Source organism: Dendropsophus ebraccatus, chromosome 8 (assembly GCF_027789765.1).
Source record: "Dendropsophus ebraccatus isolate aDenEbr1 chromosome 8, aDenEbr1.pat, whole genome shotgun sequence".
Taxonomy (NCBI): domain Eukaryota; kingdom Metazoa; phylum Chordata; class Amphibia; order Anura; family Hylidae; genus Dendropsophus; species Dendropsophus ebraccatus.
The window spans coordinates 103,490,225-103,551,172 of NC_091461.1; the positions used below are offsets into that span (position 1 = coordinate 103,490,225).

At 45.7% G+C, this 60,948-nt stretch overlaps 2 protein-coding genes across 2 annotated transcripts; both read right to left on the reverse strand.

Moving 5' to 3' along the window:
- Positions 1-10,196: 10,196 nt before the first annotated feature.
- Positions 10,197-27,041, reverse strand: MPL (MPL proto-oncogene, thrombopoietin receptor). Its single transcript, XM_069979387.1, has 12 exons — positions 26,939-27,041; positions 26,046-26,196; positions 24,579-24,742; positions 15,023-15,168; positions 14,780-14,936; positions 14,264-14,378; positions 13,643-13,806; positions 12,966-13,108; positions 12,342-12,501; positions 12,096-12,183; positions 11,476-11,563; positions 10,197-10,942 (listed from the first exon to the last, which is right to left on the reverse strand). Exons 1-12 carry the CDS (start codon positions 27,021-27,023, stop codon positions 10,682-10,684), a joined length of 1,722 nt encoding a protein of 573 aa, XP_069835488.1. The 5' UTR covers positions 27,024-27,041; the 3' UTR covers positions 10,197-10,681.
- A 2,466-nt stretch (positions 27,042-29,507) lies between these two features.
- TIE1 (tyrosine kinase with immunoglobulin like and EGF like domains 1) lies at positions 29,508-59,146 on the reverse strand. Its single transcript, XM_069981298.1, has 23 exons — positions 58,659-59,146; positions 53,875-54,168; positions 50,608-50,718; positions 49,229-49,384; positions 49,014-49,145; positions 47,442-47,582; positions 46,089-46,217; positions 45,520-45,665; positions 44,883-45,027; positions 42,874-43,032; positions 41,589-41,726; positions 40,695-40,985; positions 40,251-40,541; positions 34,834-35,027; positions 34,280-34,490; positions 33,764-33,874; positions 33,245-33,435; positions 32,909-33,022; positions 32,267-32,337; positions 32,094-32,134; positions 30,615-30,711; positions 30,422-30,521; positions 29,508-29,948 (listed from the first exon to the last, which is right to left on the reverse strand). Exons 1-23 carry the CDS (start codon positions 58,717-58,719, stop codon positions 29,877-29,879), a joined length of 3,396 nt encoding a protein of 1,131 aa, XP_069837399.1. The 5' UTR covers positions 58,720-59,146; the 3' UTR covers positions 29,508-29,876.
- Positions 59,147-60,948: the final 1,802 nt, after the last annotated feature.

Genomic DNA, 60,948 nt, shown 5'->3' on the forward strand with positions numbered 1-60,948 from the left:
TGCTGTTTTACAGTGCTCCATGGATGTTTGTGCAGTAGCTCATATGGCCATTACCCTATCTATGTAATACATCGGATTTGTAATTATTTTTACAAAGGTTAGTGTTGTGAAATGATGCAGATTCTTATTTTGTAGTTTAAATTATGTTAAAGCAACAGTACAATGAAATCTCATAACATTTTTATTTGTTGTGTAAAAATCTCTTAAAGGATTTGTCTAATTTTGACAACTTATTTCTAAATACTGATTTCAAAGATGTAGATGCCATGAAATTAAATGTGGATTGATCTAATAATGGTTTCCCTCTATTACCTAAAGTAAAAACAAAAATTAAAAAGAGGGGCCTGTGCAATGAGCAATGTATTCCTTTATTTTTTCATAATTATTGATCCAATATACCCTGGGAGATGTAGCCAATGAAAAAGGGTGACCTAAACTAAAACTCCTCCTACTAAGCCTTGGATATCACTACTTTACATGAATATTTCCTTCATATTTGAGCAAAAATGTTATAACAGCTTATAACGGTATACAGTAAAATATTGACTGATACCAACTCTACTTACACGACTCTGGAGGGTCTCAGCACTAGAGATGTGGGAGCTGGGAGTTTTATGAACCCTCATCCCATTAAAGAATACAGCTCATGCTTATCAATGAAGAAAAAGTCATTAACTCACTAATAAAAAAAATTAAGGAAATTAATCAATCACTGAAGAAAATGACTCATCATCAACTCTATTTATTCCTCTGAATTGATACAAGTAATATTTGAACAATGCATATTTTAATTCTGATCACGTAAATGGAATCAATTACTTTTAATATCACAAATAATTAGATTCTTAATAGAAGCAAACCTTTAGGGCACTGCCATGGCAGCTCACTACACCCCAACATACTATGAAAAAAGGAACACAATGAAATATCACAATCCATAGATAACTGCCTAGTGTTTACCACTGAACAAGATGCTTTCATGGTGCGTTCACACCTACAGGATCTGCAGCTTATTTTCTGCAGCAGATTTTATTTAAATAACTGAACACAGCATCAAATCTGCTGCAGATCTGCTGCAGATCCTGTAGGTGTGAACGCACCCTCAGTATGTTATCTGTATAATAAAAATGAATGTCTGATTGGCTAGGGAATAGATTGGCTTCCTGGCCACTCTTGGAACAAATTTAATCAACACACTGACACTTTATACTCGGACAGCGCTGGGTACCATTTTCTAGTATATTGATATATATTGATCTCTATAATATGGCACTAAAATTGTTATATAACTATCGCAGACAGACAATATACATGTAATATATTCATCCCCCATTAAATTCTTATAAAAGTGTATAATAATATTTTCCGCTAGATATCCCTTTGAAAAAAAAAGTGATTATTGTTTGAACAGTACATATTATATCATATATTACATGTATGGAAGCCCTTAGGGAACCGCCATGGGTACTCATTGTGTCCCAACATAGAAACATTCAGCTTAGTCTAGTAAATAGACCAAAATTTGGTTTTCAACTCCATGGATAACCTAATGTTAAGTATGTTCCACTGGACAAGACATATGTAATAGGTTATAGATTTTTTGTGTGACAACTTTAGTGTTGGGCAATATGCAGCGTATTCATCCTCTCATTGGATGTGAGATATGTACATTCTATTGTAATTTTTTTTTTGTAGATTGTACTTAATTCCATATATATTAAATTTGTAGAATAACTTTCTTATTTATCACTGATTACACATCTAAACAGAAGGGTACAATGGCTTATATTAGGTTTTATAACCATTTCTCCATATCAATATATTTCATCAAGCTGACAGCCAGGCCCAGAGAATGCTTGGATTTTAATATTCTCTCATCTATTACTATGACAAAGACATACTTACACACTGACACACAAAGCCGAGAACATGAGAGAGATGCCGAGATTCCAGGACAAACGCAATCACCTCTATCCAGCCAATCTGCCGGTAATTGCTTGTGTAGAAATCAGTCATTTTACATTCATAGCATTTTGCTGTAGGCGTTTTATAACAATCAACTATGAATATCAATAAAGTCTCCTCTCTGGGAAGGAAATTAAAGTGTGACTGGAAATATTTGTACGTTCTATATGGAAATTTTCTGTAACCTTTACATTGTGGCCTCCACTTAATCATGTAACTGAATGATAGTTGTCTATGAATAGCCCAGATATAAGATATAACATAGAAAGTTCCAGACACTATCAGGAAGTTCGTCCTTTGTGGCCCTTTAATGTGTTACATTATTTGTTGGGGTCAACTTTACTATTTTGACCATTACATAAAAAAAAAAAATTAGGAACAAATAATAAAATATTAACCCTTAGAGGACCCGGTCAATTTCAACTTTTGCATTTTTGCTTTTTCCTCCTTGTGATTAAAAGGTCATAGCTCTTGCATTTTTTCACCTAGAAACCCACATGAGCCCTTATTTTTTACGCCACTAATTGTACTTTGCAATGACATGCTGAATTTTTTCATAAAGTACACTGCAAAACCAGAAAAAAATTAAATGTGTGGTGAAATAAAAAAAAAGCATTTTTTTTATTTGGGGGGAATGTGTTTTTACGCCGTTCTCCCTGGGGTAAAAATTACTTGTTTTATATGTTCCTCAAGTTGTTACGATTACAACAATATGTAACTTGTATAACTTTTATTTTATTTGATGGCTTTTAAAAAATTCAAACCATTGTTAACAAATATACATTCCTTAAAATCGCTCCATTCCCAGGCATATAGTCTATGGGGCTGTGTGAGGTGTCATTTTTTGTGCCATAATGTGCTCTTTCTATCGGTACCTTGATTGCACATATGAAACTTTTTGATCGCTTTTTATTACAATTTTTCTGTATTTGATACGACTAAAAATGTGCAGTTTTGCACTTTGGGATTTTTTTGGGCTTACGCCGTCTACCGTGTGAGAATAAAAATTAAATAAAATAATACTTTGGGCAATAACGCACACAGTGATACAAAACATGTTTATTTATTTTTATTTATAAAATGGGAAAAGGGGGGTGATTCAAACTTTTATTAGGGGAGGTTTTTTTTTATTAATAATAAACTTTTTTTTTTACCATATACTAGAAGTCCCCCTGGGGTTAGGGTTATTCCCCCTGGGGGACTTCTAGTATAAGTGCACTGATTTCTCATAGAGTATTACATAGATAGTAATAGTGCATAGATCAATGAGATCGGCACTCTATTGCTTTCGGCTGCTGCAGCTGAAAACAATAGAATGCCAAGCCGGGATCAGCCCCATTACGGCGCAGACCCGGCCGGCTTCAGATGCAAGGATCTCTCCTCCGCGACCACGTCGCGCGGGGCGAGATCTCCCCCACTAGACACCAGGGAAGGGGAAAAGCGGCTTTTTAAATGCAGCTGCCAACTTTGACAGCTGCATTTAAAAAGCTAACGAGCGGGCGCGGCGATCGGACAATACCCGCTAATAGCCGCGGTCCCAGGCTGCATACAGCACCCGGGATCGCGGCGGTTCAGAGCGCCCCTCCTCTGAACTCCCCTAGCGGCGCCAGGACGTACAGGTACGCCCTGGGTCGTCTAGGGGTTAAAATTTTATTAAAATATGGTAATAAATGTAAGCAGTAAAATAAAATATATATAAATTACATATATTGGCTGTCATTGTAATCGTTTTGACTTTTACAAGATATGTAGTAGGTTATATATTGATTTTGTGTAACAACTCTAGTGTTGGGCTATGTGCAGTGTATTTACCACCTCATTAGATGAGAGATATGTACATTGTATTGTAAGTTTTTTTTGTACAGTCTTCTCTATCTCCTCCCTGCACTCATCACTATGATTATAGAGAGAACTGTTTGGGCCATACAGTTGCATCTGTACAGTCCTCTCTATCCTCCCTGCACTCATCTATATGATCAAAGAAAGAACTAGGTATGGTCATACAGTTACAGCTGCACAGTCCTCTCTATCTCGTCCCTGCTCTTATCTCTATAACCATAGATAGAACTGAGTGGACATATATTTACAGCTGCACAGTCCTCTCTATCCCCTCCCTGCACTCATCTTTATGATCATAGAGAGAAATGTTCGGTCATACAGTTACAGCTGTACAGTCTCCCTCTCCCTTCCCTGCATTCATCTATATGATGATAGAAAGAACTGTGTAATCATACAGTTACAGCTGATCAGTCCTCTCTATCTCCTCCCTGCTCTCATCTTTATGACCATAGATAGAACTGAGTGGACATATAGTTACAGCTGCACAGTCCTCTCTATCCCCTCCCTGCACTCATCTCTATGATCACAGCTGTATAGTCTCCCTCCCTCCCCTGCTTTCATGTGAGAGAAATGTGTGGTTACACAGTTATTGCTGCACAGTCCCCTCTCTCCCCTCCCTGCATTCATCTATATGATCATAGAAAGAACTGTGTAGTCATACAGTTACAGCTGTATGTTATAATTATCTTTCATATGAGCTACTAAATGTTGATGCTTATGGTGGGGACCCCCATAATCATATGCACCCCAGATTGCTGTATAAAGTCATTGTGCCTGTGTAAGGATAGAAATGTATGGGGGGGGGGGGGTTGTCATCAGTATATCATATATAGCTACCGTAGCTTTACAGGTATAATATTGCCCTGCAATGTTCATTAAACGTGGAGATGGTCAGACCAGATCGTCTGATGCCCAGCTCATTCTTTCTCATCCCGTCACATATTCCGAGCCAATTTCACCCTTTCCTTTATTAATCCTGCATTCTGGAGCTGATACTATCGCTGTGTATGAGGCAGCAGATGCTATCGGCGCTCATGTTACTTGTGCAGCTGCTTCACCTGCATTATTTAGAATTCATTCACACGATTTGGGAGCAAAATGTAAAGTTATCTATGCAGCACATCTTTCCATTTCGGAATCTCATCCAGATCCCCCCGGGGCAAAGTAGAATGCAGATTACCAAGCGGTTGGGCTTTCCAAGGATTTTCAAGCCTTGTCATGATTTTCTAGGGGGTTGTACATCACTCTATTATGTAAACAGGGCTGGTGTCGGCACAGGGCCTACCCAGCAAGTGCCAGGGCCCAGAGAGGGAAAGGGGCCCGGTGTTGTGATGTTCAGCCTGTTCACTGTAGTGCAGAGTGAGCGCTAAACATCAGAAGACAGAGAAAGAGCAGGACCTGTGAGCGCCCCTGCAGAGAGAGAGGGATGAAGGACATGATCACATGACTGGAAGGTCCTCAACATAATTACAGTGTGGAGAGCAGCCAGACAGAGAGGAAGAGGGAGAAGGCTGAGCTGTAAGTGCTGTGTGTCAGTGTCTGTCAGTCAGTAATGTGTGTCAGTCAATGTGTGTGTGGGTGTTAGTTAGTAAGTGTGTGTGTATATCAGTCGGTAATGTGTGTCAGTCAGTAAGTGCGACGTCAGTGTATTCTAGAACATTGCCCCCTGGGAAATCAAATATGCAAAAGAACACTGCAGATACACCATCAAGTGTCTTGGCGTCAGTGAACTAGCCAGACCTTCCTCCGGTAAGGAACAACCAAGCCAAGGAATGTTTCCAATCAAGGAAACCACCCAAGCAAGGTATCCATCCACAGACAGCTGTTTTGGGGTATTTGCCCCTCATCAGTGTCCCACCTGGCTAGTTGGAGCAATTGCCTAGTAGGTGCATGCAAAAGGATGCTGGTTGACCTCAGGGAGATCAAGCAGAACACCGCAGAGACACCATCATGTGTTTCGAGGTCAGTGTATTCCAGAACATTGCCCCCTGGGATCTTACTCCACACTGATGAGGGACAAATACCCTGAAACAGCTGTCTGTGGATGGATTACTTGCTTGGTGGCTTCATTCCTTGGCTTGGTTGTTCCTTCCCAGAGTAAGGTCTGGCTAGTTCACTGACGTCGAGACACGTGATGGTGTCAGTAAGTCAGTAAGTGTGTGTCTGTCAGTAATGTGTGTCAGTGTGTCAACCTGGAGCAGGCCCTCTGTATATGTACATGGCATCTTCATATAATCCAGCTTTATGAAACCTGATGGGTGCCAGATTAAGCCCTAAACAAATGAGAAAAATATCCTGACCTCTAGGGTTCTATTTGGCACAGACACCCTTTAGAAATTTTCCTGAAGGGTGTCCATGCTGGAAAATAGGTCAGGAAATTATAGATTTTGTCCACGGTTGCCCCATAGAACCCTGCTCCAGAATTCCAGATGCGCTGTTAGCCAGCCCGTGCCATAACCAGCACCTTGGCAAATATGGTGTTGTTTTTGACAGGATGAGGAGCAATTGGCTCCCGGCCCTGTCACTCATTCTTCTGGCCGAAGGCAGCATTATGCCTTTTGCCACAAGAGACCACTCTCTCCCCCCGCCAGAGCTGTGGTGCTCGAGTGATGTCCTTCATGCACTTGCAGTGCTGGAAGGAAACGTGAGAATAGAGAAATGCAGAATAGAGAAACTTCAGGGAATAGAGAAGAAAAAGTGCTAATTCAGATTCTGGATTATCAATTGCTGGATGAAAGAAATTATAATTAATGACATGTCCATACAATGGAGGTAACCATTTTGGTTATTATATGGCCCTATGTTCCAGGGTCCCAGCTGAGATACATTTTTTTTTCTGTTGCGTTCATTGGCAGCAAGCTGAGAAACCGAAACACAAAGTGAATTAAAAAGTTACAGAAGTTTATATTATACAATGACTAATCTTCATTTACATAAAACCAGAAAATCCCTTTAAGTGACAAAAGCTCTGCTACATCTCTCTGCTACATCTCTATAGTGCTATATATATACATTGTTGTGAATGCTTAGAATGCTTATCTCCTGCTGATATGTCATATGAATGTTATAATGGATGATGGATGACGGTAATAATGAGGAGATAAGTTCTCTCTCTTCCATGAATTGTGTATTAATAAAGTCTTAAGAAATCTGAATAAACATGAAGTGAGAGCGGGGGAGGGTTCAGCAGAGAGCGATCGCCGTCGTCCTCATTGACCTTATTACGCCTCCTCGTGTTTAGGATTCTAGGATATGAGTTTCCTCTCATTTCTCAGATAATAACGTTTCCCTTTAACCATCGCTCACAAACTTCTCTTCCTTGCTTCATAATTCTCATTTCTCATATAAAAAAAGTTATGAGATTTAAAGGTGAAATTTTTCTTAAAGCTGATATGAAGCATTACATTCCGGAAGTTTGATTGCAACTTTATTACAGAAATAGACTTAAAGGGGATCTCCACATTCAGCTGCTCCTAATATGGGTATGGCCGTACTGATGAAGTTTATTTAGCAAGAAAAGTGGAAAAAAATGGCTGTAAGATCTTCACATTTAGAGGCTTCTACCACATGCTGTCTACTATAAAGGCTGTGACATTATTCAAGCACTTTGTAGCGCTGCTGTCTATAAAAGCAGGAGATTTATTGCAGCGGTTCAGGCTGTTTGATCATTTTGGCATCATGTGCCAAAATGTAAGATCCTTTTTAGTACACCGCACCACATATTAGCCACTCCCCCTTTCTGATAAGCCACACCCCCTTGTTGTAAGCCAAACCCATTTGACAGTCAAGGCACAAAGTGTCCAAAAAAGTATATACAAAACACATAAAAAATGTGGTGCAAGAAGTGTGAGCCTGTTTTTGGCACGGATTGACCCAGACTTTTTGGTGCACACAGTTTAATTTAACTAAAAAGAATGCACAAAGAAATCAGTTTACCAGTTCTAAATTCTAGGCTGTGGTATTGATTGAAGGCAAAAAAGAAAAACAGCCAAGTATAGTACAGCCCTAGTACAAGTGAATAAAAGAAACTTCAGTTCAGTTCGGCAGGTTCACCTTGCAAAAAGTTTGGTTCACTCATCTCTACCCCCCTTAGAGTTGGATTTACAGCTTAGAGTGCTTGTTTACACCTGCTAACTTTGGGACAAAGATTAGAGATGGAGCCTGCAGAGGGAAAAACTGGTGGAAAATGTCATATACAAGTTATATAATGGTCAAAAATAGTGATCCTAAAAGTGCAGATATGTTTTAGATGCTTTTCTACACTTCACCAAGACAACTCACTGATCAGAGAGAGAAACCAATACCAAACAGCGCCACACCTGTCTACAAGTTGTGTCTGAAAAGAGCAGAAGAGAATAATTTAGTGGTGTGCACAACATCTCTTTTTCTCTTAGTGAAATTTCTAGGCAATTTGAGGCTATGTTCACACAGCGTAAAAGCCATCGGCAACAACGGCCGTACTTTGTATGGTGTGGAACACTGCCTATTCTATGGGATCCCGTTCAGAGCGTATACACTTAGTATACGCTCCGGCCTGGATCCCATGCGGCGCCGCAAAGAACTGACAGGTCAGTTTTCTGCGACCTGTCAGTTCACACAATGAAGCGAGCGGCTCCGGCCGCTTGCTTCATTTTGTGCTATGAGAGTTCTGATGCGGGTGCGCGCTAATGGGCTCGCATCAGAACCCTGCAGCATCGGCCCGGATGATCTTTTCAGAGATCGGCCGGTCTCATACGCTGTGTGAACATAGCATCTAGTCTTACACTATACTTGATTAAACTGACACTATATGCTGATTAAAATTGCCAATCATCCCCATTCATTTCAACAGAGCTGAGCTTCACTACCACACACAACCCATGGACAGATGTGACGCTGTTCGTAGAAGAAAGTACCTATGTTTGTTTAATCCTAGAAACCCTGAAGCAATATCATACATCCCAGTCTGCTTTGAATGATGCTGCCACCTCTTGGACACACATAGATATTACACATTATTTTAACAGGTCATCGGTATATTTATCGGCCGATTTCTTGAGAAGACCCCAGTGCAGTTTCAAGTGGTCTTCTCAGAGAGGTCTTGCTGTTCATCTCTAAGATATTCACCTCTAGACAATTGTTCAAAGCTAACATTTTGTTCCCATCACAAGGAATCTGTTTTTTCTTAGAAATTTTCATAGAAGAATGGAAATCAATTGTCATAATGTCTGCGCTTCTTCCCTGGGGCAACTTCTGAGACTCGTTATTCGTGTTTGTCATAAACTATAAGTCACAAAATAGGGCAAAGCCTATAAAGCGTATATACAGTATGCACTTTCAGGTGACTTTTAACCTCTTAAAGGGGAACTCCGGTATTATTTTTTCCTTTCAAGTAAACTGGTACAATTCAGATTTGTAAATTACTTCTATTTAAAAATCACAAGTCTTATCCAGTAGTTATCAGCTGCTGTATGTCCTGCAGGAAGTGGTGTATTCTTTCCAGTCTAACATGGTGCTCTCTGCTGTCACCTGCCATTTGCAAATCCTTGTTTTCTTAGTGAATGGTGTCTATAAGATGAGTCAGGTAAGTTGAACAAGAGGATTTTGTCTCATAAGATACATTACAAAGTTTCTTATATCAGCTTGCAATACTGATATATACAAAGTTTATCTAGGCTATGTTCACACTACGTAAAACTACAGCCATAGTTCTCGACACAGAACTACGGCCGTAGTTTTGCGGTGTGGACAATGCCTTGTGTGCAATGGGATCCCGGGCGGAGCGTACAAACATCATATACGCTCCGTCTGGAATCTATGCGGCGCCGGAAAACACTGACAGGTCAGTTTTCTCCGGCCGGAATTCAGTGAATTCCGGCCGCAGGAAGACCTGTCAGTTCACACAGTGAAGCGAGCGGCTCCAGCCGCTCGCGTCACTGTGGGCTATGGGAAGCTCTGATGCTTCGCGGTCAAAAGATCATCCGGCCGGTACTTAAGTACCAGCCGAGATGATCCGGCCAGAGACCGGCCGTTCCGTGACCCGGCCGGGGTCACAAAACGGCCGGTCTCATACGTAGTGTGAACATAGCCTAAAAGTGTATTGTCCATTCAAGAGTTCATCCACCTTTGAGAATCCCTCTTTAAGAAGTAATGTCTGTCTCAATGCTACAATACTGTACAAAGTCAATCTGCCTGTTTTTATAGAAGAAAAAACATCCTTTATGTTTTTCTCTTCTGAATTACAGACCATCATAGACAAGTCTCCCCTGGTCATTCCAGTCAGATCTATCCCCTTTGAATACATTCGTTGGGGTTCATATACTCTGTTGCTATGAGGTTTAGTAAATTTCATACTACTATTATTGTAGTATAGTAATGTATACTTTATTACATTATTGATACATATACAGATTGTTACAATGTTACATTTTGCAGTCATGGCAGGGATGGATGCAGGAAGAACAGTCTCTTGAATCTCTCATCCATTCTTATTTCTGTCACTCCGGCTTTAGTCATTTGCAGGTATTTCTAGGCCTTCCGTTGTCTCCATAAATCATAATCCACCATGTTACGCTATAAGAAGATCTAGTCACTTTATTACTATGGAGCACATATACAGCAGTCTGAGACCCCTTTCTCCAGAACTGAAGATCTGTCCATAAAGAAAATGCACACACACAAAAAAATTCTGCTTGGAAGTTATAGTTTTCCAACCATTTATCTCTTCCAAAACTTGCCCCAATATTTATTGGGCTCCATTGTGATTGTCCCATGAGATCCATGAGTTCACACGACGTAATCACTATATTGATATACAGTATTTTCAGGGTTAATACAACATGAAGTTGTCGTGTCCATGAATCATACATTTACAACATACGTCGTGTTGATGGTGTCCTTACTGTAAGCTCCAGACAGTGGGCAGGTAAGTCTGGTTGGTGAGGCCACAGGGCAGCCCATTGGCATTGAGTTCCGGGCTCAACTCCACAGGGTCCAGGTTTGGCCAATATTCCTCATTTCGGTAGCTTGGTGGAGCAAGCTGGACATAATCCCGGGATACTTGTTGACCGTCACTGGTTAGCGTCAGTTCACACAGGATTTCCAGACATGAGGGCTGAGCTGTTTCCTCCTGGGGTTTCTCGTATAGAGAGGATTCAGGCTGGGAGAAGAGACAACACAATGGTCACATGAGATACCTCCAGCTGCCTCTCATCATCTTTCTGACACCTATCATGATCCGCCATGTCAGCTATTATGGTGATCTATTCTTGGTCACCAAGGGGGTCATCGTTCTTCAGGTACATGGGTAGAGATGGGGAAGTCAAAGGAAAGTATTAATTTGCCCCCTTTCAGTAGCTGCTTGACGCTGCCATGTAACAACCATCACAGGTGTCTCCATCCACCTAAGATTACACCATGGCTCAGAGCAGGTCCTCATCGCCCAAGAGCACCCAGGAATACCACTATATTAGCTGCATGGACCATCTATGGGGTATCTATTCATTAGTCCTCCAATTCTCTCTAATAACCCTCCCTTGGAGTCAGTCATTGCAAGGAATGCTGAGAAAACCAATGCAACAATGAGGGTGGAGGTAGCAAACTTGTTCTCCTTCTTGGATTTTATTAGAAAACACAGGTACTGCTTCTATACTGATGTCTATGTGTATATTGTAATGAAATCTTCAGGGTTACCTGATATTGTTTCTGGATCTCAGTTAGAAATGTGTCCAGCACACGGTGCAGGTTCGGCAGAGGAGGCCACAACTTGTTCTTTAGCTTCCTAAAGTAAAAGCATCATACAATTATGATACATGGAGTATAATACACATTATATAACACTGTGCATAGTTTAACTGCTGTCACAGACCTAGAGGAATTTTTTGTCATCAAATGTAAAGATTCACACTGCATTTTTGCAATCCGTTTTTTTCATCTGTTTTTGCAAAAAAGAATGGAAAAACTGATGCAATTGAGTGCATCATTTTAATATTTTTTTCCATTGACTTTCATTATTAAAAATAATGGATCAAATCCCATCAGCTCTGAACCTGCAGCTCCAGACACAGAGGACACCACTTAGCTCTGAGCCTGCAGCGTCCCAAGCAGGGAACATCTACTGAGCTCTGAACCTGCAGCTCCACAAGCAGGGAATACAACTGAGCTCTAAACCTGCATATCTACAAACAGAGACATACAGCACCCCAGCCTGAACATATCAAGGTACACAGAACAGCCTAAACCTCTTCAGGTAACACTGATACATAATGACAGGGATTTAACAGAATTGTTGGTTCTTTGATATTTGTACTTGCCTATAGAATGAGGGGAAGATACATGGCAAACTAAGCCCAGCGGCGACGATAAGTAGAAAAGACACAATGATCAGCGGGGTCACCCAGGCTGCAATAGAGAAGCATACAGCACTATTTACTTTTTGTCAGGGGTTGTTGGTCCCTTTTAGTCACTTGATTCCATTTATCATACATTAGGTTTGTGTGTTCTTCATGTTGTGCCTTTATACAGGGAGGAACCTAGAACCATCTTGTAATCTGTCTCACCAGTGATAGAATGAGATTTGGTGGACACTCTCACAGACCATTCACTCCAGGACCCCTGGATATCTTCTTGAGTAGGACTTGCCCTGATTTGCAGTATGTAGCTTGTATCAGAAACCATGGAGATCTCCTTGCTGTAAACACTGGCCGGGATCTGCAAAGTCTGATATAAAACACACTATGTGAACAGTGCACCTCAACATCCAGTGGTGTAAACTAAACCTCGGGACCCCAGTGCAATGCCTGAAACAGGGCACCAGGACCCAGTCCTGTGTGCTGCCTCTGTACCCCCTACAGCTACCCCTAAAGCCATAGGGGTTATCCGGAATGCGAAAAAATACACCTTCCTTCTTGCAAAATCAGCACCACCCCTGTCCTCAGGTTACTTGGTATTGCAATTAAGCTCTATTCACTTCAATGAAACGAGCTGCAAAACCACAACCAAATTGAGCACAAGAGTGGCATCTATCTGGCAAAGAGCGGCCATATTTTTCTAAGCCTTGATAACCCCTTTAATTTAACCTTACAACTAATTTCCCCCTTTTTCCTTTCTGCCCTATGGATCCTCACCCCATTACAGTTCCCACCTCTGCCTCGCCCACCTCACCCTCTCTTGTATACATTTACCGTCCAGGATTTCTCACTGTCTGTTGAGAAGCGAATTTGATACTTCAGATGTTTTCCGAGACCTGGGATTGGACTTGACCAGTTGAGAGCCAACTTATTTCCAGGCACCTGGTGGACGTGTAGAGCCGGGGCCGGTGGGAGCACTGTGTTAAAAAATAACTCACTTTTTATTAGAATAGATGGATAATTTAAAAAAATATATATATAGGTTAAAGAAACACATGAGGATCCCCTCATGGGCGGGAACTCCTGATGTCAGTCCCCTGAGAGGCAGTACTGGTGCTCTTGGACACCATCCTAGTGATCCTCCTTATTGGTGGGAGATGTTTTTTTTGTGCTCCTCCTAGGGACTCCATCAGGGGTGCTACTAACTCCTGTAATTTTTCACACAGGGTTTCCAGTGGCCCAAATCTTCGGTAGTAGATATAAGCAGTGTTCATATATGTATACACAGTTATGTCTTATGTTTACTAATTGTTCCCTCTATTCCCATACAACTGTAGCTGACAGCTCTGTCCTTCCCTCATCGCAGCCCCTGATTCCCTTCTAGTACATCATCCCGACTGTAAAATACAAAGCCCTTAACAAGGTCCACAGAACACCAGAGGTGGAATGAGAACCAGTTTCCCCATACTCCTCCTTGTTAGTCCAGTAAGCATTTTCTGAGGGTCACTTACCTACGTGCTCGATCCAAAAGGGTTTATTATAATACAGTCCCGTCTTTCCATCCACAAATGTTACATTCACTTTCATAGACATGGTGCTGTCGTTTCTTGCTGGGATCACACAATGGCATTTGTATGGATGTGCAGAGACCTTGCAGGGCCGCCATGTGAACGTGCTGTGTACAAGAAATAAGTATCTGCTATAAGTCAGGGGAAGATCATACAGAAGAATCACACAAGATATAGAACAGGCCTTGTGATGGATTGGGGGTCATTATTGCTCTACAAAATGATGCATCTCCAAAGTGACCACCATATTTAAGAAGCCCAATGGCCATATGTATGACGCACCATAGATAATGTATCTGTAAGATATGTAAGGCTCATCTATGTAAATCTTAGTTGTGGCTTAAAATTTGTATTGATGCAGTTAGGCAATTGTGCAAGACCCCTAAATAAAAGGGGGCAACACCATAATGGCACCACTAGCGTCCGTTGCCAATGGCACAACCAGTCAACTACCATACGACTACCAGCCTTATCTAGACTACTTACCCCAACAGACCCAATGGCATCTTAGAGTTTCCACCCCCAAGAGAAGCTTTTGTGGTGTGGAGTCCATCTTATAGTTACCTCTCTAGTACATATCTATAGTGCGCCTGAAGGAAAGGCGCATTCAAGGTACTTTCATCCCATTTGCAGCAAACTTGAGACAGGTCAGGGGTGAAGCACTGGAGCCCAATGGTGTCTGGGAAGAACAAAATATTTTAAGGTAAGCTTGATAACCATAACATGGGTAATGTGTCGATTGCTTTATTCTCCATTATTGTGACAAGCAGAGTATACGCTCCGGCCGGGATCCCTAGCAGCGCCGCAAACAACTGACATGTCAGTGCTCTGGCCGCCTGCTCCATTGTGTGCTGTGGAGAGTTCTGATGAGGGCGTGCACGGATGTGCCCGCATCAGAACTCAGCGGCGCTAAAGATCATCCGACCGTTACTGCAGTACTGGCCGGGATGATCTTTAATGAGACCGGCTGTTCCCTGACCCAGCCGGGTCACTGAACGGCCGTTCTCATACAGTGTGTGACCATAGCCTTAGGGTGCGAGATATTGAGAATAACTACAGGCACATCTCATATCCTTTTACCTGAAGACTTCACATTAGTGAATGGTACGGCCTCGGACCAAGGACCCCAAATAGACGGCTTTTCCCTCATCCATGCTGTGCGGACACGGACTTGGTACAGCAGACCTGACTTCAGTGGGGGGAGCAGAACTTCTCTGACTTCTTTGATGACCATAGACTGTTCAGAGACATAGGAGAGGGAACTCTGTCACTACGTAAGTGGGGAGAGGGGGGCGCTGCCGGTGCAGGAGGGTGGTCACTCACCTGGCGCCTCTTCTCAACGCACCAGAATTCGACTTCGTATTTGAATCTGAAATTCATATCAATCTCCGGAGGTTTCCAGGTGACCCGGAACCACTCAGAAGCTTCTTCCCATGTGACTGTAATGTTATGTGGATGCTGTAATATCACTGAAAGAGAGAATTAGGGAAACCATAAGCAAGAATGGCTGATCACACCCCCCCCCCCCCCCCCCCCACACACACACACACACACATACACACACACACACACACACACATTGTATGGATAATGCTTCTGACCATAAAATATGATGTATAGGTCTATTGCCCCTATATCTGTGGTTGCCCAGTGATGACATCACATACAGAATACAGGCTGCCACAACAGTGCCTCTATCTGTCCAATGGCAGCAGCAAGAAACTACTGAGATTGTGAACAGGGTGCAGAGGACAAGCCTACATAGGGTCTGGTAGTGTGTAGCCATGAAGACACATAGCTCTGCAGAGGAGCTGTGTACATAAAACTGTAGATAATTTCTGGGTGATTTTTTTATGGGGTTCTTGAAAGTGACCAAGAAAGACATCACATAAGAGTAAGTATGGCCGACACCAGAATGAGACTACTTCTCCTGGAAACTGAAGTCAGAAGGCCTAAAGAGCATAACTTACAAGATGGGAGGAAGAAACTGCACAAAGTGATTACACCCAAGGAGGAGACTGCTCACAATGATAGCGCAGGAGGAACAGACTGCAGACAGAGTTACAGGGGGAAGAGACTGCACAGAAGGAAGAGACTATACGCAGTGACAGCCCTGGAGGAAGAGACTGCACACAGTTTCAAGAAGTATAGACTGCAAGGAGGGACTGCACAGGGTGATTGCACAGGAGGAGGAAACTGCACAGAGTGTCCACAAAGGAGGAAGAGACTGTACACAGTGACTGCACAGGAGGAAGAGACTGTACACAGTGACTGCACAGGAGGAAGAGGCTGCACACAGTGACTGCACAGGAGGAAGAGGCTGCACACAGTTAGGGTATGTTTGTAGTGTCCCACTACGTGTTTTCTTTTCTTCTTCTTACACCCTGGTAAAAGTGTATTACTTTAGTGTCACGGGTTAGGACAGGTGGCTGCTGTACCTTACTCCAACCACTAGATGTCACACTCACACAGCACAGCTGCAGCTAACACTCGGTCTAGCTACACACACTTTCCCCTTTTTATAGTAACCCCTTTAGCTGGGGAGTTAGCTCCTGGTTACAGGCCAGGCAGGATGTGCTACACCTGGTCTCCAGTCTGATTCTGGACAGAGAGCAGAGCAGACCTCTTTCTACAAGCTAGTTTCCCAACCACTGTGGGTTGCAAGACCAAACCCCTAGGGAAGCCGCAGACAAGGGAGTCTGCACATTTTGTGCACATGGGCCCTATGCAGTCTGTGTCCATCCCTGTAACACAGTGACTACACACCGTTATAAGAGAAAGAGACTGCACAGGAGGAAGAGACTGCACACAGTGTACAGGAGGAAGAGACTGCACACAGTGTACAAGAGAAATACATTGTACACACTCAGTGTCGGATTGGAGTACCTTGGGCCCACCAGGGAATATGATTCTAGGGGCCCACCCTACATACACTAAATATAACCAGCGCTAAACCCTTCATATTTCTATAGTGAATTTGCACAGAGCTGTGTATGTGACTAGCGATGCTACTATAGCTCACTGCTAGTAACTTGTCAGTCACTCTATGCAAACAACATAGCATGCCACTTAAGGTTCTAGAAAGGCGACAATCCATGAAACCATGACCAATTAGTGACTGGGGCAGGATCTACATGGACCCAGCCAAAAATGACTTCCAGCAGCTGTGGGAGAGATCCAAGAGTGGCGCTATAAGGGCACAAGGACTGGTAAGTATACCATACTTATATATACAGCAGTGCTGGGGGATTATATATCGACCCAGAGCTGCTAAACAGGGAGGCCCTGCTCCTGCTCAGGGGCCCCTGTTCCCCTGTGGGCCAGTCCGAGCCTGTACACAGTGACTGCACAGGAAGAAGAGACTGCACATAGTGTACATACAGAAGAGACTGCAAACAGTGTACAGTACAATGACTGCACAGAGGGAAGAGACTGTACACAGTGACAGCCCATGAGGAAAAGACTGCACACAGTGTAGAGGAGAAAGACATTGTACACAGTGACTGCAGAGGAAGAAGAGACTGAACATAGTGTAGAGAGACTGCATACAGTGTACAGGAGAAAGACATTGTACTCAATGACTGCACAAAAGAAGAGACTGCACAAAGTTACAGGAGGCAGAGACTGCACAATGTGGGCTACGAGCTGTTTAAGGAGGTGGCACAAGGACTAACAGGGTGGCAGGAGGTTTTGCCAGATAGTTAGGGGTTAATCGTCCCAGTTAGGTTGTTGCTCCTCCCCTCCCCTTTAGCCGCTGGGGATAGGATGGAAGTATCAGGGGTGGGAGCTGGCGGGCCAATCAGAGGCAGGTGGTGGGAGGCATAGTGTGGTTTCCTCCCGGTCTTATCCTCTTCCTGCCTGGACAGCGAGGACGTCGGACGTGCGGCTTGAGGAGAAGATTCGCATGTGAGTATGGCTGATGAGGCTAACCTCATCGCCGCGCTGCGGTCCCACATCCAGGGCGACACGGGTTTCCTGTCCCGCTTAGTGTCGGGGCTGGGAGACGCCGTAAGCGCCGATCACCCGGCACTTGCAGCGGTCGGTGGCAGGCGGTCCGCACGGCGCATCCGCCCACCGAACCGTTTGAGCCCGAGCCCCCCGCCGCAGCGGCATAGCCGTACGGGAGGAGGAGGGGCTCAGCATTCAGTAAGACGAGGGGGACCAATAGCGAGTAGCGCGCCTTTTCCCGTGGCTCCGCCCCTTTCCCGCGCTCCCCAACCACCACGCTCAGGCACCATTGCTCCCTGCTCTCCCGGTATCTCCTCACTTTCCTCTCAGGCAGTCCTCACCGCTAGCTTGGCCTCCCAGAGTTCCCTCAGCATGGGAAATTCACAGGCAGCTTCTAGCTCTAGCTCACAGGACCCCACAGGAGAAATGCCAGCTCCCATAACGACTCCTGCTGCTAGTGCTGTGCAGCAAGCACCTGTAGCTGCATCTGATCTCCCTCACAGTCCTAATATGGCTGCTGCCAGCACAGCTGCAAATGAGATTGACACAAACTCTGCAGTACTCGCAATCCCTGCCCCCCTTGCTACAGCCATGGCCCAGTCTCTGATGCCGCCCAGCGTTGACCAGGCCTCCCTAGAGGAGCGGCTGCCTGTCGCGAGGCGTTCTCACAATAAGCACGCCGCTTCAGGAGGGCGGAGCCGCAGCCGTTCATCCTCTCACTCCTCACATGGCTCATATAGGCGTAGACGCCACAGGCCATCCTCCCACCGCCGCCACCTCTCCCGCCGTTATTCTAGGGAGTCAAGGAGGAGCGACAGAAGTAGAAGGTCTCGATCCTCAAGGTGGCGCTCCCCATCATCGTCGGGATCCTCATCCCGTAGTACTTCTAGGGACAGATACAGAGAGTCCCAGAGATTTAGCAAGAGGCAGGAGCCTAGAGTCTCGGCCAGTAGGTCGCTTCGCGGGGCCAGTCAGGCCAGCGCGGTGCCCCCTCCCGTTGTTCAGTCAACACCCTGTCCACCTCAGGTATTTCCGGATCCAGCCACAGTACCAAGTCTGGTGCCTGTAGCAGAGAGTTCGAGTTCCACTTCCATGGTTCCAGAAGCTCCAGGATCATCGAGCGGTGCTCCCGGTGAGTTTGATTTCGTTAAGGCATGGGGGGAGGGGAGTAGTGGTGACACGGTTATCCCGGCCCTTAAGGCCCTGTTGCAAAAATTAGAACACACCAAGGTAGATCAACCCCCCCTTCCACAACCCTCACTTCCGAAATCGAATAAGGCCAGTGTCTATAAGGAAGCGTTATTTTGTGGTATTAACCCCCTAGGGTCCCACCTCACTGAGGAGTTAAAAGAAAAGATATGGCTGAACCAGTACATAGACATATGGTCTCTGATCACCGTGGACCTCAGCACAGTGGACAGAGAAAGACGTTTTGCCACTGAACGGGTTTTTGACCGTAAACCGAGGGTGGCAAAAACCATTAATAACTGGCTTCAGGCTTTCGCTGTCCTCGGTTGTGTCATGGGCGAAAAACATCCTGAACGATGCTCAGAGCTGTTCATTTATCAAGATTCAGTGTACACGGCTTTTAAGTCTTATGGCGGCAGTGCATGGTGGAAATATGATGAGGAATTCCGTCGCCGCCTTGCACTGCAGCCTGAGATTGGTTGGGGCGTTAAAGCAACCGACCTTTGGATCAGGCTCATGATGTCACAAAAGTACCCCCCCTTTCAGTCAGGGGCCGCTGCTTCTCAAAACGCCCCTGGGGCAGTGGCCGTCAGGAGACCAGGTACCTGTTGGCTTTTCAATGAGGGACACTGCAGATTCTTCGGTCTCTGTAAGTTCAAACATGAGTGCTCTGTATGCGGGGCCCCACACTCAGCATCCAGATGCCCACGTCAAACTAAACCATCAGCCCGGCAGATCACTGCTCCCGAGGGACAGAACCCCGGTGAACGTATTAGAGATGGCCCCATGGCTAAACAGGTATCCCAATAGGCAAACATCAAACACACTATTTAACGGTTTCTCTGAGGGTTTCTTTATACCATTCACATTATCAATGCTCCCTACATGGTCAGATAACCTGAAGTCAGCGAAACAATATCCGCAAGTGTTGAAAAATAAAATAGAACAAGAGATTGAGCTGGGCAGAATGGAGGGCCCATTCAATGATCCCCCTTTTCCCAATCTTAGGGTATCTCCATTAGGCATTGTCCCGAAGAAAGATCCGGGAAAATTTAGATTGATACATCATTTATCGCATCCCAAAGGGGATTCGGTAAATGATGGTATTTCAAAGGAAGACGCCTCAGTGTCCTACGTCTCCTTTGATAGGGCTGTATCTCTACTGAGGGCAGCCGGTTCTGGAGCCCTACTAGCAAAATCAGATATTAAATCAGCCTTCAGACTTCTCCCGGTTCATCCTGAATGTTATCACCTCCTGGGTTTTCAGCTGGATGGGCTAATTTATTATGACGCCTGCCTGCCTATGGGCTGCTCCATATCCTGCCACTACTTTGAGCTATTCAGCTCATTCCTGGAGTGGGTGGTACGATTTGAGGCGGGCAGCAACGCTATAATACATTACCTTGATGATTTCCTCTTCGTTGCCCCGGGAGATGGTAATATTTGTCAATTTTTGCTGTCCACTTTCTTATTCTTTATGAAAAAGTTCGGGGTTCCAATTGCATTGGACAAGACCGAAGGCCCAACAACATCTCTTTCCTTCCTAGGTATAGAATTAGACTCCGTACAAATGGTTTTCAGACTTCCATGTGACAAGCTAGAAAAGCTGTCTGCCCTGGTGAACGGCTTTCTTTCAGTTAAAAAAGTGACGCTGAAACAAATGCAGTCCCTTCTGGGACTATTAGTCTTTGCATGCAGAGTCATGCCTATGGGTCGAGCCTTCTCCAGGCGCTTGTCCCTAGCCACCAAAGGGGTGCGCCTGCCGACACACTATATACGTCTTACCAGCCCCCTAAAAGCCGATCTACAAGTATGGCAGGTTTTCTTGTCCACGTACAACGGCCATACATATGTCCAGGCTTCTGAGGTCACAAATTCTGAATTACAGCTGTTCACAGACGCAGCCGGTTCATGCGGGTTCGGAGCTATCCTGGGGCAGGAGTGGTGTGCGGAGCCTTGGCCAGCCCAATAGCGAGACCATGGCTTCTGCAGCAACCTGACTCTATTAGAATTATTCCCGATAATTGTAGCCATGGAAATGTGGGGCGATAAAATCGCCAACCGTCAGATTTGTTTCTGGACAGACAACATGAGTGTTGTCCACTGCATAAACAAATTGACCTCCTCCTCTCCGCCGGTCCTAGCATTGTTGAGGTTCTTGGTATTAAAGTGTCTGCAACACAACATCTCTTTTCGGTCCCAACACGTTCCTGGGAAAAGTAATGTGGTAGCTGATGCATTATCTCGCTTCAATTGGCAGGATTTTCGCATGCTGCGCCCGGATGCAGCTCAGGAAGGTGCTGCTTGCCCCTCACATCTGTGGGCATTACCGATACTAGACTCATGCCCTTGATACGATCTTCAGTGACACCGGCGACATGGGATGGCTATGGTAAGGCGTGGACCGAGTGGTGTAAGTTGGTCACAAATCACGAAGTCGATACAAGCGATCAGGTTAGATTATCCGTCACCATTTCATATCTCATGTCTCTAAAACAGCGTGGTTTATCCAGCATAGCGGCTAAACGCAGAATGGCGGGTGTCGGTTTTCATTTTAAGCTTAGGGGCTGGCCAAACGTCACCAATAATTTTATGATTAGGCAAGCCCTTAAGGGCTGGCAGAAGCAACACGTCAAACGACCCCCTAGATTCCCTATCTCTCACACCCTGCTAAATCAGCTGTTATCACATGTTGAGCTGACTTGTAAGTCCAAGTACGAACAATTCCTTATTACAGCAGCATTTTGCCTGGCATTTTACGGGGCGCTCAGGGTAGGTGAGTTGGTAGCACCATCGGCCTACCGCTTGGGCGGCTTGCAGTCTGTAGACGTCCTAGCGGCCAACAATGCCATTAAGGTCAGAATCCAACGCTCTAAAACTGACATATATGGGAAGGGCGCCTGGTTAACCATATTCCCAGTCACTGGCCCCTTCTGCCCTGTAGCGATCGTTACACGTTACATGGCTGCCCGCTCTTCGGGCGTCAATTTCTTAGTACACCAGAATGGTCTCCCACTCACCCGCTACCAGTTTCAGGCCTTGCTTAAGAGACTGCTGGGCCTGGCAGGGGTCAACCCTGCTAATTATGGAACACACTCGTTTAGAATAGGGGCCGCCACCGAAGCGGCTAGAGCAGGCATGTCTGAGGCTCAGGTTCAGCGCATTGGAAGATGGAGATCCGCATGTTATGCAACATACATTAGACCCGAATTGCTGGAATGATTTTTCTTTTCAGATCCTAGGCGTCCGGCCGTGTGGTTTATAGGACACTCGTTCATTTGGCATGCGGCTAGGAGGGCGGCGATTCGTCCAGGAGGAAAGTCGCTGGGATTTCATTCGGTGGATGCTTACTGGAACGGGGTAAAAGGTCTTCGTTGGTCTGAGGTCCTGACTCATGCGATGGAGATTGGTCGAGCCGCCATGGAGCCGGTGGTTTTGGTGATACATGCGGGAGGAAATGACCTGTGTTTTTTACGGTTAGCCGATTTGCTTACTATTATACGAGCGGACATTGAAAGAATCCCCAGTTTTTTCAAGCAGGTAGTTATCGTTTGGTCAGAAATTATTCCTCGGGTCCAATGGCAAGGGGCGAGAGACGCAGGGGCGGTCGAAAAGGCACGCAGGACGGTAAATACTCGCACATCACGCTTCGTCCGCTCTAGAGCGGGAGTGGTAGTGAGACACAGGCAGCTGGAGGGGGATAATAGAAGGTTGATGGGCCCGGATGGTGTGCATCTCAATGACATTGGGTTAGACATATTTCTGGCTGGGTTGCAAGACGGCGTAGAGCAAGCCCTCTTCATCCTGGGTGGGGGTCGCAGCCAGGTCTAGGGGTAGCCTCGCTGCTCCTTGGCGGTTTATTTCAAGTTACCCAAGAGGTGTGAAGGCGGATGTGCCCGTCGGGATCGGCGGCTGGCATACCCTGGGGGAGAACCTCCAGTCTGGAAGTTAATCGGCAGTTAAACAGTTAAACGGTTAAAGAGAGTTACGACATAAAATAAAGCTGTGGCCTTTTCTACCGCCCATAAAAGTGAACATGCTTGTTGTCGTTATTATGGGACGATAAAGGTTTGGTGGGGTAGTGGTTGCAGTCCTGTTAGTCATGTGGGCTACGAGCTGTTTAAGGAGGTGGCACAAGGACTAACAGGGTGGCAGGAGGTTTTGCCAGATAGTTAGGGGTTAATCGTCCCAGTTAGGTTGTTGCTCCTCCCCTCCCCTTTAGCCGCTGGGGATAGGATGGAAGTATCAGGGGTGGGAGCTGGCGGGCCAATCAGAGGCAGGTGGTGGGAGGCATAGTGTGGTTTCCTCCCGGTCTTATCCTCTTCCTGCCTGGACAGCGAGGACGTCCCTCCCTCCCGCCCTATGTGATTGATGTTTGTAACACATGTTTCTTTTGTTAAAAGTGCTCTGCAAGTCACAGCTGTTGGCGGTTTATTTCAAGTTACCCAAGAGGTGTGAAGGCGGATGTGCCCGTCGGGATCGGCGGCTGGCATACCCTGGGGGAGAACCTCCAGTCTGGAAGTTAATCGGCAGTTAAACAGTTAAACGGTTAAAGAGAGTTACGACATAAAATAAAGCTGTGGCCTTTTCTACCGCCCATAAAAGTGAACATGCTTGTTGTCGTTATTATGGGACGATAAAGGTTTGGTGGGGTAGTGGTTGCAGTCCTGTTAGTCCAGTGTGGAGGAGAAGGACACTGTACACAGTGACTGCACAGGAAGAAGAGACTGCACACAGTGTACAGGAGGAAGAGACTGCGCAAAATGTACTTAAAGAAGTGACTGCACAGGAGGAATTAGACATGGGCCTCTAAACTGCGGCCCTCTAGCTGTTGTAAAACTACATTTCCCATCATGCCTGGGCAGCCAAATACAAAGCTTTAGCTGTCCAGGCATGATGGGAGTTGTAGTTTCACAACAGCTGGAGGGCTGCAGTTTTGAGACCCATGAATTAGAGCCACAGTTGAGGCTCCTGTTTTGGCTGGGGATTACATTACATCAGTGATTTTCAACCTTTTTTGAGCCACGGCACACTTTTTATACTTAAAAAATCCCGGGGCACACCACCAACCAAAATGGCACAAAATGACACTAAAACAGTACATATTATACATATAGTTAATAATATAGATTCTAAATGTATTTATACTCACTCAGTGTGAAACCTGGGCCTGTTTTCTTCTCCCCCCTGTGCTTCTCTCCTGTGCTTCTCTCCACCATACTTCTCCCCCCTACTTCTCTCCTGTGCTTCTCTCCACCATACTTCTTCCCCTGCTTCTCTCCTGTGCTTCTCTCCACCATACTTCTTCCCCTGCTTCTCTCCTGTGCTTCTCTCCACCATACTTCTCCCCCCTGCTTCTCTCCACCATACTTCTCCCCCTGCTTCTCTCCTGTGCTTCTCTCCACCATACTTCTCTCCTGTGCTTCTCTCCCCCGTGCTTCTCTCCACCAAACTTCTCTCCCCCCTGCTTCTCTCCCCTGTTTCTCCCCCATCCCCAGGTTTTTCTCCCCCATTGTTTTCTCCTGTTTCACAGGGGCACCATAGTTTGGGGAACTTTCCCCGCGGCACACCCGACCATGTGTAGCGGCACACTGGTTGAAAATCACTGCATTACATGATGTTCACTTCCATGGTGCTCTCTCATGGCTGTAGTATGGCAGCCTGCCCCCCGCAGCCCTCTTGCACAGTTCACACTGCTGGTTGTTTTATCATGTTTGCACAATGTCGCGTCTGGAGCTCTTACCAAACTCCTCTATTTCCAGCGTGCGGTTGCGCAGGTTGCGGTGCGTTTTTTTGTCCCTTACGAAGACATTGAGGTCATTAAACAGGGAGACCTCATCGTGTTCACAGACGTAGAGGGTGCGGCGGCCGGTCTGCACTGTGACATCACACTCCTCCTCTGGCTCCCTGTGGGAAATGGAGACAAGTCCAATACATAAGTGGATGTATTGTTGGATTTGCAATACTGCCAGTCTATGTAATATATCATCCCACACGTTTCTAACATACTGTGTGTTACAATAATTCACCATCTGCAGTATCTCCGCTTGCTGTCAAGGAATGTGAATATTCTTGTATAATTGCAAATCCTGAAAATCCATCTTTATACTTCAGTTTGTTACAATTGTATCCAGTCTGATGTGATCTAAATGCATCAGCACCACAAATCTGCTCCTGTCCTAACAGTTTGTTACAATGTATCAGTGCAGGTAAAGCCTATCAGGGTGGCATAGAGACTACACAGCATACAGAGGATTGTCTAGATTGGATACAATTTAAAGAGGTACTATGGAAAAAAAATATGTTTTTAAATCAACTGGTTTTAGAATGATATACAGATTTGTAAATTACTTCTATTTAAAAATCTCAAGCCTTCCAGTACTTATCAGCTGTTGTATGTCCTGCAGGAAGTTTTTTTTCCCAGTCTGACACAGTGTTCTCTGTGTCAGTATTTTTCCCAGTCTGACACAGTGCTCTCTGCTGCCACCTCTGCCCATGACAGGAACTGTCCACAGCAGGAGAGGTTTTCTATGAGAGTTTGATACTGCTCTGGATAGTTCCTGACAGAGGTGGCAGCACAGAACACCAAGTCAGACTGGAAATAATACACCACTTCCTGCGGGACATCCAGCAGCTGATAAATACTGAAAGACTTGAGATTTTTAAATAGAAGTAATTTACAAATCTGTATAACTTCCTGACATTAGTTGATTTAAAGGAGAACTAGCAGCAGGTTAGATGAATCCTATATAGTACCTATAGTATCGGGGACACTAAGGAGGTGTCTTACCTTACTCCTCGGTGCCCGTCCCACTCTTTCGCTCTAAAGCACCCTCAGGAGCACTGCCGTCTTTCGGCCTGCCGCTTCTAATGGTAATCAACGGAGGGGTCAGGCCAGGTGACGCGGCAGTGCCCCTAATGGTGCTCCAGAGCGGACTTTACCCCGACTAACAGTTCGGGAACAGCGCCGAGGAGGAAGTTAATTACCTAGGCTAAATCCTGGAATTCCCAGGTTGTCTCCTCCTTCCACATGGGGCGGGAAGGCATCAGGAATCAAATGCGGAAGGTCCGGCTAGGTTCGAGTTGGATTGAACCTAGCTTTTTTCCGCAGTTCGATCAAGCCTAACAGCAAGCAGAGATCTTGAAAACATTGACAAATTAAAGTCAACAGTGTGATAGGATGAGTAGGGGGACAGCAGAAGATACTTACTTATTATAGGCGTAATAGAACTCATAGGGGGTGTCCACCCCTCCTGCACCATCCTCGCCCAGCTCCTCTGCTGCCCAATAACACACCACTGTCTTCAGGTTTCTTGAAAAACAATGAGGAACATCCTGATCTCCAGATAAGAGGGCAAGGTCTGCAAAACATGAAAAGTCCCCCGTTTCAGATATTTACAGGGGAAAAAATGTATGTGACCCCCTGACCACAAAATCCTTACTATTACTGTATCACACTAGTCTCTGTTTAGATAAAAGTAATTCCCTGCTTGTTCAGTTTAAGCACAAAAACTTTGTATCAGAGCTCAGCTTATGGAGGAAGTCTACAATAATAACTTCAGAATAGTGAGTTTAGCTCTGGAGGTATAATACAGGATGTAACTCAGGATCAGTAATGTAATGTATGAACACAGTGACCTCACCAGCAGAATAGTGAGTGCAGCTCTGGAGTATAATACAGGATATAACTCAGGATCAGTACAGGATAAGTAATGTAATGTATGTACACAGTGAGTGCAGCTCTGAGGTATATAGCATAATGTAAGACAGGATCAGTACACAGTGACTCCACTGTATATAGATTGTGTATCATCTGTATTGCAGAGAAGCAGGAGCAGGGAGCTATTAAATAAGTGATTGTCATCCAATGCAGCTTTTACCTCCCTTGTCCTCACACAGCTGATGAGGTTTTTGCAATGTATCAGTTGAGGTTGGAACTGTCACTATCTGAGACATTGTTAGATGCTCATTGTCTGTGACATGTTAGGTCATGACAAGTCTTTGAATGTAAACAAAGTATATTCCCTTTTAGTGACAGCAAGCAGAGATCTTGAGAACAATACATTCCTTTGGTACCATAACAAGCCCCACTCTAGGACTCACCTTCTTCAGTAACTTTTGGCATCACCATAGAGCTGAGCAGTGTGAGCAGGACGCACAGGGTGACAGGTCGCTGGGGTCTGCTCATGACTCCAGATGTGTTCGGCCTCAGTAGCTGCTAATAATAATGTCTTTCCACACTTATCTGACATGATAGGGTGCAGCTTCAGGAAACCCCTGTGTCGAGGAGTGAGGGGTGGCCCCAGTATGTGGTAAACACTGTGACATCGCCGGGGCCACACTGCATCCTGTTGGCAGCTGGGGCAGGAGAGTGAAGCCTGAGCGGCAGGAACCAGAGAAGGAAACAGGAGAGAAGATAAGATGTTCCAAAAGTTTACACTAAGAACCTTATGGGGTCCACAGACTACAAGATGCTGTCATTTATACAGCAATTATGTCCAACCTCTGTTGCGAAACTACAACTCTCAGCATGCCCTGACAGACAAAGGCTGCTAGAGGATGCAGGGAGTTGTAGTTATGCAACAGCTCAAGAACCACTATTTGGGAAACACTGCTATAAAGGGTAATAACCTGTTAGATTTGTAGCTTTGCAACAGCTCAAGAGCCACAGGTGCAGAGCTGTCAGAGCATGAGGGGAGTTGTAGTTTTGAAGCAGCTGGAAAGCCACAGTTTGGTGTGCTCAGGGGCCCTGTGCCCCCCCATTTTTCGGATGTTATACGGCTTAGAAGTTTAGCAGCAAATTTTTCTGATTTCACGTACAGTAACAGTGCAGAGCAACAAGGAGCAACAATTAGATACAGTAACAAGAGAGAAGGTCACGTGTACTAACAGTGGCAACAATCACATACACTAACAGAAATGAGGACTAGGCATAATAAAAGAAGAAAAAAAATCAGGCAACAAGGCAACAAGGATGACTATCAGGTAGAATAACACGAGTGAATATCAGGTAGAGCAACAGGCGACAGGGACGACTATCAGGTTCAGTATTAAGAGTGAAGGGCAGGTAGAGCAACAGGTGACAAGGATAAATATCAGGTACAGTAACAGGAGTGAATATCAGGTTGAGCAACAGGCGCCAGGGATGACTATCAGGTATAGTAACAGGAGTGAAGATCAGGTACAGCAACAGACGACAAGGATGACTATGAGGTATGTAAAGGGCAAGTATAGGTTCAATAATGGCTGATAATGGAGACTATTAGGTACAGCAATGGGTCAGGGACTGACGATTAGATACAACAGGGAAAAGGGCAATGATTAGGTACAACAACAGGTGACAGGGTGTGTGTTTTGTGTTTGTGCTTAGTGTACTGTGAACTTAGAGTACTCTGAAGCAGGTGCAGATTTGTGCCTGGTTTATGCCTGTTTCCAACCTTCATAAATCAGGCGTGGGAGGCCACGCTTCCTCCCCGCCTTGTCGCTTAAACTTTGCTGCACAGTATAATATACATTTGCTCCTTAGAATGCAATAAACCTATTTCTCTAAAGGGGCTGCTCCCTTTGGACAGCCCCCTCCATGTAATAGGGTGTAAGGAAGTAGGGAAGAGTGGTGAGCTCTTTAGAACCAGGGCCAAACCTCTAATAACTGGAGCCACAATACACAGCAGGACATCACGGTCACCTGTACATTATATAGAAGCCTCATTGATTTCACTACAGTGGGATGAGTTGCCTCCAGCTGATAGTGGGAATGGGGAGGGGGAATGCAGGACTCTCTGTTATCTGACAGTTACTGGGAAACTGTTAAATAAAGGTAGAAACTAGGGATGAGCGAACCGGCCGAGGTTCGGTTTTGTATGAACCTGAACTCTCGGCTTCTGATTCCCTCTGTCTGCCGGCTCCGTGGAGAGGGTGGATACAGCCTGTGGACCGCCTGGAAAACTGGGATACAGCCTATGGCTATGGCTGTATCCCAGTTTTCCAGGCGGTCCTCAAGGTTGTATCCAGCCTGTCCACGGAGCGGGCAGACAGCGGGAATCAGAAGCCGAGAGTTCAGGTTCATACGAAACCGAACCTCGGCCGGTTCGCTCATCCCTAGTAGAAACCCCTTTAAAAGTTTATACACATCTCATAGTGTGATGGCACATTGGTTGAACTCCCCACTGATCGGCACTAGGATGAGGAGCTGTGTAGTGTGGTAGCCCTTCATTGTTTTCCCCCTTCACATGGATCCTGGACCACCCAGCTGTGCAACAACTGGAACAAGGTCCTAATTCACATGAATGGATTCAGGTAAATAAATAAACTCAGAAGAGGACACCAGCACGACCATCCCTTCATCCCGTCACTTTATGAGATTGGATAATAGGATCCTTGCCCCATACCTTGCTCTGGATATAGCACAGAAGTCAGATAAGTAGTGGGACCCCCATTGATACCATGTACGCAGGGTTTGACCCCATTCCTGGGACAGAATTGTTTGCTCACGCTCCATAACAGATATAGAAGCACACTCACTTTTAAGGCACATCCCTGTATTTGTTGGGCCCTAGTAGTCACAGTCCCATCCATCAGACCACGGGGGCCCTCTTTATGTACAGATGATAACTTGTCATTGATCCTTTTGTTCTATGTGGATGATGAGATACAATAAAGGGGGAAAAAAAGCTACAAACAATACTGAGGTTTATTGTTACACTATAGGAGCAGACGACAGTCCGCGTACTGTACAGGGGGCCCGGGGGGCACATTACATACAAGTCATGGCTGTGAGGAGCTGTATTGGGGGAGGGGACTCTCTTATCGCTTTCCTCCAGCCGCACTCATTGACATCTCCATGTTACCCACTCCTGTGGTTTGTGGACACGACCAACGTTGATTGACACAACAGAAGCCTGGGATCCGGCCGAGGGCTTTGCTGCTCCCTGCAGTCCATGTCTCTGGGGTGGGGGCACTGAGAACACAAGTCCTTATATACTGAGTCCTTATCTCCAACAAACAATGTGTAGAGTCCATAAAACTCTCGTCCGTCCTCTTCTTACGCCTCTTCGGCAGTCGCATCAATTCCGGCATATGTAAAATTCTCAAACAACGCCATGTTGACGTAGGCCTGCAAGACGCAAATACGTGAAATTGTTACATTCTGCTGTGTGTTGGAGTAATAAGAAACACTGTGAAAACAGAAACAGGGCCACTTTCTTTCAGAAACATCACCACTCCTTTCTTCAGGTTGGTTGTGGGCTTTGCAGCTAATTTCTACTTAAGGAAACTGATTGTAATACCACACATGACTTAAGGTGAGGGGTGGCGCTGTTTTTACATGAAACTAGCTATGCTTTTTCTAACTTTGATTGCAATTTGTTGCAAAAATATCTGTAGATCTGGAGTAAATGGAAGGAAATGGCAGCTATCTGCCCCATAACCCACTATGAGTCCCCTTACCATTGTTTTCCATCTCCATATGGGACACACCACTATGATTTCTATAGGAGGGGGGGTTGATGTCATTGCCCCCACCACTATGGTTTCTATAGGGGGGTTTGATGTCATTGCCCCTCACCCCTTATAGCCCAGAGGTCCTACCTTCCTGGCCTCCAGCATGCGGATGAGTTGCAGGGATATCTGTGTGAATGGAGGCCGCTCATAGGGACGATCCCGCCAGCACTGCCGCATCAGCTCATATCTGAAACAAAAACATCAAACAGGACCCTAAATCAGATCATGCCAAAAGGAGGAGCTGTTCTGTGTACTGACCGCCACACACAACACCACTTACACTTCATCATCACAGTTTCGGGGTTTCTCCATCCGGTATCCCTGGGGTAATTTTTCATAGAGCTCCGCACAGGTCATTCCGCAATATGGTGTCCCACCTGGAAACAGACATGAGGGGGCAGTGAGGAGCCAATCAAAGAATCTAGACCCCCTAATTGTCATCTGACCACAGAGGACCTGCTATCTGGAACAGGCCTCTCTCAGATGGACATCCCCTTTAAGTCTCCAGACCTTGATTACAATCGTTTGCAAGTTATTATAAGTAATTTAAGTAATATAAGAAGATATAGTAACTTTTTGGCAATTTTTTGTGGAAATTTTTTTTTCCGTCACTCTTCAGTTTTCAGTCTACAGAAGAGAAAAGTGTGTTTATTCCTTATGTTGTAGTAATTTTATTTTACAGGAGCTGATTAAAGGTCCACATACACTTTATACCAGGGATGGGGAACCAGCTATTGCTAAACTACAATTCCCATCAGCTTTGGCTGTCCAGGCATGATTGTAGTTTTGCAACAGCTGCGGGGCCAGAGGTTCCCCATCGCTGCTTTATACTTTGGTTGGGGAGGAAAGGAGAGATAACTGTCGAATGGTTATTTAGGCTATGTTCACACTACGTAAGTTTCCGGACGTATCGCGTTCCGTGAATAAGCAGCCGGAGATTTACGTAGTTTGCGTACAATGGAAAGTATACGATCTACGGCTGCACAGTTCACACTACGTACGAACTTACACCCGGATCGTGCACAGCGCCGTAAAAAATTAACCAGACCATTGTTTGAGGACGAAAATACCGTAACTTACGCCCGTAGCGTAACATGCGGTCCCGTACATAGTGGTGATTTCTTCATTTTTGCACTTTTCTTTGCCGATCCAAAAGGTTCTGTGGGGTGTCCGGGGCTAGCCGAAGATTTCCAAGTAAAAGACCGCTGTCAGATCGCTACGTAGGGCGCTCGGGAAGCGTAAGTAGACTCCGGGCTTAAGTTCACGGACCGTACGTAGCCGGCCGCAACTTACGTAAATCCCCGGCCGGAGTTTAACACGTATATGTCCGGCCGCGAAAACATGCGGCCGAACATATACGTAGTGTGAACATAGCCTAAAGGTGTATGCCCACCTTAAGCAGCTTTCCCCCAGAGAGCAAGGTGTGAAAGTTGAGCTGTATTCAATGTTATACTCTTGCCATCTCTAGCCTCTAGTAGTACAATAGACCTGTCGGTAACTCCCCTGCCCTATGATGACAATAAGATGACTCTCCTGACCAAATCCTCTAATACTGAGATGACTCCGCTTCTGCTGTCCCAGCATGTAGAGCAAAGCTGGCAAGTGAACAGCTAAAAACAGGAACTTTTAGTCAATTGTGCACTCTAGTGGTCAACGTGAAGGCTGCAATCTTTCAAGATTTTTGCAAAAAAAAAAAAAGTTTTTTTAAAAAAATATTGTGCATCCTCTATGAAAAAAAGCCGAAAGATTCTTCACTTACCTAAACTGACAATCTCCCAGAGGAGGACCCCAAAGGACCAGCTGTTGAGGAAAGGCAAGAAAGGTTTAATTATATTATAGATCTGCTGGCATAAATTTGGGGAAGCATATTCATGTCCCTAACCTACCCCAGCCCCGCTCCCATCAGGGTATCCAACAGTATGTGGCACTTACACATCACTCTTTGTAGTATAGACACTGTAATTTAGGGACTCGATGGCCATCCAGCGCACGGGGAGACGACCCTGAGTGATAGAAACTGTCAGTAAGACAAGGAGCAAACAAAATTATTTGTTCAATTTTCTAATTTTTCTCTATCCTGGATCCAGTATGTAATTCAGGATAAGTAATATAATGTATGTACACAGTGACTCCACCAGCAGAATAGTGAGTGCAGCTCTGGAGTATAATAAAGGATGTAACTCAGGATCAGTACAGGATACGTAATGTAATGTATGTACACAGTGACCCCACCAACAGAATAGTGAGTGCAGCTCTGGAGTATAATACAGGATGTAACTCAGGATCAGTACAGGATAAATAATGTAATGTATGTACACAGTGACCCCACCAGCAGAATAGTGAGTGTAGATCTGGAGTATAATACAGGATCAGTACAAGTTTAGAAATTAGTAGAACTCAAGCATGCTCAGGTCTGTCCAAATCTGAGCATGCAGCATTTTATTACAAGAGGCTGAAGAAGTTGGATGCAGCCCTAGGAAGTCATGGAAAACATAGATACAGTCTATGGCTTCTTTAGCCACCGGTAATCTAATGCCTTTTTTTGTTTTACATTCAGCCGTGTACATCACTTACCATCGTCTTCTTCACGTAAACCTCTTCTCCCCTTGAAAGTCCAAAATCTGCAATCTTAGCTGCCAAATTTTCTCCTACGAGGACATTTCTAGCGGCGAGATCCCTGTGAATAAACTAAAAAGACAACAGAGATGAAGTGCAGATATACTTATCTATAGTGCTGCTCATCCTGATCTTCCTGGTTCATACCAGAACTTTAGGCCCTCACACAAGCAGGATGACAGAGGAGAAGAGGCAGTGAGCGATGGGACATTATATTGCAGCAGATGTCTGTGGTGACTTCCCCTATGTGCTGCCATTATAGATAGTCTCCCAGCATCATCCTCATCATCTCACCTGCTTCTCGCTGAGGTACTGCATGCCTTTTGCTACATCTGAGGCAAACTGCAGGAGCTGCTGTGAGGTCAGGGTGGACGCGGTCCCATGCTCCTTGGCGAATGCCGGATCTGTCTCCAGGACTCTGCTTTTTCGTAGGAAGTCCAGAAGGTTCCCATATGGGGCATATTCAATAGCGATATAGAGATATCCTACAAGAACCACAACATCATTGCTAGGTGAATTCTGAATGGACATCCTAATACAGCTGAGGTTCTGTTACACTTGTATCCAGCCTAGACATTTTATCCATTGACACAGAAAACGCTCAAGAAAAAAACATGGCAGCCAGATTCATCATAAATACACCTTGGTGGTGCGTTCACACCTACAGGATCTGCAGCAGATCTGCAGCAGATTTGATGCTGTGTTCAGTTATTTAAATGAAATCTGCTGCAGAAAATCAGCTGCAGATCCTGTAGGTGTGAACGCACCATTAATGCCCAGGGATAATGGCTGCCACCTTGCTGTGAGCACTACCTCTGTTCTCGCAGGCTCCCAGCAGATTGATGATATTCGGGTGATGCCCCAGTTTACACAGAACCTCCAGCTCTCCGGCAAAATCGCGGTGGTCGTTCTCCGACGCAAATTCTGAAGAAGAAATTGAAAGAGTTTAATTCAAGATACCTTTAGTGTGCGTTCACACCTACAGGATCCGCAGCAGATCTGCAGCAGATTTCATGGTGCAGATTTGATGCTGTGTTCATTTATTTAAATGAAATCTGCTGCGGATCCGCTGCAGAAAATCAGCTGCGGATCCGGTAAGTGTGAACGTATCCTAAAGGAACAATCCAGCCCCAGGCTGTTGAAGCTTTATCAGTGTGTATTGGAAACTTCTGAAACTTTGTAACAAACTGTAACACCATTCTTTTTATGATCTCTACTTGTTGCCCCAGAACTCCCGCTCGTGTCCATCATGTGACCCTATTGACCCTGCACGCTGTTCACACACATTGCAGATCTAAGGTCAGGGATTTACAATACAAACAACCTCACCTTTCAGCATTTTGATGGCAGCGCTCATCCGCACTCCATCTTTTTTGATCATGGCCTTTATGACCTGACCGAAGTTTCCTTCTCCGATCACATCTTCAAACTTGATGTCTGCCCAGTCCAGGATGGGGTAGGAGAAGGGCTCAGTCTGGGGTCTCGGCCGTCGACTGAGGGTCAAAGTCCCCGAACTGAACTGCAGGATGGTTTCTTCTCCCTAGGAGTAAATGTATCGGTCAGTATCATCACAAATGTCCCTGATCAGTTATAGATCTATAAAATTGTTATATATTGGCCCAGATTTATCAAAGGGAGTAAAATATACCTCGGTTTTAACTTGCCCACAGCAACCAATCACATCTGCTCTTTCATTTTACCAGAGCTGAAAGATGAGCTGTAATTGGTTGCTATGGACTATGGGGGAGTTTTGGCCACCACAAGCCCCAGGGCCTAGCTGCCACCTCTGCACCCCTATAGCTAACCCTTATACATGTTTGTTTGGTTAGGAATCGTAATAACACACTATATGATCTGATATTGCATTAGAGGGGGTCACTTACCGATCCAGACTGATACGTGAACATTCTTCTGCGATGGAATAAATTCTTTTTAATGCAAAAAAGGGCGAGAAGAGCGATGATGATGGTGAAACATGTAACGGACACTGAGCCAATGATAGCCAGGATGAGCTGTTGCCCTGAAGTGGAGGCTTGAAGACTACGAACACCTTCACTGGTGGCCATGATGGGCGTCTCTGTGGACATAAGTGGATCTTACTGCTCAGGACAACAGAGGAGAGACAGGCAGCAGGGAGGAGAGAAGTGAAAGGACCGATACAAAGCAGATGAGAGACAGGCTGAAGGGAGGAAAAAAACAGAGGAATAATAGGAGGAAGAAAAAGAAACAGGGAACTACCCCTGATGAAGCGTAAGTAGTGAAACGTACATAGGGACGGTTCCTGGGTGTACAGCAAACATGGGTAAGTGCAATAAAGACTGATGCTGTGTTAATAACTAGTCTCCTGGGCATTATATAAGCAAAGATATAGGGGGCCCAGTAGGGCTGGGCGGTATACCGCAAAAATACCGATACCGTCACTGGCGTCGGTTAACCGACCTCAACTGAGCCAGGACGGTATCTGCGGTATTTTTGTGTTTCCAAAAGAGCTTCTGCACGCAGTCGCGGCCCGGCGTGAGCGCTGCACGTTATGTGCAGGGACGCCGGAATCAGAGCGGGAGGTGGAGGAGCAGCAGGGCCCAGGTGAGAATGCCCGCCCCCGGCACCCGTCCAGTGTGAGCGCCCGCCCTCCCCCTGTCCCGTCCGGCGTCCCTGCACACACAGGACATTAACGTGCAGCGCTCGCCGGGAGGGGGAGTTGGGGGAGCGGCACCAGTCCTGTCCGAGCGCCCTTCTCCTCCGGCCGGCGAGCGCTGCACGTTAATGTCCTGTGTGTGCAGGGACGCCGGTGTGCGCGCGGGAAGTGGAGGAGCAGCAGGGTCCAGGGGAGAATGTTCCTGAGTGATCCTGTCCTGTCCGGCGTCCCTGCACACACAGGACATTAACATGTGCAGCGCTCGCCGGCCGGAGGAGAAGGGCGCTCGGACAGGACTGGTGCCGGTCCCCCCCCTCCTCCCGGCGAGCGCTGCACGTTAATGTCATGTGTATGCAGGGACGCCGGTCAGATCTCAAGGTGGAGGAGCATATGCATGCAGCTCCCTGTGTACCCAGCCACCCCTGCCCGCCCCCCTGTGTACCCAGCCACCCCTGTCCGCCCCCCTGTGTACCCAGCCACCCCTGCCCGCCCCCCTGTGTACCCAGCCACCCCTGCCCGCCCCCCTGTGTACCCATCCACCCCTGCCCGCCCCCCTGTGTGCCCAGCCACCCCTGCCCGCCCCCCTGTGTGCCCAGCCACCCCTGCCCGCCCCCCTGTGTGCCCAGCCACCCCTGCCCGCCCCCCTGTGTGCCCAGCCACCCCTGCCCGCCCCCCTGTGTGCCCATCCACCCCTGCCCGCCCCCCTGTGTGCCCAGCCACCCCTGCCCGCCCCCCTGTGTGCCCAGCCCGCCCCCCTGTGTGCCCAGCCACCCCTGCCCGCCCCCCTGTGTGCCCAGCCACCCCTGCCCGCCCCCCTGTGTGCCCAGCCACCCCTGCCCGCCCCCCTGTGTGCCCAGCCACCCCTGCCCGCCCCCCTGTGTGCCCAGCCACCCCTGCCCGCCCCCCTGTGTGCCCAGCCAGCCCTGCCCGCCCCCCTGTGTGCCCAGCCACCCCTGCCCGCCCCCCTGTGTGCCCAGCCACCCCTGCCCGCCCCCCTGTGTGCCCAGCCACCCCTGCCCGCCCCCCTGTGTGCCCAGCCACCCCTGCCCGCCCCCCTGTGTGCCCAGCCACCCCTGCCCGCCCCCCTGTGTGCCCAGCCACCCCAGCCCGCCCCCCTGTGTGCCCTGCCACCCCTGCCCGCCCCCCTGTGTGGCCAGCCAGCCCTGCCCGCCCCCCTGTGTGCCCAGCCACCCCTGCCCGCCCCCCTGTGTGCCCAGCCACCCCTGCCCGCCCCCCTGTGTGCCCAGCCACCCCTGCCCGCCCCCCTGTGTGCCCAGCCACCCCTGCCCGCCCCCCTGTGTGCCCAGCCACCCCTGCCCGCCCCCCTGTGTGCCCAGCCACCCCTGCCCGCCCCCCTGTGTGCCCAGCCACCCCTGCCCGCCCCCCTGTGTGCCCAGCCAGCCCTGCCCGCCCCCCTGTGTGCCCAGCCACCCCTGCCCGCCCCCCTGTGTACCCAGCCACCCCTGCCCGCCCCCCTGTGTACCCAGCCACCCCTGCCCGCCCCCCTGTGTACCCAGCCACCCCTGCCCGCCCCCCTGTGTACCCAGCAACCCCTGCCCGCCCCCCTGTGTACCCAGCCACCCCTGCCCGCCCCCCTGTGTACCCAGCCACCCCTGCCCGCCCCCCTGTGTACCCAGCCACCCCTGCCCGCCCCCCTGTGTACCCATCCACCCCTGCCCGCCCCCCTGTGTACCCATCCACCCCTGCGGGCCCACCTGTGTACCCATCCACCCCTACCCGCCCACCTGTGTACCCATACACCCCTGCCCGCTCCCCTGTGTACCCATCCACCCTTGCCGGCCCCCCTGTGTACCCATCCACCCTTGCCGGACCCCCTGTGTACCCATCCACCCCTGCCGGCCCCCCTGTGTACCCATCCACCCCTGCTGCCCCACTGTGTACCCATCCACCCCTGCCGGCCCCCCTGTGTACCCATCCACCTCTGCCCGCTCCCCTGTGTACACCCCTGCCCACCTCCCCGTAGAGAAGATAGATAGATAGGAGATAGATAGATAGATAGATAGATAGGAGATAGATAGATAGATAGATAGATAGATAGATAGATAGGAGATAGATAGATAGATAGATAGATAGATAGATAGATAGATAGATAGGAGATAGATAGATAGATAGGAGATAGATAGATAGATAGATAGATAGATAGATAGATAGATAGATAGATAGATAGATAGGAGATAGATAGATAGATAGATAGATAGATAGATAGATAGATAGATAGATAGGAGATAGATAGATAGATAGATAGATAGATAGATAGGAGATAGATAGATAGATAGATAGGAGATAGATAGATAGATAGATAGATAGATAGATAGATAGATAGATAGATAGATAGGAGATAGATAGATAGATAGATAGATAGGAGATAGATAGATAGATAGATAGATAGATAGATAGATAGGAGATAGGAGATAGATAGATAGGAGATATAGGAGATAGATAGATAGGAGATATAGGAGATAGATAGATAGATAGAAGATAGGAGATAGATAGATACATAGATAGATAGGAGATAGATGATAGATAGATAGATAGATAGATAGATAGATAGATAGATAGATAGATAGATAGATAGATAGGAAATAGATGATAGATAGATAGATAGATAGATAGATAGATAGATAGATAGATAGATAGGAGATAGATAGATAGATAGATAGATAGAAGATAGATAGATAGATAGATAGATAGATAGATAGATAGATAGATAGGAGATAGATAGATAGATATAGATAAAGCAGCAAGAGTCCGCAGCACACCAGCATGTAGTGAAGAGTGGTTCATTCCATCAAATAAGGTGCAGGATACGACGTTTCAATTCACTCCAGAATCATTTTCAAGCATGCTTATCTCTTCACTATATGCTGGTGTGCTGCGGACTCTTGCTGCTTTGTATTTTGGGACCCCCTGCCAAAGGCCTTTCTGTGTTCAGCACCCTCTACTTCAGCCTTGGATGTGCGTCTGTCACGAACGATAGATCGATATCTTTACAGCATGTCAGTGCAGTGCCATCTACAGCCCCCTATAATGTACGTCCCTGTACTGTCACCTGTATATACTATATATATACCCATCATACATACTGTATATACCCATCATATATACTCTGGGTACCTATAGTACATAGCTATATACCTGTATATACACGTCCTGTAGTGTGCACATAGCTGTATACCTGTATATACACGTCCTGTAGTGTGCACATAGCTGTATACCTGTATATACATGTCCTGTAGTGTGTACCTAGCTTGGGTTGCTGCTCATTGAGTTACTGTACTTTTTTTAACTTTATTGAAACAAACTATCCCCAGTTTGGCACGGCCGAGTGGGTGTGGCCTGTAAAAGGGGTGTGGCTTACAAAGGGGGCGTGTCATAGTTATCGTCCAATTATCGTTACCGCAGCTACATATGCGATAAACCGCGATATTGATTTAGGCCAATATCGCCCAGCCCTAGGGCCCAGTGAGATTTCCTGCTTTTATAAGAATCTCAGGCAATATTGTTATGTGTATCCCCTTGTATTACTGAATTGGAGGCTATAACAGTGGATCATGTCTTATAGCCATAGTATTATGGATAAGTTATACTAGCTGACACCATTTTTATTGTATTGTATTTTACTTTTGTGATCATTGTTTTAAATTTACTTCATATAGAATATACAGTAGGTTGTGTGTATTGGTACCTTCTTAATGCATAATAAAAATTATTTTGATTTTTAATGAACTAAGCCCATATTTTCTTTCGTGTAAAATCCGTGTAGTGGGTTGTTTTATTGATAGGGCGACATCTAGTGGTGTAGTGTAATACTGCAGCCCAGGTTTTAGATCACTCCGTTTCCCCTATCTCAAACTTTTTGTGTATATATAACTGAATGTATATAGAAGAGACAGACAGCAGGTAGAAGAAAAGGGGTGGACACTGGCGCAAAGCTAAGTAGAAACAGGTAGGAGAAAAGGGATAGAGACTGACAGAACAGGAGAGGCAGACAATGAACGGGAGAAAAAAGAGGTACTAACACAGCAAGGAGGAAGGAGAAAGGGGCAGAGACTGACATAGACTGTCAGGGATAGTTGCAGAACACAGAAGTTTACTTAAATAGTTTCTCAAAGGCACAGTTCAGTAGAATACACAGCTGCTGTTCACAAGGTGTGGTTTTAGCTTGAGAATTGGTCTGTCAGCATTTCCCTTTAGAATACTTATTGCCTGGAAGGGAGGCACTATCCAATATGTGTGGCACTCTGGGGAGACATTTGGAAGGGCCCAGAAGCAGGGGAGGTGCGCTGACAGATTGACTCTCAAGCAAGTGGCAGGGAAAACTAATGTGCAGTAAGTCACATACACACTTAACCATTACTCCTACTTCATCTTGTGATTGCGCTTAATTGATAACATACAGTGACATCTACAGGCCAAATGCAGTAATGCAACTTTCATCTTCAGATTACCCCTTTAGGCCTGAATAAAGACTTAGAAATTGATGCCTGACATCTATACACATACAGCAGCAGTGGATAATAGGGTTCTGGGACACTGCAGTAGTATTGCTGTAATGGTAATGATGATAATTACCTTATTATTATATGGTTAGTGTTAGTATTATGATCATTAATATCAGTAATAGAATCCAGAGAGCATGCTCACCATCGCTGTACGTCCCTGCGGTCACGCTCTGGCTCCATTCTCCAGGGACCCTGGAGTTTGCTCGGACTCTGAACTGGTACAAGGTGCTGCTGTTCAGGCCGCTGATGATGAACCAGGTCTGGTTGTAGCTCTTGGTGTCGGCCCATTGCTGCTCCCCAGGTGCCCCCAGCCTTCGGCTCTCCACCGTGTATTTGATGATCCCTCCATTGGGATCATCAGGGGGAGACCAGATCAGCTTCACGCTCTCCCTGGAGAGGGGGTCGGCATGGACGTCCTTGGGCGGTGATGGACCTGGAGACATAGAGGTTGTAGTAAAAGAACCTGAACGAATAACTCAGTTTGTGGGCAAAAATTGTTGGAAATGTTGAAGAGTTGAACAATTTGCACAAAAATGTACAACTTTTCTTAATTGTGCAGACGGAGATTGGCTGGGGCTTTTCTCACCTTTGCTGTTAAGTACAATGACATAAGGGTCAGACGGGGGCCCCAGGCTGGTGCAGTGATAGATGAAGACCCTAAAGGTGTACTCCGTCCTGTAGCTGAGGCCGTATATCCGTGCGGACATGACGTCTATGGAGGTTATGTTCTCCTGGCGGATGATGCGATTAGCGGGGTAATAAATCCGGACCAGGTAACCACCCCCTACAGTGCTATAGGAGGGCAGCTGCCAGTTGATGTATAAGATGTTGCGGTCTTCTATGGCGTAGCCCTTGATTTCCGGCTTCACTGTGGGCTCTGTAGAGAAGAAGAAGAAGAAGAAATAATCATAACTGGGAGAATAAAGATGATCGGATGTATCACAAAACAACAAATTAAGTAAAACAGCGAACCGCTTTAATTAATAAGCTTTTACCGTTTTTTGTATACAGCTCCTGTGCAGAGATATGTGTCTCCATTGTTACAAACTCTGTGTAGTCAAATCTTGCAGTCCTGTATCACTCTCTTGCTAGCAAGATGAGGGGCTCATAGACAGTGCAGTAACACATGCATGATTCGACTACACAGGGTTGGTTTGGAGTCTGTAACCATGGAAACACATAGCTATGCATAAGAGCTGTATACACAAATTATTAGAATATTTGTTATAAAGATTGTTTGCAATGTTATTCTTATTTTTAGGTGCATGCAGTCAAGTGGTTGAAAAAGTGTACACTGGTGGTCATAGTTGGTACTGCATGCTTTAGCTGCATATTCAGGACAATAATTTAACAATTTTTATGGACCAGTATATTTCCATAATTTGTGACTCCTACCAGTATAGCGTAAATACAGAAATAAATCACATCGTATACTATGGTGCAATGTGAAAGAGCTGAAGCAAACAATGAGTCTATTTACCTATACAGTCTGTATGTAGCACGGCCACCGGTCCTAGAGGTCCTTCTCCTCCAGCTCCTGGCCGACTCAGCTGAAACTGCACCAGGTATGCAGTGACCGGCTTCAGGTTGGGAAGAGTGATGTTATCTTTTGGATCCACTGAAAAGAAGAGAAGATTTATAATCTTGTATAATTCATCCTATATTATACTCCAGAGCTGCACTCACTATTCTGCTTGTGGAGTCTCTGTGTACGTACATTACATTACTTATCCTGTACTGATCCTGAGTTACATCCTGTATTATACTCCAGAGCTGCACTCACTATTCTGCTGGTGGGGTCACTGTGTACATACATTACATTACTGATCCTGAGTTACATCCTGTATCATACTCCAGAGCTGCACTCACTATTCTGCTTGTGGAGTCTCTGTGTACATACATTACATTACTTATCCTGTACTGATCCTGAGTTACATCGTGTATTATACTCCAGAGCTGCACTCACTATTCTGCTGGTGGAGTCATTGTGTACATACATTACATTACTTATCCTGTGCTGATCCTGAGTTACATCCTGTATTATACTCCAGAGCTGCACTCACTATTCTGCTGGTGGGGTCACTGTGTACATACATTACATTACTTATCCTGTGCTGATCCTGAGTTACCTCCTGTATTATACTCCGGAGCTGCACTCACTATGCTGTTGGTGGAGTGACCAAATCAAGCTCAATACATATGTTGAATAAACAGGGAATGCTGAGAGATTTCAGCTCTGAATCCCACAGGATTGTGAGTGCAGCTCTGGAGTAAAACACTAGTTAGTGAAGATGAATGTGAATGTGCAGATAACAATAATGGTGCATGTTCCCTTTAATATTTTGTGACTTTCTGCTTCTATCTATGAAGAAAGAATATGCAAAGTAGCTCTCACACCTCTTAAGCAAAGAGATATCCCTTCAAGTCAAGTCTCGCTCAGTCAAGGAGCCTTAGAACATTGACTGGAGATTTTATGCCAAGCCAAACTATCTCTCCAAAAGGAAAGATTTCCCATCTGCAGATAGCTGTTTCGGGTTTTTGACCCTCATCAGTGCAGAGCAGGGTGTGTGTGAGAGCTAATTTTCATATTCTTTCTTCCCAGAATTCCTAGTGGAGCAGCAATGGTCTGTAAGTCTCCACACGTCCTTGAGACGGGCTCTCCTTAAGGAGAGTCATTACCCCTTTGACCTGCTTCTATCTATATAATTTTTCCAGTATACAGAACACTTGTCCCCAAACTACAGATCCAAGGAACGTTCTCATACCTACAATGTTGGACCAGTAGTCTGTACTTTCCTTGGGTCGATACAACAGCTTGATGGATGATATGGGTCCATCCCCTGTAAAGTTACGAAGAGGAGCGAGGATTAGGTGTCGGCTGCCCCGGACCAGCAAACGCGGAGGCTCCAGAGGTTTGGGGGGCACTAAAAGAAAAAAACAGCATCAATAGGGCAGGTCACATGGCTGGTTTAGGAGGGGAAGGGGGTTACGTTATATCCAAATTTTCTTTACAAGAAAATTTATCAAAGTTCTTTCTAGTTCTAAAACCTGCAGTACCAGTTATGACCGCCAGGTGGTCTGTGAGTCAAATGTATTGCAATCTGTATCTTACACTGTCCAATAACTATCTTGTGGGTCAAGCTGTTTACATACTTTGTATTTCAGTAATATTGCTTGCTGTCAGTGAATGGTAACATTTCTTTTGTATTACTGAAGCACTGACCCTGAACAAGCCTCGATCAGACAGCTGAAGCAATCCCTGAGCTAGCTACCTCAGAGGTCATTAACTTATCACAAAGCTAGTATATATAGTGGGGTGGGGCTAGTTGAGGTGAGTTCAGACTCCTGTCCGTGTTGGAGAAGGAGTGTATAACAGAGCGCCTGCCGTAGAAAATCTTTCAGTCCCTGGCTTGAGACCATGACCCATTCCCAGGACTATGCAAAAAATTATTTTTCTTTCTACAAGCTTCATCTTCCTAGCCATGTCTGGCTAATGCCTAAAGGTGGTAAGGCTTTGGTTAAGGGATTGAGGGACAAGCCTGTCTATGCTGGATGGTTATTCTTTTTTTATCTGGTTGATCACTCCAGGTACAAGTCAGCAGTTAAAGGGATAGTGCGGCGTTTAATATTTATTCACAAAATATTTAAGTTAAGTGAAGGGCCCCCTTCCCTGTGTGTTGCATTATACTTATGTATTCGCTGTCGACCCCGGCCGCCTTCTTGGGTCGACTACGTCATCTTCGGGAGGCCTGCCAAACCACTCCAGCTGTCCCTTATGCCCGCCCCCTCTGCCGCATCATCAGCTGCTCAGTCCCGAAGATGACGCAGTTGACCCAAGATGGCGGCCGGGGTCGACAGCGAATACGTAAGTATTAAGTAAGTAGGTAAGTAGTATTATGCACCACACTTCCGGGGTGGGGGGAACACAGGGAAGGGGGCCATTCACTTAAAAAACACACATTACAAAGTTGTATAACTTTGTAATGTGTGTTATTTAGTGAATAAATATTAAACACCGCACTACACCTTTAAGCTAAGTGCAATAAGCCAAATTTTAACTGCAAGCTGCTAGGTTTCCTAGCTCTACCCACAAAATCATTGGATCTGTGTCACTCTGTGCCCATAGACAGCATCAGGCAGAAGTTCATACTTATCGGTGTAGGTAACTCTTCTCTAAAGAGCCGACAGCTGAGAATTCTAGGATCTAGACAGGGCCCCACTACCCTGAGCTAGCTGTAATCCCACTACTGTCTTTAAGTCACTACAGCCAAGGTTAAGTCTATTTCAAGTAGCTACTGTATGCAAAAACTGTCAAGTGTTTATCTCTATTTTGCTCCCAGTGGCAAAGCTGAGTTGGAATAGTATTGTCTATATTGTCCGCTACTCAGTACTTCTTGATACGCAACACCTGCTCCAGGATCCAGTGACGTCACAACTCGGCTGATGGATTGCTCGCTCAACCAACCAGTAACTGGGATGGGACACTGCAGTGATTACCGATTGGCGGATGGGGCAATCCATCAGCCGGGTCAGGTCATTTTCTCCCGAGCTGTGACGATATTGGAACTCAGAGGAAAATGAGTTCCAACCAGGAGCCTGGAGGCTGTGATGCAGCACGGTCAGTGGCACGGGGAGAGGTTCGAAACACTTGTTTATCATGTTCCCCCTGCTGGAAAACTTAAAAATTCGCTGGAATTCTCCTTTAAGAACTACAAAAAGTAAGCACAAATTATGCTGCATGCTGCATTCTAGAACAATGATCATAATCACTTACGTTTGACCAGCACTTGAAATTTGCGACTATCCTGCCCCCCGCTGGTGGAAACACGACATTCCCAGAAGCCATGGTCAGACAGCGTCAGAGCAGGGATGTTGAAGTTACAGGTGCTGCGTTCTGAGTCCATCACTGCCTGACTGGCCTGATGGGGAGAAGATGGGGCAAAGATTCGTATTTGGTCATGGAACTGTGGAACTATAAGTCCCAGCTTATCCTGAGGCTAAACAACTGAAGGTGCAGACCACTGCTATATAGAATGTATATACATTATAGAAGTGTTCACCAAGTGCTCTCCAGCTGTTGTACAACTACAACTACCATCATTTCCCTACAATAATACTACAACTCCCATCAACATCTCCAGTCCCAGTTTTTTGTATGGGATACATTTGTGAGCATGCTCAGTGGGCTAACTCCACAGGTGAGGGGGATGCTGAGTTGCCTGTGATGATAAGGAGGACACTGTCGGCTTAGTTATAACCCTATTGGTGAGAATGGAAACTGCAAGATTTCAGAATTATTTTATAATACAGACAGTAAAATGGAAAATTTTGAAAATATCAAATATTCTTAAAAAATATGATTAAAATAAAAACCTGATTTAGATGGTAGGTCATTGTCTGGTGACACTTACGCTGAGGACTGACCCGTCTGGGCGGCGCAGCACAATACTCTCCCGTACCGGCTGAGGCTTCCCGGACGCAGCACACTTTAGGATCGCTGCAGAATTCAGATTGAACTCGACTTGGGTCGGAAGATCAATGATCTGAGGAAGATGATCTGTGAGGAGGAAGATAACACAGAACAATAGATATTATACTAAGTCAGTGCCCCCATTCTGTGACCCTAAGGAAAGGTTATTATGGCCTCCACAAGACCATCACACTACTTCCTGGCATACTCTGTGCTTCTGGGGGCCCTAATCATTCCAATATATAGAATTCCATGTAACAACACACACCCCCTCCAAAAAAAAAAAAATAAGCCCTCCACCTGAAATACTCTGTGCTGTTGTGTATCCATTTCACACTGTATAGCTTAGGTTGTAGCTTAACATGAAAGAAATTTTCATCTCCGTCTCCTGACATACTCTCCACTATGTTACTCTTAATATGTGACCACATGACCAGCCTCTTCCTCTGCTGAAATAATCTGTGCTGCTGTGTCAGTTTCCCCCGAAAATATTTTATCAGGTATCCATACCCGACTTCTCGCAGTGCTGCCCATGCCAGCCATTGGGGCACACACAGCCGCTGAACCTGTTACAGGACCCCCCGTTCTGGCACTTGCACTTCAGGGCACAGTCGGCTCCGTACATTCCTGGAGGACACTCTGAATTGAAAAAAAAACAAAACATTAAACACGTTAATTCAAGAAGGAAGTTGTAAGTAAGTCAGGTGTGAAGAAGTAAGTCAGGTGTGAAGAAGTAAGTCAGGCGCGAAGTGCCAGGGCGATGCCAATGCATCCCCGGGGCAGGGAAATATATCCAAACCAGTTTATCAGTAATTGGGATTAATCAAAACTGCGCCCACAATGTCTGCACATCTGTACGTCTCTATTATAGCAGATATGTGGGTGACAGGTGGCATGCTGACACCCAATTCATCAGTCTCCTCCCATAATCCTGTAAACTGATATATAAAAAAATCGTCTAGGCCAGTAAGGGAGCTAAAAAGATCATATGGGCAACAGCTGTGGTGCCCCAGGGAGGTGAAAGAGTTGGTGGTCTGGGACAGTCACTATGTTATGGCTATCATCCCTGGTGGGCTAGGGAAATAAAGCAGTGAAAGGGAATGTATGGCCTAGATTTGTTTTTACTGATAAATCCAGATACTGATTGTACAGATTTAAATAGTTAAAATGATTAAAAGAACATAATTAACAATAAAAACATGATTTAAACAATCATTCATTTTCTTATGACACAATAATGTATAATATGGACTACAGCCCATGAAAGGGTTAATAATACCGTCCCTAGGAGCTACAATAGCTACAAGGGTTAATTATAACATACAGTATGTAGGGACCTAAGGAAGTGGAGTTAATTATGGCAGGGCAACAAACATGTTCAGGAATTATCCCTGGTTGGCTAGGGGTTAATGATGATGTCCCTGGTGGGCTAAAGTAGTAACAAGATTAATGATAACATCACTGGAGGGCTAGGGCAGTGGAAAGATTCATTCTATCACCCAGTGTTGTCTACAGCAGTGAATATGTTAATGATATCATCCCCAGTGGGGTCTAGGGCAGTGAAGGAGTTAATGATGACATCCCTGATGGGTTAGAGGAAAGGTAAAGATTAATGATAATATCCCTGGTGATCTGGGGCAGTGAAGTTGTATATATGTCATTATGTATATATAGCTATATATGTCACTAGGGATCATGATTTTCCCCTATGGTCACAGTATATGGTCACAGTAATGGCAGCTTCTTTCAGTTTCCAAGTTCAAGATGGTTTCCCAGCAATGGTCATTATGGAACTAATAGACCCGGTCAGGTGACACAACATGTCGGTTAACACTAACGTTGGCATATCTACTGGTTTGGTACCTGTTTGGCACTGTGCCCCGGTCCAGCCACTTCCGCAGGAACATCCATAGGGGTCGGGCAGACAGAAGGTGAGGCTCCTACAGCCGTGTTCTCTCTTGCATGTCTCCTGACAGTTTCTTCCAAAGTTTCCTTCTCTACAAGCTGCAAAAAAGGACAGAAAACATTGGAGGACTCACCACGTGCCATTCACACATTGGATAAGAATCATCTGAACAGTGTTGGCTGCCATTACAGCTAATGTTTCGAGCAATCATCCTTTAAAATGAACCTAAAAAAGGTCCTGGGTCAATAAAGCCCAACTAGAATCTTTTTGGGAGGTTTTTAGAGTTTTTTATAGGTAGAGATTTTATGTGTCCCATCAATGGAGATTCTGGACACCGAGTTGGCTACAAACCCAACCAACAATGGCCGCAACTGCCAATGTCTATTCTTGGCAGCTGATAAGAAGCTTTGGGAAATCCAGGATTAGAAGTGGTAAAATTTCAACTTTCCTGATAATGTGCCCTAAGAAGCATGAAAACCCAAACATTCTGGAGGAAAATTCTTGGGACACATTGTGGAGGAGCACTCTGGAGGGACACTGTAGAGGAAGATTGTGGAGGGGCATTGTGAGGGAAAATTCTGGAGGGATGTTGCGAAGGAACATTGTGGAGAAACATCCTGGAAGGGCATTGTGAAGGAAAATTTGGGGGCGGGGGCACTGTGAAGGAAAATTCTGGAGGGGCATTGTGGAGGCACATTCTGGAGGTGCATTATGAAGGAAAATTCTGGAGGGGCATTATGGAGGAACATTCTGGAGGGACATTGTGAGGAACAATCTGGAGGAACATTGTACAAGAAAATTCTGGGGGGCACTGTGGAGGAACATTGTACAGAAAAATTCTGGAGGGGCGCTCTGGAGGAACATTCTTGGGGGGCATTGTGAAGGACAATTCTGGAGGGGCATTGTGGAGGGGCATTATGGAGGAACATTCTGGAGGGGCATTGTGTAGTAAAATTTTGGAGGAGCATTATAGAGGAACATTCTGGAGCAGCAACGTGGAGGAACATTCTGGAGGAGCATTGTGGAGCAACATTGTGGAGGAACATTCTGCAGGGCATTGTGAAGGAACATTCTGGAGGGGCACTGATGAGAAACATTGTGCAGGAACATGCTGGAGAGAACCATTGCCTAAATTTGTTGATTCCCAACCTGTTGCTCCACAACTGTTACAGCATCTACAGCACCTAGGGGCCATTCCATCCAAACTGAACCTTTTCGTAACACCCGTAACACCTAGTTAAACCTAGTAAAACTGCAATTTAAACACTAAAGTTATAAATATACATTAAGAGTCTTAATGTATATTTATAACTTTTGTGGTTAAATTGCAATTTTTTTAATTAGCTGTAAAAAAAAATGTTTAACTAGGTGTTACGGGTGTTACGAAAAGGTTTAGTTTGGATGGAATGGCCCCTAGAGAACCACACTTTGGAGATAACTACTCTTAATAATCGACAAGCCCCAAGCATTAGATGACAATCTGAGCACACAGCTCAGCCCCCATAGACGTCCCAAAAAACTTCCCTTACCCTTCTCACAGCTTGTTCCCATAAAGCCCGGGGCACAGATACATTCTCCAGTAATGTCATGGCACACTCCACCATTTAGGCAGTCCAGGCAATCCTTCTGACACAATGGACCCCACTTTTTGTCGGGACACCCTGCAGAAGACGAAACAAGGGACTATTACAATGAACATCCCCCATTTCTGGGACTTATCGGAGAGTTGGGGAACATTTATGACCTCGTACGATGAGTCTGAAGAAGGCGTTGAAGAGGGGACTCGCCCCCATGAAGCCAGCACTGTAGACTCCGGCCTGACTGTACTGCACCGAGCTGAAGGTGAGCTGAGCTACCTGGCCAATCACATCATTCTTGTATGTTGCCTTCAAGAAGGTTCCTGCAATGTAAGGGTTAATGTGCGACAAATAAATACAAAGTAATGTGTTTAAGATATAATAGACACAGACAGAACAAATCCAGGTAAGTAGTGCAATAGATTGTGATCCTGTGAATTGAGTCTGAGAACAAGTAACATCCCTGGAGGGCTAGGGCAATGAAGTAGATAATGATATCCTCCCAGATGGACTGAGATAGTATGGTGGCCGTTAATGGTAACATCCCTGTAGGGCTACGGCAGGGAAGGAATTAAACATCTCATATAAACTAGGTTAGTGCAGTGTGTCAATGATAACTCTGGTGGGGTAGGAGTAAGGGTGGTATTACTGTAGACGATTTTTGTCAATTAATGATAAACGATCTTAAATGACCGCTATGACGAACAATCTTAAATCGTTCACCCTATTACACAGGACAATGATTATTATTTTTTTTACGGTCATTCTTGCGCTTGTCCTCTCCTAGCTGATAAACCAGGGAACGATGAATGACACGTTATTACACCAAACGATGTTCAAATGATTTGTGAACGATCAACAATGAAAATAGGTCCAGATTCTATCAAACGATCAACAATTTTTCGTTGGTCGTTTATTCGTTGCCTGCTATTACACTAAACGATTATCGTTCAAATCCAAACAATCTAACTATTTTTCTAACAATAATCGTCCCGTGTAATACCACCCTAATAGAGGGGGGTATTAATAACCTTGGTGGCGTAGGGTAGTGAAGGAGGGTAATGATAACCATGGTGGGCTAGGGGTGTAGAGGGGTTAATGATAACTCATTGATAAGATCCCTGGTGGGCTATTACAGATATGGGATTAATGGTAACATCTCTGGTGTTGAATAGGTCAATACTGACACCCCTGGTGGTCTAGGGTAGTGCATGATACTCCACCTGCTGATCAATATAGGTGTTAGGCTGAGTCTGGATCTCTGCTAACATCTTCCACGATTCACCCAGATATGAGATACTCAAGGGGGCCTATCCTCTCACAGAATTCCATACCATCCAGATAAACCATTACACTGATGTAGGACGGCAGACCTTCATCACACAAAGGAGTGAGATCTGGAGAAACCTGAAGTTTTTTTGCCAAAATGCAAAATCAGCCCCCCCCCCCCCCCCCTACATACCAGAAAGACCCTTGTGTTTAGCATTAGGACTTGGATGCAGCCATTCCCTCTCTAGAACTAGCTCACCACCACCCTATCACCCACCATTGTACTTCCATAGTATGTCCGGGTGGTGCTCCTTTGTGACTTTGGCCTGTAGTTGTGCGTCCTGGTTCACACTGACGGTCACCGTCACCTTCACTGGAATCAGATCAGCTGAGGGGAAAACAGGAGAGGTCATTCTTATCTGAATTACACGTCAGCTTGGTGACTCAATGGTTAGCATTGCTGCTGTACTGCTGGGGCCCCAAGTTCAACCAAGGAGGGGATGGATGGAGGGAAGCGTAGGTTCTACACATATGCATTTATGTTACTTTGTTCTAAGAACGTGTCCAAGCCTGCTGTGACGCCCTCCACTGTTTTTGCTGTGACCAGATTCTGGCATAGACTGTTCCACAGATTCAATGTTCTTATGGTAAAAAAAGGCTTGTCACCTCCTGCATGGGGTCTCCTTGGGGAGACCATCAAGTAGTTGTCTGTAGTCATGCAATGCTCCAGTGGAAAATGTATGCAAATTAACTCTGTACTTAAAGGGGTTCCCCTATTAAAAATTACTTCTCCCCTATCCACAGGATCACTGAGGATCCAACCTCCGAGCCCCCCCCCCCCCTCCTCCAGATTGGCCCCCAGCTCCTTTGTTTTGAATACACGTGAACTGCTCCTCTATCCATGGAATGAACTTCCAGCAGATGTGGTTGGTAGATCTAAACATGTCTGGGATAAACATATATCTATCCTAAGATAATAAGAGTGGAAATACTAAAAGGGCGAACTAGGTGGACCAGTGGTCTTTTTCTGCTGACAATCTTCTATGTTTCATTCTCTATGGAGCCGCTGGAAAGAGCCGAGTGCTGTACTCGTCTCTCTCCTGCGGCTTCATAGAAAATGACTAGAGCTGTATTCAAAACAACAAAGCCAAATCTGGAGATTGTTGGGGGGGCACAGAAGTCGGACCCCCTGAAATCTTCTACTCGTCCCCTATCCTGTGGAAAAGGTTTTAATCGGTGAAGCCCTTTAAAAATTAAGAAAACCCTTCACATGCAAGGAAGTAGGAGAATAGCATCAGTACAGGTCCTCTTCCTGAGCAATACTACTTCTTATGCAATCAAAGAAGAAGCAAATATATATATATATATATATATTTTTTTTTTTTTTTGCAATTTTTGCCATTTTCATTTACAACAACTACCATTGTTTTGAATGCCAAATAACGACCATTGTTTATACAGCGTGTGAACAGAGCCTGAATAAAAATGTGCTTTATTCACCCATCATGTGCAAGGTTTTAATCCAGCAATGGGATCTTTCTCAATATACATATATGATATTTCTATACTTTATAGCAGTCACAGCTCAAATTTTCTGATACAAAGTTCCAAATCGCCTCCGCAGACATCGAGATAAATTATATGCTTCTGTCTGCCTGCAGCAACCACTAGAGGGAGCTCACCGCATACAGTTTCTAAATATCTAAATTGTCCTCGTTAACAACAGCAGCAACTCACAGAAACAGGATGTTATCATGTAAGTCTATGAGTGTGAGATGTCGTGACAGATTAGAGATATTAATCAAAGAGAAAAGTTTTTGCTATTAGATGACAGAAGTTAGAGATTCCCTTAAGTCTTCGTTCCTTGTGCCGTAGAATAATCTAGAAGCTGCAGACGTCTCGCTCTCGGGACGTTTCCTTGTTTTCTCGGCTCTTATCTCACGTTCTTTCTCTTTCCTGCTTTTAACAACTATCAGAGAATTTCTCCTGTAAAGTGAAAAGTTGTTTCCGTACAAATCCATTGCCGTCTGGTGGAAGCTTTACATGTTTTACTCCTTGAGAACTCTAAGTTATTTACTGCTTTTATCAGAGCGACGATAAGATCACCGCTACCGTACAGAGCCGAGAGGAAGGAAGCACAATCAGAAGGAGAAGAGAACTGAAGGACGACAAGGAGCAAAGGCTCCATGGCCACCTCAAGAAAAGTGGCAGAAGCAATACACAACAAGTCCAGAAAGGCTATGCTTTGGATTGGATGCAAATTCCCGAATTAGCATAAATTGAGTTTAATCACTGTATAAAAAACGGATTTAAAAATTTTGGGAAGATTTATCAAACATGGTGTAAAGTGAAACTGGCTCAGTTGCCCCTAGCAACCAATCAGATTCCACCTTTCATTCCTCACAGACTCTTCGGAAAATGAAAGGTGGAATCTGATTGGTTGCTAGGGGCAACTGAGCCAGTTTCACTTTACACCATGTTTGATAAATCTCCCAATTTGTGTTTTAATTCTTCCCCAATTTCAAGATCTCTGCTTGCTGTCAGTGATGGAAACATGCTTGTCTATGTCTCAATGGTCATTAATAAGTTTCTTATTCATATGATCTTAAAAATGGTCGCGGATCAAAGCCCAAAATATATTACAAAGCCACAAAATTTTATATACATGAAGGATAAAGATCACTGTGTAGGAAAACTTGAGTAATTTTGCAGATGCTTTTATCTCCTTAGGCTTTAGTGGTTCATTTACATGGAGTCTCCTTGATGTTTACATTCAGCGCTGCGTTCATAATTTTGCAGTTTAGACCCACCCCCACTGTGAGACATGAGCTCAAATTTTTTACTTGCTATGTGAGTTCTCAAAAAGGCTCTGGATGTGGTATTGCAGTTTAAAGGGGCACTCCAGAGGAAATCTACTGGTGTCAGAAAATTAAACAGATTTGAAACTACTTCTTTTTAAAAATATCCAGTCTTCCAGTACTTATCAGCTGTTGTACATCCTACAGGATGTGGTGTATTCTTTCCAGTCTGAGAGTGCTCTCTGCTGCCACCTCTGTCCATGTCAGGAACTGTCCAGAGCAGCAGTAAACATTGAACCAGAAAACCTCTCCTGCTCTGGACAGTTCCTGACATGGACAGAGGTGGCAGCAGAGAGCACTGTGTCACACTGGAAAGAATCCACCACTTCCTGCACGACATACAGCAGCTGATACGTACTGGAAGACTTAAGTTTTTTTTTCAAAATAGAAGTAATTTACAAATGTATATAACTTTTTGATATCAGTTCATCTGATTTTTTTCCCCCTCTGACATTCCTTTTCAATCTTTATTAATTTTAATCGAGCTGCAATACCAGACACAACCAATGAACAGCTGTGGAACTGTTTCAGAAAGAAAGCAGCCATGACTGTCAACTAATAGCAGGTGTCACTGCCCTTCCCAAGTCACTCACATTACTCAGCAGGGGGCGACACTGTGCACAGAAGAAGGCACCTGCTATGATGGAGTTGCCCTTTAAGTGCTTTCCTTGCTGTTGCCCACTTACCGTGTGGCCTTGTATATGGATACAGGATTTTGGCCTGCTCAGTCGGGCCCCTGGCTGTGCAGAAAAAGACACCGACCAGTTCGTGGGAGGAGAATCCGCTGGCCTGCACCTCCTTGTCCAGTGATATGGTCTTGAATGGCGGCACAGAAGGAGGGATGAGCACAATCTTATTATCTCGTTCAATGCGCAGATCCGAGCTCTTCATGTCCCGCTCCCCAGTCACACATGATAACGATAAATTCACTTTACGGTTGTCAGGGGTAAAACAAACCAATGTGACATCCAACACCGCTCCTGCAATGTACAAGACACAGGGTCACCCCGGGCCAAAGGCCAGACACAGCACAAGCCAGGGATAGCGACCTGGCAATCACAGCAACGCTATAAAATATGTAAGAGACAAAGAAGCCTAGGATTGTTCTAAGCTCATAGAGCTGTCAGTGTCACCTCGGAACCCCAAAATATGGTTCACCCAGGGGTGATTCTAGCCTCTCTGCTGCCCGAGGCGAACTATAGAATGACGCCCCCCCCCCCCCCCCCCCCGTCAATCCGCCCACATTATAATCCACTACTGCCCCCCCCCCCACTGCTGTCCCCAATAAACATAATGTTTGGTCCCTTGCTGCACAGAGGATGTCAGGAGAGGAGGGGGCTGACTTTATAGGAGAGGTCCCAGCAGCACAGAGGATGTCAGGAGAGGAGGGGGCTAATCCTATAGGAGAGGTCCCAGCAGCACAGAGGATGTCAGGAGATGAGGGTGCTAATCCTATAGGAGAGGTCCCAGCAGCACAGAGGATGTCAGGAGAGGAGGGTGCTAATCCTATAGGAGAAGTCCCAGCAGCACAGAGGATGTCAGGAGAGGAGGGTGCTGATCTTTTAGGAGATGGTCCCCCTCTTCCCCCCTTATAGATGGTCCCCCTCTTCCCCCCCTTATAGATGGTCCCCCTCCCCCCCTTATACATGGTCCCCCTCTCCCCCCTCCCTTATAGATGGTCCCCCTCTTCCCTCTCCCCCTCCCTTATAGATGGTCACCCTCCCCCCTTATACATGGTCCCCCTCTTCCCCCCCCTTATAGACGGTCCCCCTCCCTTATAGATGGTCCCCCCCTTATAGATGGTCCCCCTCTTTCCCCCCTCCCTTATAGATGGCCCCCCCTTATAGATGGTCCCCCTCTTTCCCCCCTCCCTTATAGATGGTCCCCCTCTTTCCCCCCTCCCTTATAGATGGTCCCCTTCCCCCCCCCCCCTATAGATGGTCCCCCTCTTCCCTCTCCCCCTCCCTTATAGATGGTCCCCCCCCCTTATAGATCGTCCCCCTCCCTTATAGATGGTCCCCCTCTTTCCCCCCTCCCTTATAGATGGTCCCCTTCCCCCCCCTATAGATAGTCCCCCTCTTCCCTCTCCCCCTCCCTTATAGATGCCCCCCCCTTATAGATGGTCCCCCTCTTTCCCCCCTCCCTTATAGATGGCCCCCCCCTTATAGATGGTCCCCCTCTTTCCCCCCTCCCTTATAGATGGTCCCCTTCCCCCCCCTATAGATGGTCCCCCTCTTCCCTCTCCCTTATAGATGGTCCCCCCCCCCTTATAGATCGTCCCCCTCCCTTATAGATGGTCCCCCTCTTTCCCCCCTCCCTTATAGATGGTCCCCTTCCCCCCCCTATAGATAGTCCCCCTCTTCCCTCTCCCCCTCCCTTATAGATGGTTTCCCCTTATAGATCGTCCCCCTCTTTCCCCCCTCCCTTATAGATCGTCCCCCTCTTTCCCCCCTCCCTTATAGATCGTCCCCCTCTTTCCCCCCTCCCTTATAGATGGTCCCCCTCTCCCCCCCCCCCCCCCCTGCACAGCAGATAAAACAAAAAACAGCACACAACTCACCTGCCCTCCGTTCCCCCGTCGAGCCTCTCTGGTCTGGTCCCGGCTGATGTGCGGCTGCCCGGGGTGTCCCGTCCTGTCCCCGGCAGCGCGCGCATCACAGATCTCCCCATGCGCCTGCGGCTGTGACTTCCAGCGCACGGGGAGCTCTCTGATGCGCGCGCTGCCGGGGACAGGATGGGACACCTCCGGCAGCCGCACATCACCCGGGGGACTAAAGGCTGCATTCCCACGTTCCGTGATCCTGACGGATCACGGACGTGGAATGCATGTACTGGAGCCCCCCCGCCCCCGGGCAGTATCTGTAATGAGATGCTGGGAGCGGGGGGGACTGTATTCATAAGCGCCGCACTGTAGTATCAGCACGGCGCGGCTGATTTATTACAGCGCGGCGCTTATGAATACAGTCTCCCCCGCTCCCAGCATCTCATTACAGATACTGCCCGGGGGCGGGGGGGCTCCAGTACATGGTACAGTCAGTGGCGGATTATAATGTGGGCGGCCGCCGAACCGCTCATATTATAATCTGCCACTGAATGCCGCCCCCATGGTGACAGCTAGTGGCGCCGCCTGAGGCAGACGATTCAGGTCGCCTCATGATTGCGGCGCCCCTGGGTTCACCTGTTGTTACTTTATGGATATGCTTCTAATTCATTTTAGATACATCCTGTATTATACTCCAGAGCTGCACTCACTATTCTGCTGGTGAGGTCACTGTGTACATACATTACATTATTTATCTTGTACTGATCCTAAGTTACATCCTGTACTATAATCCAGAGCTGCACTCACTATTCTGCTGGTAATGTCACTGTGTACATACATTACATTACTTATCCTGTACTGATCCTGAGTTACATCCTGTATTATACTCCAGAGCTGCACTCACTATTCAGCTGGTGGGGTCACTGTGTACATACATTACATTACTTATCCTGTACTGATCCTGAGTTACATCCTGTATTATACTCCAGAGCTGCACTCACTATTCTGCTGGTGGAGTCACTGTGTACCTGTTAATTATCCTGTGTTGTATTTCCCTCCATATCACATGACTTCTGACAAGAACTCACACTCCCATCATTGTATAATCTCTATGATCAGGACCAGGAGGGGGACGCCCTTCCTAATGGTTTTGTCAGGTGATCCATGTGATGAAAGACCAGACAGGCAAAACTATAATTAATGTTTACATGGTTGCCAAATATGCAATGCATTTACTATGCCTTCTTAAAGGGCCACTAACCCCAATATGGAAACAACTTAATCTCTGCAGTCATTCACCTTACTTTATTATAAAAAAAAATCTTATTAGAATGTGATGGTTCAGGGTCTATAAGATCAGATTTTTCTAGAACTTTCCCCCCTTAAAGTATTCCCAACCTGTGGATCTCCAGCTAATGCAAGACTACAACTCCCAGAATGCATTCATAGCCTGATGGATACATTAAGCAAATTCTGGATGAGTTTTAAAAAAAGTATTTTTTTAAACCAACTGGTGTCAGAGAGTTATAGAGATTTGTAAATTACTTGCATTTAAAACTATCAAGCCTTCCAGTACTTATCAGCTGCTGTATGTCCTGCAGGAAGTGAAGTATTCTTTCCAGTCTGACACAGTGGTCTCTGCTGCCACCTCAGTCCATGTCAGGAACTGTCCAGAGCAGGAGAGGTTTTCTATGGGGATTTGCTATTGCTCCAGACAGTTCCTGACAGCAGAGAGCACTGTGTCAGAGTGGGAAGAATACACCACTTCCTGCAGGACATACAACTGATGATAAGTACTGGAAGACTGGAGATTTTTTAAATACAAGAAATTTACAAATCTGTATACCTTTCTGCCACCAATTGATTTATGAACAAGCTCTTTTGCCCTAAGTACCCCTTTACGTTTTTTTAATTTAAACAATGAAGGTTTCTATTTAATCACAGCAAGCAGATATCTAGGTAAGATAAACTAGGTATGTTAGATATTTGCAGAGTTTTCTAAATTATATCTTGCAATTTCAAGATCTCCACTTGCTGCCAGTCAGTGGAAATGTTTTGTTTCAAGGCTAAAAACCTGTTCTGCTTATATAGCTGGGAGTTGTTACATTGGATCAGTATAGATAAGAGGTGGAGTCTGGGTCTCCAGGATAGAAGAAATATACCTGCTGTGTGTAGCTTACAAAGGATTCACTAGACTGATACATTGTAACAAATCCAGCAAGACTAGATCAGGAGGGGTTAGTAGTGGATGTTTCCATTCACTGACAGCCAGCAGAAACTTTGCTAAGATTTAAAAGAGGTAGTTCAATAAAAAATCTCATCCAGTACTTATCAGTTGCTGTATGTCCTGCAGGAAGTGGTGTATTCTCTTCAGTCTGACACATTTCTCTCTTCTGCCACCTTTGTCCATGTCAGGAACTGTCCAGAGCAATAGCAAATCCCCATAGAAAACCTTTCCTGCTCTCCAAACTGGAAAGAATACACCACTTCTTGCAGGACATACAGCAGCTGATAAGTGATGGAGTACTTGAGTTTTTTAATAGAAGTAGATTACAATTTTTTGGAACTTGCACCAGTTGATTTGAAAGAAAAAATATTTGATGAACTACCCCTTTAAAACCAAGCATAGTAACAGGTTGACATTTTTTTTTCCATTTTACCTATTGTTTTCAAGATCTCTGCTTGCTGTCAGTAAATGGATATATATATATATATATAGAGAGAGAGAGATATATAGATAGATAGATAATTTTTTTTTAACTAATCTTTTTTTTTCTTTTTTAGGAACCCCCTGTCTATACTAAAACATTTTAGCAGAACCATCACTGGTTTGAGCAGATGTAACCCCCCGGGGTCTTCTGTAATTCTGCAATGTTGTACCATTCAAGATGAGGTCTTGGATTTTTAAGTGACCCCCCCCCTTATTACCTATTTCCGTGCAAAGTAAAGATCCAAATACAAAAAGCAGATAATGGAGCGGCCTCCGCATTGTCCTTAATGCGATCAGAGGGGGAACGTCCTGGTGTCGTCCACGTGTCCAGGAATCACATCCACATTGTGTCCCTTATGGACCGGAAATCAAGAGATCCACAAAAGTATCAGCCCAGAAATCCCATCCAGGACCAGAAACCAAGAAAAACCAGAGACAGATCCTTCAGAATCCAAGGAGATGGTGTCACTTATCAGCTGGTGATACCATGTATCCAATCCTGGATCATCCACACAATATGATGGCCATGGATGGTCAGCTCTTGGGGCAAATCCCAATAAGGAGGAATATTGGTGAGCCGATCCGGCAGCTCTGCTCCCTGCGACTTTCTCACGTTCGACACCTCTGACTTCTACAGATTTCTGGGTTTTGGAAATGGAAAGAGGAAAAGGCGTAACAGGAGCGAGGGACAGGAAACTCTGCAGCTCAACACTCAGCAAAGGCCTCCGAGGATAGGAAATCACAATGTGAGTAAGTCTGGGAAAGAAGATGACAAAGCCCCCCGCCCCTGACCACCCTGCTCGCCCTGACACCCAACACATTGTTATATATCACACCATAGACCAGGTACAGTGTCCGATACAAGCCCCCCCCCATTCGGATTATCTGATATTGATTGAACATATAGATATATGACAGCAACTGATGCATTGTGGGTAATATCTTATCACTCAGCCAGCAAATCAGCTTCCTGTGATCTGGGCACATTCCATTCCTTCTGTATTGTTCTAGAAAATAAAGACGTCTGTTTACTGAAGAAGTCATATCTGATAAAGAAAGGAACAAAGTCATAGAAACAACTACGTTATAAATCTACTATACATTGGATTGGTCCAATATGGATAAAATTGTAAAGGAGATATCCAGCTGTATTATACTCCGGAGCTGCACTCACTATTCTGCTGGTGGGGTCACTGTGTACATACATTACATTACTTATCCTGTACTCATCCTGAGTTACATCCTGTATTATACTCCGGAGCTGCACTCACTATTCTGCTGGTGGGGTCACTGTGTACATACATTACATTACTTATCCTGTACTGATCCTGAGTTTCATCCTGTGTTATACTCCAGAGCTGCACTCACTATTCTGCTGGTGAGGTCACTGTGTACATACATTACATTATTTATCCTGTATTGATCCTGAGTTACATCCTGTATTATACTCCAGAGCTGCAGTCACTATTCTGCTGGTGAGGTCACTGTGTACATACATTACATTACTTATCCTGTACTGATCCTGAGTTACATCCTGTATTATACCCCGGAGCTGCACTCGCTATTCTGCTGGTGGAGTGACTGTTTACATACATTACTTATCCTGTACTGATCCTGAGTTACATCCTGTATTATACTCCAAATCTGTTCTGATGGTCCAGTGAGTTGTAAACCTGTTGGAGTTGAATGGGTCAGGGAACCAGGGAAGTGATGAACAATAGTGGGAGGTGAAGTCTGGGCAATAGAAATTGAAGTGAAATTTTGCTCACACGACTTCTCAGCATCACACAATAGGCTGTTTACTAAGCAGAGTTGTTTTCTCCCTAGACTCTGCGGGAGTTTCCAGTATTCTGGATTTCCCAGGAGATGAGCCAAATACGCTAAGGGCCACAGGTCCTAGTTCTGTAGTAGTGGGGGCCACAGGAGTAAGAAGCAAAGCGACATAGAAAAGGATATCTGTCAGCAATAGAAATAACTGTAGCAGTGGTCAAAACAATGGAAACTGCAGTTCAATGTTTCCAAATGTAAAATAATGCGCTTGAGTAGGAATCCTCTGTCTGAGTATCATATCGACAATTCAATGTTGGCTAAGACTTTAGAAGAGAAGGATTTAAATGTAGTGATTTCTGAAAGCCTTAAAGGGGGAAAAAAATGAAACTTCTGCAGAAGCATATAGCATTACTTACCTGTCTATCCCAGTTTTGAAACTACCAAAAATCCATTTGTTTGGGTGGTTTTTGTTCTGTATTGTGTTTCTGTCTTTCCTGGTTTAGCATTTCCCAGAATGCAATGCTTTCCCCTCAGTGGACCATCACAGTCCCCCACCCATTACAATCAGTAAAATTAATGCTGCACCTGCTTCTGGCTGGTCTGAGATGGTGAATCACTCAGGGGATTGGGTTAGCCAGCCAAGCCTCCTGTGACATCACGCCCTGCCACCTTTCTAATCATCAGCCTGTGCTCAGCAAACACACACAATGTGAGACAGAGGCATGTAAGATTTGTCTC

Bases quoted from the DNA above. Each gene is read 5' to 3' on its own strand.
- MPL (XM_069979387.1), bottom strand. From the start codon at position 27,023: ATGAGCAGACCCCAGCGACCTGTCACCCTGTGCGTCCTGCTCACACTG. The intron at 26,197-26,938 runs GTGAGTCCTAGA...CATGTTTTGCAG, and splicing joins GCCAAAAGTTACTGAAGAAG to ACCTTGCCCTCTTATCTGGA. The intron at 13,109-13,642 runs GTAAGTGACCCT...TTTTTAACACAG, and splicing joins CTTTTGGATCGAGCACGTAG to TGCTCCCACCGGCCCCGGCT.
- TIE1 (XM_069981298.1), bottom strand. From the start codon at position 58,719: ATGCGGAGGCCGCTCCATTATCTGCTTTTTGTATTTGGATCTTTACTT. The intron at 49,146-49,228 runs GTCATAAATGTT...CGTCTTCTGCAG, and splicing joins CTTCAGACTCATCGTACGAG to GGTGTCCCGACAAAAAGTGG. The intron at 35,028-40,250 runs GTGAGCATGCTC...TTATGTCCACAG, and splicing joins CGCAGGGACGTACAGCGATG to AGACGCCCATCATGGCCACC.